The following is a 72,089-nucleotide window of genomic DNA, read 5'->3' on the forward strand; positions in this document are numbered from 1 at the left end:
TCCCCAAACTAAAACATAACGTTTCATGTACACATAGATGCCTCTAAGTTCGCTATTGGAGCTGTGCTATGCCAGCCTAGTGAACATAACTTAGACTACCTGGTGAGTTTTGCCAGCAGGCAGTTCACAGAGACCGAGATGAACTATTCCACGACGGAAAGAGAGGGGTTGGCCATGGTATTTGCGGTAAAGAAATTTAGGCATTACATGTTGGCCACTCCCTTCGTCTTCTTTGTTGACCATCAAGCCTTGCTATATCTTGTGAACAAGGCTTGCGCTACGGGACGCATAGCTAGATGGTTACTTCTTCTACTGGAGTTTGACTTCTCTATGGTTGTACGCAAGGGAAAGCAGCATTACATGGCTGACCATATGTCCTGCATACCCACAGGGGAAGCCGCTGGACAAGGCATACTGGATGATTTACCGGATGCTCATCTCTTTAACCTATCGAGCGAGAGAGAACTGTTCAAAGCTGATTTGATGCCGTATTGGGCCGAAGACATAGTGCGAGTACTAGAGAACGGACTACCTGAGCGACCCATTGAGAAGGCCAAGCTGAGAAGACTTATCCTGAAAATTCAGCCATACCAACTGATAGCCGGCCAATTCTACAAGTTGGGACAAGACGGTTTATTGTGCAGATGCGTATGTGAGTACGAGATGCACGACGCATTGAAAGAAGCACATGGCGGAATCGCTGGAGGACACTTTAGCGGGGACACAACAGCCCGAAAGGTGCTACAATCCCAAGTATGGTGGCCCACCCTTTTCCGCGATGCAGCTAAATTCATGAAGGACTGTGATGAGTGCCAAAGGACCAAAGTACCGGTGCGGAAAGACAAGATGGAGTTGACCCCTGTCATAGCCCGACAACCCTTTGAAAAATGGGGCATCGATTTTATTGGACCTATCAATCCTGTGGCACAATATTCCCAAGCTCGCTACATCATAGTAGCAACCGATTATCTAACGAAGTGGGCAGAGGCACGAGCCACGAGGAAGAATGATGCTAAGACCACTGCAAAGTTCTTGTGGGAGTAGGTCATTTCACGGTTTGGCTAGCCAATCGAACTTGTAAGCGACCAAGGCACGCACTTCGTTAATGAGGTGATTGCCCACCTGCTCTCTACCTTCCTAATAATTCATCGGAAATCCTCTCCCTATTACCCTGAGGCTAATGGCCAAGCCGAATCCACAAATAAAATCTTAGTCAACGTGCTTACAAAGGTCGTATCTACTTCAAGAAGTGACTGGGACAACAAGCTAATGGCGGCCTTGTGGGCCTATTGCACAGCTTATAAAACGGCTGTAGGACAGACACCTTTTAGGCTGACGTACGGAACTGAAGCCATTTTGCCCTTAGAATTCTTCATTCCTAGCTTAAGGCTAGCAGTTCAGGAGCGTTGGGAGGGAAGAGAGGCTTGGACCAATCGCTTAGTGGAGCTAGAGCACCTAACAGAGACCCGACTCCTCGCCACTCACTCTCTGATTTGTGAGAAGGCTCGACGAAAGATGTGGTTTGACAAGCATGTCAAACAGCGAGACTTCGAACAAGGGGACCTTGTTCTGCTATACTCTGTAAAAGGATATAAATAGAAGATGAAGTTTTGGGGGCTAGGGCCTTTCAGAGTACGCATGATTGGTAGAACAGGGAATGTTGAGTTGGAGACACTTGAAGGTGAATGAATAGGCTTTTTTAATAGCAGCCACATAAAGAAGTACTATCCTCCTTCCCATCCATTACATGAGCCACCCATGCTGGAACCCCCAATGAACGTTTGCATGGCTACTGTAAACTGACCTTACAGATCAGGACGAAGAAGCAGTGGCACCGGCGTATCTACGAATCACAGTCGCAGCAGGAGCGATGTATTCTTTCAATGCCTTGATTGATGAAGGGGCCGACTACAACATCTTGATGCATGACCATTGGACACGCATTGGTCAACCGAAACTACAGCCCACTAATGCCAAACTCACCCCGTTTGGGGGTACCGCTTATTCACTCCTAGGGAAGTGCAAGGTAGTCGTTTCCATCGAGTCTGAAAGTTTACTAGCTTTCTTCCATGTGTTGCCTGACACTAAAGGAGCCGGTAATGTGTCACTATTGGGTCGCACTTTCAAGAAGCAAACGAACTATAATATGAATTACAACCTAAACCGCATTCATCTTGCTATCGGCAATGTGCGTATAGTGACGACTTTCAGTAAGGGCTGTCATGATTCCTCCACCATTACGAAGCCACCGGTAGAAACCCCTACGACCACACTCCAGCCCAAGTCTAAGCAGAAGAAAACTACGGCCTCGTGCCAGGCTCTCGACCCCAGGCCCAAACCCACCAAGAGTGCTCACAAGGCCAAGGAGTCCAAGCTTATATGGGTGTCAAAACTGCAAAAACCACATCCGGGTAGACCACCCAAACGTGATCCTAAACGCCAAAATCATCAGCCGTCACGGCCTAAGAGGCAGTCTAGATGCTATCGACGTAGATGCACAACCACGCCACGATGGATCTCCAAAGATCTCTTGCGAGCACAAAGATACTACGAGGGCAACCCTTGGATTTGGGTGCCTAAAAATGGCCAGCTAAAAAGCTCATCTACAAGCAATCTCACCCCAGAGAGGGAGGCTTGCACACGTGGTGCCAAGAACATGGTCAGCAAACCATCGCCAGTCGTGGCTAGTAAGCCCTAGCTCATCTATCGACCAAGGCAAACGCCACAAGCCTTAAACTTACCTAATCCAGAGAACTTAAAGACCCCTATGACTGCTCACTCAGAACCCAGCACAACTTCCATGCCCCTAGAGCTTCCTACAGCACCTCAAAGTGCTTCGGAGTGCAAAGCCCAACTTGTGATACCGATGATGGAGTCACCACTATCCAGTCCAGTTGCACCATCCCCACCAGCAGATCTTAAACCTTCCTACATGATACGACCTTTCCTCTCCTTGACTAAGGACCTTGCCACGACTTCTGGGGATGACTTAATAACCTGCATCAAGATGTGGACGAAACTTTCACTACATTCGCTAGAAGTTATGAGAGGCTAGACCTAGGCCTTCTTGACAAAACACTTGCTTCGGATGTTGGTGCATTACCATGCACTTGGGAAGAATACGAACTTATGACCACTAAATTCCCCAAAATTGCTGTTGAACTGATAGCAAACGACGAAATCTCAAAGGAGCAAGCTGCCCTCAGAAGGCTAATCACTTCATATCATAAGCCTCCTCGTTCTGTTCCTGAACACGAGTTGCAAGAGCTCATGCAGATGGCAAGCTCGCCTTCCACATTCTTGCAGCGGTGGCTTGCTCTGAGAATCCAATGGGAGAACAAAGGTTGCCGGATAATGACCAATGCTAAGCAACGCAGGGCAGTTAAAACCATCGAATATGACCCTACTTATGTGGCACCCATCTCATTTAGGGTTTTGGCCATCACCCGGCATTTGGACGACCATGTGCTCGCTCACCCCTACATTGACCAATTCCTCACGGAAGAGGAATTACATGTTGCCAGCTGCCTTAATACTGGAGATCTCTTTCACGATGTCTTGACCTACATCTCCCAAGTCTCCATCCAACCATCTGCTCTTGATTGTCATGCTCAACTGGAATACAATCCAAAATTCTACACGTGGCTTCTTCACACGTAAACTCCTACCCCAACAGGCCCAAAGCCCTTCACCTTTTAACCCCCAATCCTAGGAAGGATTCTTTTCTAAGCCGGAAGAGGAGGGGGTATGTGGGTATGTGGGTATGTGGTGAAGGTGAAAAGAATCATATAAGAAATGAATAAAAAGGGGGTACAATAAAGTAAAGGTAGTGAAAAGCATAAGCATAAAATTCAGTCAAGAGTTTTTATTCTTGCATAAACAGCAAAGTGATATGTGGAAAATGCTAACGGAAGTTAAAAATTATGGCAAGAGCAGAAAATGTCACAGCAAGACCGTGCCCATTGACTCCCATTCACAGACGAGGAGAGGGAGCAGTATCGCATCCATTTAGAGAACCGCGCCTTCGGCCAGCTCAAGTTCCGAACCATCCACAACATCGAAGTCATGGTGGCGAAGGAGGAGGCAGCCAGGAGGGTAGTGGAACAGTGCAATCTTACAAAGTATATTGAAACTAGCCCTGGAAAGTGTACCCACATGAGGAGAATCTCCGGCTTCTAAGGTAACGAAAATGAAGAAAGCCTCCTCCAAGGCCTCTTTCATCGGATATGGAGGAGTCTTGACTGCACTCATTCAGGAGGTAGTAAAGGCATCACAGGAGCTGGAGGAGGGAGAAGGAGAAACGCCGAAGAGGTCGCCTTATCCCTCCTCCGAAGAGGTCCACTGCAGAAAGAAAAGCCGTAGGCCCAAGACCCGCCATAAGAAGATCCCACTGCAGAAAGAAAAGCCGTCTCTAAAGAGAGACGCAAAAAGCTGGTGGAGGAGGCCAGACAGAAACTGAGAGCCAAGCCAGCCGTGCTACCGTCCGCGCCTCTCCCTCCATGCCCAGATGATCTTCCTGCATGATTCCAAGCAGAACTGGTGGTGTGGGAGGTACAGGAACTAGGAAAGGATCCATTCTCCTTCAGTTTCCTCCTAGCCAACAGTCTGCGGAGGGTCCTGCCACTCAAAGTGATGGATGAAGTGATCGCGGTCGATGGCCGGTTGGGGAAGAAATGGCTGGAAGAGTGGGAAAAGACCCCAACCTCTTGGGGCACCGAAGCGGCCAATTACTACTGGCAAGATAAAATTTTTTAAATCCCCCACACTATACAAAACTACAAGAGCCAACCCCTGTGGAGGAGGCGAGTATACAACATAAGCATGCTCACCTGGATGGCTTTTTGTAATACCCTGCTGTTCGAGCGGAACGACCCTACTTACATGGCGTACCCTCGAAGGGTAGGGGTAGATTTTGATGCCACCCTCCACGGGCGGTATGACTTTCCCGTTATTTATAACTCCACTGTAGCATCCTTTGAGAACACCCTTCTTTTTACTATAGAAAGCCTAGACGAGTCTATGATGTGCTTCCTTGCGGACTTTTCCTCATGTCCTGAACCTGCTTTTATAACCACTTGTAATTATCTTAGGTTACTTAGGCTACTTCTTAAGCAGGACCCAACTCCACAAGAGCGCGACCTGCCTCCCCTATTCTTTGACCCTAACGCTATAGATAATTGTGCCATGGCTCATCTCATGATGAGGGCTAGTCTCCTTCCCTCTTTTTGCCTAGCCCTCCTAGAGGACATGCACGACAGCCAGTTCACTAGATGCAACCACCCCTTTCTCTCCACCACCTCCCTTCATGTACGCATGAATCTAAAAGATTACATGCAAAGTCGCCAATTTTTGAGCAAGTCTCTCCGACCCCCTTCTCCTCCTCATTCCGATCAAGACAATTAGGCCTATGTATCATTCTATTTTTTTTTAAGGAAAAAAGAAATGAAAAGAAAAGAAAAGAAAAGAAAAGCAAGAAAGAAAGCACCACAGTCACTGAATCTAGGGTTCTCCCTAGCCCCCTCCCCCACTTCACGCTTAGGGCACATCAAGGGAAGGACTTTCAAACCTGTCACCCTAAGACTTGCACCGCACCTCCAACGAAGCATGAACTGGGTCCTCAAGTGTGGGACGTTACCAAGGGCTTACCCAAGGTTAGACCCATCTCCCAGTTCCACTGCCACGAGCACCACACACTACACGGCGAGCAGACACACCCCTTAGGGAGTGCACAACTTTTCTTGCAGGTTATGTTCGACTCTCAAGAAATGGCTACCCGCGGAACAAGATCACCCACGGCACCTTTTAATGGCCCAAACTTCTTTTCATGCGCCGGCATCCAACCATCTGCATGCTGATGGCCACCATGATCGAACCAAGTCAAGGTAGAACTGCCATTGGCATAGATCTTGGAACCTCATCATCTGAAGATCCATGCCCAATGCCTCAAGATCTACGGATCGCTTATTGACTCCACCAGCCTGAATACCTTCTACTCAAAGACAAGGATCTTCAATCAAGGCCACGGGTTTTCAAGGCAACCAGCGTTCGGGAGGTTTCTCCAGAATAAATCCCCCCAATACCATCCTCCTAAGGGATTGCTTATTGCTTCAAGTGTTTCGGATACTGAAAAGACAACCAGCTACACAAGGGGCGCCCCAACAGTGTGAAAGATGCCGAGTATCTTCATGGAGCCTAAAGCACACCGGAATCTTTCCTGGTCGTCGTCCCCAACCTCCATCACCTATCATTCCCCCAACCACCCACCTACCTGTTCCACCCAGCAGCCGACCTAACAAACCACTACGTCCCACCGCAGTGCCATGGGACTGGCACTTGGTTAGGAGGGGGGTAATGTTACCATGGTTCCGCAGCACAGAGGAGCGGAAAATGGAAAAAATGGAAATAGCAAAAAAGGTGTAGGATAAAAACAGAAAAAGGAGCCTTGATCGGGAGCCAGTGCCTGAAAAATTCAAATGTTTGGGCACGACCCTCAGGAAGCTTCAGTGTCGGCCCGAGGCAACAAAAGAATTAAAATGCGGAAACGCCCCCCGAATCTTTGTAAAAGAGTGCCAGGCTCGCTCCTGTGCAAAGTGTACGCATTAGTTGGGAATAGGATAAATTAGAATGGTGGGAAATGGGAAAAATGGCCTAGGCTACGGCCGGCCATGTAAAAAAGGGGAAAAGGGGATGACCGCCCAAAAGGGATTTAGGGTTTTGTATATAAAGTTGAAAAGTGAATGAGAAGCTCATTCTTTGGTGTGTGGCAAAAAGAATCTTCTTCTTCCTCTCTTCTTCTCTCCTTCTTGCTTGTGTGTGCTCTTGAGAGAGGGAGTGTGAGAGTGTGAGGGAGTGAGTGTGTGTGAGAGTGAGGGATCAAGAGGGTGAAGCTCTTCACCATCTCCTCTTCTCTTCTTCTCTTCTCTTCTCTTCTCTTCACTTGCGCACGTGGCTATGGAGGATGGAGCTAGGAGATGGAGGAGGCTTGAGGATGCTTGAGCTAGCATCACGAATCGTGGAGCTACCGGAGTGCAAGAGAGAGGAGGATACTCGATCGAGCATCAAGGTAAGCTCACTACACTCGTAGGATCGATGGCGCATCAGCTAGGTGAGAGATAGCCATTAGAGCTCGCTTGGAACGCTTGAAACAATAAGCAGTCCGTGGGTCTTGGCGGTTGAGCGAAAGCTCCCACAAATACTCTCCACAAGAAAAGATTGAGTCGAGTCAACAATGTTGTAGTCCACACATTCTTAATGCATTGCCTACCAAACATACAATGAGTCAACAAGGTAGTGTATTTTCTAGTCGTCTACTACTTTGAGTGCCCAACATAGATTGCTAATCATGAAATCATCTCGAGACTTGAGTCTGAGCAATGTCTTTCCTCTCGAGGTGGCCCAAAAGGTGTTGAGATAGCAAGCTCAACACATGCAGACATTGATGATGGACGACCTAGTTAGATGGGTCCACGTGTCTACCACACCGACTTATCACTTATTATATTTAGTTTCTTACACCTACCTACAGCTGGCATAGTTATAGCACATGTCATTTAGTATAGTCAGTTATGCACTGTTTGACTTAATAGACCACTTTTCTTTATGTTGCATCTTATCTATACTTTGTGTGTATTATATTATGTATGAAAGAAGAAGAAAAAACTAACAAGAAAACATTTTGGTCTCCATCTCTCTTTTTGTGTTTCTGAGTGAGCTTCCTCGTAGGTATGGTGTGTTTGGTGCAATAGCTCAAGCAAGTCCCCCTACCATGGGATTTGTGATATAGTATGAGGGCGGCACTAATGAGAGGCTGGTTTCAAAGGCTAAAGTGAAGAAAAAGAAGTAAATATTTGAGCGAGCAAGCAACATGTACAAAGCTCTCTCATTCATCCACTCATTCTCTTAGATAGTGCCTGTGGAAGCACTAACAGGATGGCATAGTGAAAATCTCATATTACTGTGAGATTTGGTGTGTAAGGAGAGTTCTATATATTTTGCACATACTGCCTTTAGGAATTATTTGCTCCTTTTTTGGCCATCTGAGATTGGTTCAGGCCCTATTTTAGACCCACAAAGTTACACACAACAATCTTAGGATATACTGCAACTTTGATTGTGCCGATTAAAAGTGGGTGCACAAATTATAGATTTTGAATATGTAATTTTAAGGTACTTTCTTGGAAGCAAACACGAGTTTTATATGCTAACATGTTGCAAATTACATGTCATGTTGAGTAGTTAGTGAAAAAGGTTACTTGGTATCTTATTATGCACTTATTGTGAAAGATTGCAAAAGGCTTGCTTACTACTTTATATTAATTCTATGATAATGGTAGAGAATAGTGGAAACCCCATCATTGAGAAACTTGACAATAACAATTATCACTCATGAAAGTTTTGTGTAACGAACTTCCTTATTAAAAAAAGGACTCTATGAGTTCATTTCAAGTGCAGAAAATGAACTAGAGCAAAGTAATCCTACACGATTGCAAAAGAATTAAAGGTGTGGAAAGAATGGAATGCAAATGATAAAAAGGTGATGTATTGGCTATTCTCAATCATTGATAATATGATGGGATGTATAAAAAATATAGAAACTTCACATATAGCTTGAACAATTTTCGAGAACATGTTTTCAGTAAATACAAAGTTATGAAAGATTCAACTCAAGCAAGAGGGATACTTTGAAGAAAGAAAAGATGTCTATAAATGAGTATGTTTTGAAAGAGAGAAACATTACACATGCCTTATAGCTAGTGATGCAATGCCTAATGATGATGATTTGGTTTCCTCTACTTTGGATGGCCTTAATAATGAGAATGCTTAGAGCTTGTTTGTTACTTCTATGTATGTAGAGAAGCCATTTCCAGATTTTGATGAGCTGGTCTCTCTCATGATCACTCATTGAAGAGATTAACATGCAAGGTGAATCATTTGAAAGAAGTGCTAAATAGGTCTAAGCATTTTACTCAAGTTCAAGAAGAGGATGTGGTAGATCCTCTTCAAGAGGCTGTGGCATGGGACACGTACTAATGATAACTAGCAAAACATGTTAAATTAGCAATTTCGCGATATGCAAGTATCAAGAGACCGTGGCAGATTCAGAGGTAGAGGGATCTCTAGAGGAACATGTGGATGGCAGAATAGATATTCTACCAATTCTGATATTGTTTGTCATTATTATAGCAAAATAAGTCATATTACAGTCCAGTATTACACTAAGAAGGATGATATCCCGAATGGTAAATTGTAACAAGAAAACTATGCATCATCTTCATGATAAAATGAAGAAAAAAATGAGTGTCTATTTGTTATGCATCATATGTTGAATATTGTTACAAGAAAGGGGATATATGATTATGTATGGTATGTTAATTCAAGTGCATGTAATCATATGACCAGCCATACTGAATGGTTTGAAGAGATGTAATATTTACAAAATCTAGGTTATGTGGAGACGAGTGATGATTCATGCCACCCAATTTCACACATTGAAAAAGTTCCATTGTACTTGCATAATGGTCATACAAAGAGTCTGTTAGATATATATATATATGACATTCATCACAAAGAATTAAGTGTCTGTTGGCTAGATGGTAGAGCAAGAAGGAGTGCAAGTTTCATTTAATACAAAAGGTTATTTTGTAGAAGATTTTAATGATAAGTGTAGGTTGGTTGTAAAAGAAAGTAAAGTTGGTTGCATGTTTACTTTAGATGTTATATGCTGACATTGAAATATGGCACAAATGTATTTGACATGCAATTATGCAAAAGTTAAAATTAATGCAGTCCAAAGTGTTTATTACAAGGCTGTTTGCTTTTAGAGGTGTAAAGCATGTTAGTTTGGTAAGCAAGTAAGACAACCTTTTTCACATGATAGAGATTTGATCAAGAATATGGATGATGTGCTTGATATTCCTTCAGTCAGGATACCAAGTATACAAAGAACACATGGTAATGTAAAGGTTCCACTAAGTGATTCAATGGTACATAAGTCTACCACAATTAGATACCCTTTTTAAAGATTTAAAATTGAAGGTTATGTAGCTCAGCATTATGCTTATATGATAAAGGTGGTTGAGGATGTTACACCCACTTGTTTTGAGGATGTTGATGGTCATGCTCATTGGAATGTAGCAATGGATGAGGAGATGGCTACATTAGAGTCTAATAAAACTTAGAATCTAGTACCATTAACTAAGGGCAAGAAAGCTGTAGGCTGTAAGTGAGTCTACAAAATTAATCATTATGCAAATGGTTCTATTAACAAGTATAAGGCTAGACTGGTTGAAAAAGGCTATGCTCAAACATATGACATGGTTTATGAAGAGATATTTGGTCCAGTTGCTAGGATGGCAACTGTTAGATATGCGATTGCTTTGGTAGTGGGCAAAGATTGGATTTTGCAACAAATGAGTATAAAGAATGCCTTCTTACATAGTGAATTGCAAGAAGAGATGTATATGGTGTAACTAGTAGGTTATGAGGATTTAGAGGATCTTACATATATGTGCAAGTTAAAGAAGATGCTCTATGGACTAAACCAAGCACTTAGAGCATGGTTTGACAAGATCGAAGAGTATCTTGTCAACATTGGCTTTTATGTTTTTGATATTGATCACTCACTTTATGTGAGAAAGAGAGATGTCAGTTTAGTTATCACAGTCATCTATTTGGATGATTTTATTATTACAGGTAATAGTGATAGTGGAATTGATAAAGTCAAGGATCTTTTGAAAAAGAAGTTTGAGATGAAGGATTTGGGTGAGCTAAGATACTTCCTTGGTATTGAAGTGATTGGATGTGATGATGGTATATGGCTATCCCAAAGACTATATGGCTTAGATATATTGCCCAAGTATGGTATAACGATGTGTAAGCCTCTTTCAGTGCTGTTGGAGCAAAATGTAAACTTGAGTGCTGATGTTGGGGATGAGATAAAAGACTCTACTATGTTCAAGAGGATAGTAGGGAGTTTGATTTGCATGATTAACAAGCCCAAACTTGAGTTATGTTATTGGCCTTGTCAGTCAGTTTAAGCAAATACCTAGAAAGCCTCATTTGGATGTAGTTAAATGCATATTGAGGTATGTGAAGTTCACTTTGCGTTATGGACTTTCTTATGAGACACATAAGGGACTACACATGTTTGGATACACATATATAGATTGGGTTGATAGCATATTTGATAGAAGATCTATCAGTGGATTCATGTCTTCCCTTAGTAGTGCAACAGTTACATGGAGTAGCAAGAAGCAACATATAGTTACTTTATCAAGTACAGAGATTGAATATAGGGATGCTGTTATGGCAACAAGTGAGGTGGTATGGCTACAAAAGTTATTGTTGAATTTGGATGTACAAGGAGATGGTCCACTCGTCATTCACTTGACAACATGAGCAGCACACAGTTAGCTAGAAACCCAATGTTTCATGCTAGGACAAAACACATTGAGGTACATTACTATTATGTGAGAGAGAAGGTGCTTATAAGAGAGATTGACTTGGTATATGTCAATACACACGATCAAATAGCTATCATTTCCACAAACACATTAGATGCAAAGAAGCTTCCAAAATTTCAAACCTTACTTGGAGTCGCAAAGATATAGTTAAGCTTGAAGTGTAGTGTTAAGACAACAAGCTCAACATGTATGGGCATTGATGATGGACCGCCTGGCTAGATGGGTCCATATGTCTACACTTAACATACCAATGGTCATTATGATCCTCGCATCCAGTTACTTATTACTTATTATATTTGGTTTGTTACACCTACCTACAGCTGGTATAATTATAGTGCCAATCTATCTAAATATAGTTATTTATGCACTGTTTGACTTAGTAAGCCAATTTCCTTTATGTTGTATATGATCTATACTTTGTGTATGTTACATATGAAAGAAGAAGAAGAAACCAGCAAGAAACTGTTTTGATCTCCATCTCTCTTCTTGTGTTCCTAAGTGAGCTTCCTCTTGTGTGTATGGTGTATGTTTGGCATAGCAACTCAAGCAAGTCCCCCCACCATGTGATTCGTGACATAAGAAAAGTAGGTTGTTAGTTTAGTTAAAGCACGAAGTGGGCTAGGGGGCCTTGAGACATGCTAAAATAGTATGCACCCACTCGGTCTCCTCTTTATTAAGATTAAACCTTTGTGAAATCAAGACTAGGCTATCAATCTTGAGCCCTTGAGGGTCCCTCAAACATCGCACAACTATCTAATCCCCTTCTTCCAACATGCCAAAGAACAAATAAGATCTACCTCATAGGGGTTGAAAGCATCAATAAAGGGAAAATCATGATTCCAAATGGTCAGTTGAAGGAAAGCATCACCCCTATTGTACGATTTGCCTTTCCATCTCACCTCATTGAGCAACATATGCCATTCTCATGTTTATAGTAGAAGAGCTACTCAACATTTTAGCAACTAGCCCATTTGCAACTTTTGAGTTAGCAATTTTTACACATCCTCCTTTGATGAAAAGCTTGTTAATAATGGATAGGGGCTTAAGCTTAATGCCACTCACAGTGGAGCTATCTCTATCCAATGTCTCAGGTTGATGCCTTAAGGCTACTCTTCAAAGAGACGGACCAAGAGCCTAAAATTCCGTTGTAGTGCATTATCCTCCATTTTCTCCACTCCTAAGCCACGAGCTTCTCTAGAATCTGTAAATTGGTCCCATGAGATTGCATGCCACTAGCGATGACCGCCATAGCTCCACACAAACTAATAAATCAATTTGTCAATTTCACCCAAAGAAAGGGTACACTATAACAACATATATAGCATATGAGGACATCACTATCTTTGCAATTGTGAGTCATCCTGCTAAGCTAACTACAATGTTGGACCATTTGGCCATGTTGCCCTAAACTTTCCTCCCAAGTAACCAACTAAAACATTGTTTTATGGTCACTGCATTGCTTAGTGAACAGCCCAAGTAATGGAATGCTTGCCCAGTATCCATAAGCTTGAAACCATGGTCACCAAGCTAAGGAGGGCGATCATCCAACCTACCAAGACAATCTCAATCTTTGTCAAACTAACAATTAAACTTGAAACATAGGAGAACTCATTGTAAAGCATGAGAAGATTATCAATTGAAGATTTGTTAGCCACTAGTAGGTTGGAGTTATCATCCAGCCAAGAGTTGTGATACAAAGGGTTGACCATGAGGGAATCTCATTGAGTTTATGGACTTCTCCCGAGCAAGCTTATCAATATTCCTCATCAAAGGATCAGTTACAATTGCAAACAAAAGGGGAGATATGGGACAACCTTGATGAATAGAACGTTTGAGCTCAAAGGTTTCAAAGAGCATGCCATTGACATAGACCTTTGTTAGGACATTCTTGAAGAGAGCTCTAACCATATTGCAAAATCCCGCAACTTAACCGTAATCGATCAGATGAAATTCCATCGGATTCAATCATAAGCCTCATCTAAATCTGTGTTTATGAGAAGGGCATTCTGAACCATTCCCGTGAAATAACCAATGATAGACCTGAGATTTAGCATTACATCATGGATCTTCTTGCCAAAGACGAGATATTGGGCGTAGTAAGGGAATGCTAGTGAGATAGTTGGGTCCTCACTTGGGACTTAGGAATAAGTTTGATCAAACTTATTCCTAAGTTTGATCTTCCTAGATGACTCCAACTTTCTTTCCAAACTTTGTTATTTGAAAATCAGTTCCCAAAAACCACACCATGACATGACATGATGCTTCGAGATAAAAGTGACTACTCTCGTACATGCTTGCTAGTGCTTCACTGGACGTGCCTCTCTCCTTGCACTCATTCTCCAAGCATTACTGAGTTTGGAAACAAAGCTGGAGTCGTCTAGGAAGGTCAAATTAAATTTGAAGGGAGGTGGATTGCTATTTGAATGTGGCATACAAGCTACCTTCATAGTCATCATGATTGGGAGGTGGTTAGAAGTAAAGATACTAGATAGGACACGAAATCAGTCCCCCCGACGCTATCCACCATCCATCACATGTAGCATATATTTGGTCAAGTTTGGCTACTTGCCATGTAGCATCCAAATGATGATCATGCCAAATATAGTATGTTTCTCCATCCACCATTTCATTAAGGCCACATCTTTGAGCTTATGCCGATGAGACAAAAACTCCCGAGCCTCTTTTTCATCCTATATCATGCATGGAGACCCATGCGATTTATCATCTTCCATAACTGTCATGTTCCAGTCACCTAGCAAAGCAAGGTATTAGGGCTCAAAATCCTGTCATGTATTAGCCTCCATAAGGCTGCTCTCTCAGTTGAGACACTGGGTGCATGTAATGAAAATATATCAACCCTTTCACCTTCCAATGCCAAGGACACTACTGTTGCATGACCATTACTACCTTCCCACAGTTTTGCTGGTTTATAGGATGATTTCACAAGGAGGAGGGTACCTGCTCTCCCCCTTTGTATTGCATCAAAAGAAGTTGAGTACCCATCCAGAGAAGAGGTACCACACTCACTAGGACCCAATGTTACCTCTTGAACTGCAAGAAGATTAGGATGAAACTTGCGAACAAAGGCAGCGAGTGCAATCTTCTTGTTATCTCTGCATAGTCCCCATATATTTTAGGATGCTAGAGTAATCTTTCTTGATAGCGTACTCACTATTCCCCTTACCTTCATCCATTTTTCTTATTGCAGTCACATGCACATAACATGCAAACACAACATGCATCCAGTAATGGGAAAAAGTGTCCATCAGCAGCCATCTCGATATCATTAGCATAAAAAAAGCTCCAAAACACTAGGGATCTCTTGGAGCCTATCCCACAACACGCATGCCTTCTTCTTTGCATGCATGAGACAATGGGAGCTCTTGGACACATATAAGACCTTCTTGAGGGCTTCTACAATTGAGGCAACTTCCCCCTCCAACCAATCCGAGAGAGAAAGAAGGGTAACCCACATCAGTGTCTCATGTTGTACAATCTTCTAAATACCTTTCCCCATAAGCATATACTGGTTGTAGGGTCTCTCTTGCTTCATAGGTAGCCATGAACCACTGCATAAACGTAGCTTCACCTGGCATACATTTGCTCCAGTCATGGAGTACATGGCATACATTGGCTTACACCTTAGCAATGAAAGGCTATTGTAGATTGGAGCACCCTCTTCCCTCCATGGGTGAGCATCAAAAGTAGCAAATGTTTAGCTCGCAAAGCTTTCGCAACTTTGACCATGTCAAATTGCTCCTGTTGAACCATCACAGCATCCTCCAGGTCCATGGCTTCTCCAGTCTTCCTAGTTTTTGCTGGGAAGTCCCCTGTTCTGTTGCATGTGCTCCTACATTCCCTCGAGCCACGATGGTTAGACGGGGTGCTCAACAGGGTTGGTGGTGGTAGGCTCGGCGATCATAAGGCATGACGATGACAAACTCCGCAATTAGAACATTAATCTGTTGAAGTCATACTTGCTAGTGTGGTTCTTGCCTGCTCTCTCTAATAAATGGATGGAACAAACCCCCCCCCCCCCCTTGATTAATATTTGCAGGGGAGGTACCATCCCTTTAGCATTCAAGGGTGTGTGTTTTGTATCTCAACAATAAAATATATAATCATCATCCTTTCAAGCTAAAGACTTTTATATCAAAAATAAAAAGCATTCAAGGGTGTGCGCGCGCGTGTGTTTTATCTCAAAAATAAAAAGCATAATCATCATCCCTTCAAGTTAAAGATGAAAGGCGGAACAAAACTCGTTTTCCACTCCTTACTTTATTTTTCCATTTTCTCTCGAGGGGCTAGCCTTATGATAGTATTTTTCTACCTAGCCTAAGGTCATTTACGTGTAAAGTGAATCGAGCATAACAAATTAAGTATTTTTTTCTTTTAAAAACTCAATACAAGTATTTTTTATATGCTAAAAATGGGTCAATATAGTTGAAGAAATTGGAAAAGCTACATGCCACTTCTCATCTTGTCACTATTTTGCATAAGCAAATATTACTTTTAAAGATCTTTCATAATTTTATCACACCTTTGCATGTAAAAAAGAAACACATCATGTTGAAAACCTAAGGGAGGGTTGTTATTGATTCTTCATTCTACATGCAATATTTCTTCATGGAAAGAATAAGGTAATAGAAAGCCTTATATCAACCTTATCACCTAAATCTTCTTCATCAAGCAACTTTTAAAGATCTTTCATAAATCTAGTACACTTTTGCATGTAAAAAAGGACCAAAGCATGCTGAAAACCTAAGGGAGGTTTGCTACATATTTCTTCATTCTAGATGCAATGTTTCTTCATGGAAAGAATCAAGTAATAGAAAGCCTTATAGGAACCTTATCACGTGAATCTTCTTCATCAAGCATCAATAGTAGAAAGCACCAAAAAGTAATAGAAAGCCTTATAGGAACCTTTTCACGTGAATCTTCTTCATCAATTATCAATAGCAGAAAGCGCCAAAAAGTCAAACCTTCCTAGCTTTTACCATCACATTCAAGATTACAGAAGGGATACAAATGTTCATGAAAAAAAGAAAACCATTCTCAGGGGAAAGGATTTTAGAAACCTTTCCTCAACATTGTGTCCCATTTTGAAGATTGTTTTTAGAGTAGTGCAAAGTGCATGCCAATGGGAAGAGAAAGGACTGAGAAAAGAGTTGCTTAGGATGTTTTTTTGCAAAAAGATGACCCACTTTAAATTGGTTCATAAATGTAGTGCTTCTAAGGTGCATTTCATTTAAGGCCTTAATAGAGAAATGAAGAGGATGAATTCAAGTTTCCTATTAAGGTCTCATTTAAGGACTTAAGAGAGAAATGAAGAGGATGAATTCTTCAGCAAGTTTCCTCTAAAGGTTTCATTTCATTTTACAAGCAGAGATAGGGCCCCTAGCAGTGCATGCGGACTTCAGTAGGTTTTGTGGTGGACTCAAAAGATAGTCTTCCAATATGGAGTTTTGAGCAATATCAGCAAAAAACCATCCTTTATTTTTCAATGCCAAAGTTTAGAAATCTGACATAATTTTCCACTTCTCTTGATGACAATCAGTGATAATATTTCATTTTGATTATAAACTAGCTAAAAATTAGAAGCAAATTAGTCAAATTCCTAGTTTTTTTCCATAAGTTGGGAAAAACATTTTTTGTGAGCACAAATTCTAAGAGTTTAATACAAATAGTACAAATAGTCTAATTTTTTGTGAGCACAAATAGTACATTTAACAAAGAATGCATACAATACTTTCCCAAATAGGGAGAGCTATATCTTTTGTGAAGAGCTTAGGAACTTACAGGAGAAGGAGAGCAATAAGATATAAACACAATTTGCAAGTCAATGGTGGCAGCCATGTGCAATACTTGAAAATTGAAGTGAGCAGGTCAATTATGCTTTAACATCAAGGGTTTTAAAAAACACAAAAAACCTAACTCAAGTGAGATAAAGTTAACGTAGATACTGTGTCTTTGTGGCTGGTGGGGATTAGATGCAATCAAGCTTCATATGTGTGCTAAGAGTACAACTTAAAATAAAAGATAACGCAACAAAGTACAACAAATTTGTAAGGGAGTGATAGAAAACAATATGGAGAATTGACCAAAAAATATTGATTATTGCAAATGATTACAATAGATAGCTCATGCTTCCTAGGTATGTGTTTCTATTAGGAACCTTTTATAGCGTATAGGAAACAAAGAGAGAGAGAGAAAAGGCCTATGTATGTAGAAAGTGTGGCTTAAGCTTATACAATGAGCCACAAACCATTATGGTAAAGAGATCCTTGCATGCATGCTTTTCAAGGATGCAACCAAAATTGACCATTGAATGTATGTTTGGTAGGTCCATGAATCACACATGACATTTAAGGTAATAGCCCTTCGAGCATATTTTCAATGGTTTTGAAAAAACATTTGCCCAATGCATGGGTGATATTTTGCTATTCCTTCCATTGCATTGTGTAAATCCAACCTAAGTCTGGGTTTAGACGGAGGTGGTAGCACTACAAACCATGACCAACCTTCCGCCTCCTTTGTGTGAACACTGAAGTTGGAGGCACATTGAATTACAAGAAGGTAAATAGAGATTTTTTCTTAGTGCCAAGGCTCTTCGGGGGGGGGGGTGTTGGTAGAAAGAGGGTGGGTCCGACAAAAAGAGAAGGAAAGTCTCAGCCATTTGGGGAATTCCACGCCAAAAGCATGCCCCTTTGATATATCTCTTCGAGGGTGGGTGTCGGTAGAAAGAGGGTGGGTCCGACAAAAAGAGAAGGAAAGTCTCAACCATTTGGGGAATTCCACATTAAAAGCATGCCCCTTTGATATATCTTTGTCGCCGCTCGTTTGAACGCAGCCTAAGACATGGTGCAAGCTGAGGGTCTTTATTTATTGTACCTTTGCAATGTTAAATAAAGCAATAAAAATCTAGAGTTTTTCTAGCCAAAAGCAGTACAAGATGCACATTTGAAGTTATCAACAATCTCCTACTTATTTCTTTAGGTATTTTGACAATTTATCATTAAGGAGTGATAGAAAAGCAAGTACCTATCAGAAAATAAAAAGCCCTTACTTCTTCATTTAACTATTTTAATACTTTGTTTAATGATATACATAGTATAGTGGACAAGGGCATCCCAACAAGCCACCTCTCTTCTCCCATATTGTTACAGGCCACTTGTTTGCACCTGGCCATGAGGATAGGTTGATATATAATACGTGCATATTTGGGAAAACAAATCCCAAGCTTTGTCCTTAAGGCAAGATGTAAATATTCTACTTTTGAGTTTAATATAATTTGTGGTTGCATTTAAATAAAAGTACAGATGTGACATGCTTTTCATGATGTAATGCATGAAGCGAAGTGTCTATGTCGTGCGCATGCACAATATATTAACCAATGTATGCTAAGGGGAGAGGTATGCTTAAGATACTAACCAATGTATGCTAAGTGGAGAGGTGGACAAGTTAGGGAATTGTTCTTATGAATATTAACACCTTTGAAATTAAAAGAAGATAAGTCTAGGGCTATATTCAAGCCACCTTGTATTCTTAGGAGAAGCAAGGGCCTCTCTTCCTCTTAATCAATGGTTGCTGGGGCCTTGTAAGTTGCCAAGAGGAAGCTTTTGGAGTTTATGAGATTTTTGTGATTCTTGTGGTGGTGATCCTTGGACTAGTTTTTCATGGAGCTTTGTTCGTTTGTAAGAAAGCTTTGCAGCAAGTGCACTAGGTGGACTGTAATGATGATGAATCAGCCCACAGTCATCTAAAAAGCTTGTTCATCTTCCAGCTCCTCTTTCTTCCTTTGTAAGAAGGGGCAGAGCAGGTTTTGGGCTTTTCAAATGAGAGCCTCTAAGAAGCTTACAGCTCTCAACAGATAGGTCATGGCTTCCCGTGTGAACAGCAAGAGCAGGAAAAGCAGCAGCAACAGGAGCGGCAGCGGCAGAGGCAGAGGTAGGGCAGGAGGCTGGGCAATACGAGTTTCCTGTCTATATCTTGTACGACCTGTAGGCCAGCAACATCAATTACCCGAGAAGAAAACATCACAGTAGCAGCATTGACATGCTCAAAATGAACTCTGAGCATGCCCATCAACTCATCAGGAGAAAAGAGACCCTTTTCTTTTCATGGTTTTGACCATAAGCTTTAAGAGGGGAAATACCTTTCTCTGTTTTGATGGTGTGACTGAGGAGAAGCTGAGGTTGTTCTACGGTGCATAGATCCACATCTTGCAGGAGGTATTGTTCCTGGGTCATGCCCTTAATAGAATTGTTATCATCAGTCAAATCTTTTGCAAGAAGCCTGAGCCGATGCACTTGGGAGATTTGTTGTACAATTTATGGCCTCCTGTCAGACGTTTCATGAAAGCTGCCTAATTGACCTCTTAGATACTTCATGATAGCCTGCTTCAATGTATGCATGCCCTTGCTTCTCATTCTTAACATTGACTCATGAAAGCCTGCTTAATTGACCTCTCGGATACTTCATGACAGCTTGCTTCAATGTCTGCATGTTCCTGCTTCTTCTTGTTAACTCTGATTTTGGCCATAGCCTCTCAAGTCAACTCTCAGGTTAACTCAACATCCTGCCCCTTGAACTATACCCTTCTGGAACAGCTCGAATATATAGGCAACAAGGTCCGGAGCTCCAGTAACTCAACCTTTCGCTGCACGAGCTTCGTGCAGGGACTGCACTTCGTACTGGTTGACTATGTTGCACGAACAGGCTTCTTTTTAGTGCCCGCTGTCTCTGCAGAGGCTTGCTGGGATGCTTTTGACCAGCAGCTGAGCTCCTTGGGTGCTCCTGGTATTGATGTCAGATCTCAATGCAATCTGACCACTTCCTCCATAGCTCAAGGCTCAGACACCTGCAGGAATATCACTTCAGTGCAGAATTTGACCCGGGTGGTTCCCCAGGATGTTTTGTCCAGCATCTCGCAACAGTGTGCTGGTGCTTCAGTGGAGGAACTCAGCATTTGCTCTGCCTGCAACATTATTGTTGTGCAGTCTACAGCTTCCTACCTGTCAGGAAGCTCTGATGGAAGCATTAACAAGTGCCAAGACATTTTATCTCTTTATGCTGCCTCCACAGCCCCTAATGCATCACGCGGTAATGTTGCCGCTTGCCTGTTCAACATTGCAGATTTAAGTAACAGTACAGAGCCCAGCCATACCAAATACATTTATGGTGGAGTTGGAGCTGCAGTTACTCTTCTTCTTGTACTTGGCATGGCCTTGTTCATCTACATCTGGTATCATAGGCGCAGATCCGCAAAGAACAGAAGGGATGCACAGTCGAGCAAGGAGAAGATGGCAAAGGCCAATTCTAATCTTATATGGTTTACCATTGATGAGATCAAGGCAGCCACTAATAATTTTTCCCGGGTCAACTTTGTGGGCAGTGGGGGTTATGGCAACGTGTACAAGGGCACACTGCCTGATGGAACAGAGGTTGCAGTGAAGAGGTTCAAGAATTTATCTGCTGCAGGGGATGATGAATTTTTTCATGAGGTGGAGGTAATCAGCACTGTGAAGCATCGGAATCTTGTGGCTTTGAAGGGCTGCTGTGTGGACAAGAGCGATCTTGCAGGGCATCAGCGCATCATTGTATATGAGTACATGCCTAATGGAAGCTTGTATGATCATCTGTTTGTCAAGAAGACCAAGCTTGATTGGCCCAGGAGGCAGACTATTGCCCTAGGGATAGTGAGAGGTCTGTCGTACCTACATCAGGAGGTGCAGCCTGCCATCATTCATAGAGACATCAAGGCCAGCAACATCCTTTTGGATGCCAATTGGAATGCCCGGGTTGCAGACTTTGGCCTAGCAAAATTCACACCTGAAGGTGCAACTCATGTCACAACCAGGGTTGCTGGTACTCAAGGCTATGTTGCCCCAGAATATGTGTTGTACGGGCAACTCACTGAGAAGAGTGATGTATACAGCTTTGGTGTTGTTCTGCTGGAGCTGTTGACAGGAAGAAAGATCCTGATAGCTCCATCTGAGTCAGGTGGCCCTATGCTCATAACCGACTGGGCGTGGTCATTGGTAAAGCAAGGTCGAGTAATGGATGTCTTTGATCCTGCAATGGATAACTTGGGTCCCCCTGATGTGCTAGAAAGGTTTGCTCTTCTGGCCTTGTTATGTGCACACCCACAGGTACCTTGTAGGCCTACATTAGATCAAGTTCGTAAAATTATGGAAGAGGACCAGCCATTGCCCATGATTCCTGACCGTCCCATCCCATATACGCTCGAGCTCAATGACATAGAGCAGGTTGTGTGTGGTTCTGGATTGTCCAGTGGCTCGGGTTTTCAATCCTTCAGTTCTCATGGAAGTTCTGTCAGAATCACCAAAACCTGCACATGACATCTTCCCTTTTTTGCTAACACATTACCATGACATAGTAAAAGGAAGTGGCACAAGACTTGTAAGTGTACAATAGATGGTTTATTTTTTATTATACTTGAGAGCTATTCTGGTATCAGCAGTTTCAGGCACTTTTTCGTTGTCTTGTTCAATTTTTTTTCAGTATTTCTATTTCTTTTATTGTTCTGTTTGGTTGATGACTGAGATATTGAAGACCTTCAAGACACTCTCAGTATTTCTATTTCTTTAATTGTTCTGTTTGGTTGATGGCTGAGATATCGAAGACCTGCACGACACTTCCAGGGTCACAAAAACATAGCACACACATCGCAAGATGCACTACCATCTGAGGTATCCCATGGAGAAGGGAATAAGCTCCTCCAGTAGAGAAATTGCAATTGGAATGAGATCACGAGTAGGGAAGCCTTGTGTGATGTCTGTTTGGCATTGGAACTGAGGTGGATTCCATCCTTATGTGCATGAGAAGAAGATGGGAGTCTTCTCATGGTGCGAGCAAATCTGTTGCTTAAAAAAACGAGACTGCCAATTAACTTGATCAAGCTGATCACCTCAATATGGAAGTTGTAGTGACAGGGCTTCTTAGGACACAATACCACAGACACCTCTCTTCGTCTTGTAATTATATGTGTAGCATAAGAAGATGCTTGGAAGTAAGTGGAATGTTGAGCCATGTCTATGACAGATGGTTTCCTCCAAGAACGGGAAGGAAGCAGCACATGTGCCTATTGCTGATGGGATTTTATACAAAGAATTTTACCTAATTGAAAGTAGATACCCATAAAAAAAAATCTGCTGCAGAAGCTCACATGGTTAGGACTTACATAAACCCAGATGTGGCATTGCTGGCTGCATCAGAAGGCTCACATTGTTTCTCATGAAAGATTCCATTGAACCCACAATAGCAGAATCCTTTCTTTTTCCTGTCTCCATCCATAGTTCTCATGTTTTCATCTCCCTTGTTGCCGAACTGGAGTCCTACAGAAAGGGTGGCCCCTGTTCCAGCTCACCTTTTGGTTCTCAAATCAAAAAGAAGCTCTTAATGCCTTGGGGGTCCACGCAGGAGATTGCTCCTACGGAGGTCCTTGGACCACTGGAAATCAAATGACATCAGCAACTCTCAAGGTGCTGAAAGGTAAATGTAGCTGGTTTGATCACTTCTAATGTCCTGTTTTTATGATCTAGTGGCAGCAGCATCTCAACATTTCATGTCTCTTTCATATCCTGCAGGATGGTAGTCGTATGCATCTGGATTGTTTCTGATTCATCGTAGTAGCATCTTCACGCTGCACGCTTGCCTTGTATGTTCCATGTTTGCAGTCATACATCTTGTCTCTGCCAACTTACCATGAAAAATTTGCTGTTTCAGTTGCTTTTGATCTGTCCTGTTCTTTACTCAGCAGAAGCATCTTCACATGTCATATGTGCAACATATGCAACGTACAATTGCAGTCATATGTCTTGTCTCTGCTGCATTGCCGCTCGAATTCTCATGTATTAGTTGGTTCTGGTGTTTCTTTTCTATTGTACGTACGGGACTACGAGGAAGATGCTTGCATCTGCGATAAAATCAACATGCTTTTAGAGTGTGATCCAGCAGGGAATGTTAAAACTCCAGCCTAAGAGCAGTGACCTCAACCATGAGCCTCAAGAGTTCAAAATTTCTGATGGGGATGACCTGAAGATTAAGTTGCCTATCCAGTTTAAGTCTGGTTGACGTGACATACCAGACACAATTATGACGATGCATGCTTTGCTTGTAGATGTAATGCTGCTTCCTTTTCTTTCTAAGGGGTTTAAATCAGCAGGTTTCTTTTATTATCACCTTGCTCAAGTGTAAGGGCATAAAGATGCTGAGTTCTTTGTGTTGGCTCTACTGGGGGCAACCAAATGCCTGCTATAAACCTTTCTACTATGATCTTATTTATCTGATGTTTGTCCTCCTCTCTCCCTTTCATTCTCTTATCCTCCCCCATGTGTTGATATACTTAAGCCTTTGTACTTGATAAACAAGCCATGTGTTGTCTTTTGCTACTCCAAGTAATTACCACACTAATCAATAGAGAAATATTATTTTCCTTTATCTAATCTCAAACACTTGACTTTTAAGCTTGATTATATTTCAATAGTAGCCTTGCAAGTTTTAAAGTAATAAAATATTTCACTCTTTTTTGCATGAAATATACTCATAACTTTTTAGAACAATCATAAATAAATATAACCAAATACTTTTTGCTATCACTAAGAGATATACTTTGCATAGGCTCCCAAATATCTATATACACAACACCAGGTATATTCTTGCTTATATATTTATCATGTAACAAAGGTTGTTTTGCTTGCTTTCCAAATTGATATGCTTTACAAATCTTATGTAATTTTGCAACTTTAAATGCTAGTAATCATGTAACTAACCCTTTGCATTGCATCAATTTCAATCTTTGTACATTTGCATACCCAATATATTTATGCAGCATTTTGATGTCTCCAACTATACCTTTACATTTTGCATATGTAGCAATACTCATGGTAGAAATTCCAATATCTAAGGTAAACATACATTCAATTGTATTTCCTTTTATAACTTATTTGCATTTATCGTTGAAGTTATTCATAAAACATGCATTTACATTAAATTCAACTTAATCAACCTTGCTCTACCATTGACCAATAATAGATACCAATTTTTTTTTGTGATGGATGATACACGTAATACATATAATAAATACTTTTTTTAATTATCGTGCAACGATAAGAGAACTTTTCCAATGTGTGAGATTATGTGGTATGTATGAATCATTATCCATCTCTACATATCCTAGAATGTGTAAATCTTGCATCTCTTCAAGTCATTTAGCATGGTTATTCATATAATTATATGTACTTGAATCAACATATCATATATCATTATATATTTTTTCTTATAATAGCATTTATAAGATGTTACATGATAAATAAATACTCATTTTAATCATCATTCTATCTTTTGAATATGTCTCGATAGTTATTGTCAACATGTCTCATACTAAGGCCTCTTGAAGGGGATTTGCTATGCTCCCTTCTTGAACTTAAGTAAAATGCTCAGACATATTTATCACATCTTTTTAACAATTCTTCATGCATCTTGATCTCTTTGTGTTCGTGATGAGGAGACCAACTCATCAAAATTTAGAAATGGATTTCATGCATACATAAAAGTAACAAAATACTTACAAGACTTTTTTATTATTAAGATTATCAAAAGTAAAAGAAACCAATTTATCATCATTAGACATTTTATCGGCAGTTGCCAAAGCATCGGTAATGCTCATTATCTTCAAAATGCACTCATTTGTAAACGTTTTTTCTTTTTTTTTTTCAACTTGTTCAACTCTTGCTTGGAGCTAAATCATTCATGCCTTTGTATTTAGTAAAAATGACTATGGAGGATCAATATATTACTTTTTTATCCTTTGCATTCCATTTCTTCAGCAACAATTCTTAAGGTTAACCTATCTGAGAATCTCTAGATCTATGCCTATTTTCAACTCCTTGATGCATGTCATCATTTACCACGCCCTTCCTCATCTCTAGGTGCCTAGGTATCCATCGTAAGCCCTTTTTTATTTGAAGCTCATTGTTTAATGTGATGCCATGGCATTTTGAGGTGCTATTTCATGTATTCATGTAGATCTTACTTCCACATCTTTAATTCTTTTGCAAGTTAAAGGATGACTTAACTCTAGTTCCTTTTTTTAAAACTTGAAATAAACTTGTAAAGGCCCTTTCCAATAAGAAAGTTTTCCACACTGAACTGATGGGTAGTTTTTCTTATCTAGCTTCTCAATAAAAGGATGCCAATTGTTCTCAATTGTTATGATAAAAGTGAGTACAAAAAAGTAAGCATGTCTTTTACAATCTTTCACAAAAAGTATACAACAATAAACCATATAGCCATTTTCATTGGCTCAATACATACAATTTACAACCTATTTGTAGATAAACCTTATGTTTACTCCTTGAAAAACATCTCAAAATTCATGCATTTGAAATATGTAACATGTGTACCTAAGAATAACTGTTGACATAATCAAAATTATAATATATCTTAAAAGTGTTGTCCATAATCTTGTGGAGCCAAAATGGAATCTGAAATGCCCTCAAATGGCAAAAAACACATCAATAGAGATCTAAAGGACATATCTACAGAACATATATTGTTTTGTTTACATACCAAATCTCATAGCATTTTGAGAATTTTACTCTACCTTGATTCCGATAGCTTCATAAGTACTATCCAAGGGAAAGAGTGAGAGAATGGGAGAGTTTCTTACTCATTGCTTGCTTCTCAAAGCCTTGCTCCTTCTCCTTCACTTCAACCTTTAAATCTAGCCTCTATTAGAGATACAACTCTGATACTATGTCACGAATCGTATGATTGGGAGATTTGCTTGAGTTGCTACACCAAACATACACAATGCATGCAATGAGAAGCCTTGCTCCTTCTCCTTCACTTCAACATTTAAAACTAGTCTCTATTCGAGATACAACTCTAATACTATGTCACGAATCATGTGGTGGGGTGATTTGCTTGAGTTGCTGCACCAAACATACACAATGCATGCAAGGAGAAGCTTACTCAAGAACACAAGAAGAGAGACAGAGATAAAAAAGTTTTCTTATTGGTTTTTCTTTCTTCTTTTTTATAAAATATAATATTCATAAAGTATAAATTATATATAACATAAAAGAAAGTGACTTAGGAAGTCAAACAATGTATAACTGACTATACTAATCAATTGGTACTATAGCCATGCTAGTTATTGTAGATAGGTATAACTAACCAAATAAAATAGGTAATAAGTCAGTAGCCATGTTAGGATCATAATAATGATCACTCTCAAGCTAAGTATAGATGTGTGGAACCTACTGAGGGTAAAGGCATATATGCTTACGCCACCCATGTATTCACTACATTAACAATATCTGTAGCCTTATGCACTGTAGGTGGTGGGCGTCCATCACTATCACTTCATTCTTTATTCTTTCAATGGCAAATGAATAAGGGAAGGCCGGTCACACTTTGTGACTGTTGGAGTTTCCACATGTGGTGTCTCTCTCTCGCTCTCTTGATCTATTCACCATAGCTTGCACCTTTTTTGCTTTTTCTTGCTCATGATCCCACTCGAGCTTCTCCCTTCAACAAGTATCATATAATTGGTTTGAGGAGCTTCATTAATGATTTCTTTAGTCTAAATTCAACATCTACAACTCAAGGTTTAATGGAAACCATGATTTCTTCCAATCAAGGTGAGCATTGATCTCCTGCTTCTTTCCAACTTCTCAAGGCTTGTACCATGGCTTCTTTGGGGTGCATTGAGCATTGTTATCACCACCATAGTACTTAGCATAAGCAATAGGACCTTAGAATCTATTTATGCTATTTTCACCATCATTTCAAGTAGTTTGGATAGCATAGTTCACTCCTTTCGGTAGCCTACTACTCATTTTGGTTGCTCTTGACACACTTGGATGATCATTGAGAAACTTTCTCGACACTTTTGATCTTCATTGGATGTGGCATTGACCAACCATTGTTGGGTGTAGTAGACAAATCTACTATAATATGATGCAAGGAAGTTATGATAATGTAGTAAGGTGCTATTTAGCTTCATTTGAGCTCAAATATCTCAAGGTTTGTAGTGTTTTACTATTGTACAATGTTTGGGAAGCAAGCTATTTGATAGGGAAGTTTATGGCCTCTTATGATACACTTGATTTAGGTATCCCACATCAATGTATTGATACTTCATAGTCATGTATGCACTTGGATATGATTATGAAATTCTTTGGGCTTTGGATCTGAGCTTGGTTAGCTTTGGCTATATGATTTAATGGATCATTTCTTATTATGAGTATTGAGACCTATTGAGGGTTTATGCTATTGAATGTATTGACTAATGTCTCTTGGATTCTAAATGTTATGTACATGATGTATTGAGCTCATATTGCTCAATTGGCATTTGGTTTTGTTCTACTAGGAGTCACTTGAGCTACTTGGATATATTACATTCAAGTTGAGTTTTGGGCTTTATCGAAATGAGCTTCTTTCATTGAGATAGTGGGACTCATTGAGTTCTGTACATGCTCAATGCATGGAGAGAAACCAACATCAACCACTATATGCTTCTTTTTCTACTTTACTACTTATGTTTTCTTTTTAATTGGTATAATTTGACATTCCGATTTTAATGTTAAATGACCCATAATTTTGTAGCACATATTATACATTCATTGATCATGTTTTTTAGAGAAGTATGGGCCTTTGGAAATGTGGAGCACCCAACGTATAGAGAAGACCCATTACTAGTATCATGATGCATGTCTTAAGAACAATTTCTATGGAGGTGGTCATGTCAATACTACTTACCTTGTAGGAATATTCACTTGCTATGGAGGTAGTTGTGTCAAGACTAGCTATCTATGGAGGTGGTTGTGTCAAAACTAGCTACCTTATAGAAATGTTGAATTGGTTTTACATATACACCTTCGACCGCTCTATCACATTGGAGAATGCAAAGGCTATTGCATTGGCAAAACTGTCAAATAGGTTATTCAAGCACATAACAAAGAAAGGTGGCGAAACACATCTACAGTGAATACACATATAGCATGGTATATGAGAAGATGAAGGAAATGTTCAAAATGGGCATGCGTGTGAAACCATGTGCAAATCCCCCTAAACACTTTTCAATAAGTTTCATGTAAATAGAGCTTCTTCTTTAGTTCATTCTTTGTTTCACAGTTCCATTGCTCTTTATTCTCGCTTCTCCTCTTCTAATCAACCTCATATCTTGCACCAAGCAAATGCACAACAATATCCACTACTAGAAAAATGCCAAGGCCAAGTATTCATCAATGTAATGATGGCTAGGAAAGGAGCCTAGTAGACTAGCTTCACCATCACAACTTCCTCATCTAGCAGTCCTCCCTCCCCTCATCGATCCAAAGGTCTAGAGACCCACCCTCAATCAACCTTGGAGTCTTTGAAAAGAGCTCATAAACACAAAGATACTTTTGAAGATGAAGAAGCAAGATAGGAAGAGGAGGGTGACAATAACAACAATTAGGAATATATGAACGAGGGCAATACTTCTACTAATGAGAAAATTAGAAATAATGATAGTGAGGTCAAAAATGGTTGTGGGGATGAAGATAGGGAGGAAGGGGACAACAATATTGATAGCCCCATTAGTGGGATAAATAAGCCTGGGGCAAGTATCAATTGTAATTGAAAGACATTTGAGGTGATAAGGGCACTATGCAATGCCCAAGATATAAACCAAACATATTAGAGCACTTTCTTCTCCCACTCCCTTATCGTTTCTCCACAATTAAACTTGATCGAGCATCCCCAACCTTAGCCCCAACAAGTGCAGAACTGATAAGCACAATGAGGTCTAATCAGACGAGTTTGAGAGAAAAATCTAAAGCATAGAAAAGATTATTACTTGAAAGCCCTTAAGGAAATATGCAAGTACCAAAAGAGCACAGAGTTGTTGTTGATAAGGAAAGTGCCCTTCACACAAAGTGAAGGAAATCCTTTAGCCCTATGGAAATCAATTTTGCATGCAAGTACTAGCACTAGAGGTTATCTAGAAAGCCTAATAAGCTCATATTGTTGGAACTTTTGAGAATGCATATTTATGCATAGTTCATGCCAAGCATGTCACTATTGTATAGAGAGACATGCAACTAGCCAGAAGGCTAAGAGGGGAGAAAATTTAGAAATGCCAAAAGAGTGATTAGAATATTTGTAGTACCCACTACAACACAATGTGCTTTGTATACTTTGACATGTAATGAAAAACCTTTGCTTTTATAATATCAAATGGCTCATATTGCTTACTTATGATGGTGTAATTATTGAATCCTATTTGGTATATTGAAGTGAAGCATTAATCAAAAACACTATGATTAAATAGGATGGGCATTCGCTTATGCAAAGTTGCTTAATGTGTTTCTATCCAATCTTAATCAATGTTTTAGATTTTTAAAATTATGTGCTTGATCTTCTCCTTGGCAACTCAACAAACCAAGTGTGTTGCATCCAAACATCGAAGTACATGCACATTTTCAAAAATGAGTTTTAAAAGATGTTGCTCAAGTGCTTAGATGACCTAGAACTTCTCTAAAATGCAAAAAAAATACCAAATTAAATGCCCCAAGAGGCTTCTAGGCACATTGGCCTACCATGATGTGCATATTGGGAGGTCAATACTATGGTAGGTTGCAGTGCTTGTAGACCTTCTGGGGCATTTGTGGCTTTTTTTTGCCATTTTAGAGTAATTCTAGGCCATCCAAGAACTTGGAATAAATTTATTCACATTATTTTTGTAATATATTTTTCTCATCAGTTTGCTTCACTGACATCGTTACCAAGCTTAACACAACCTTAGTTTGTAAAAAACTTTAATATTATGCTCATCTTAAAAATAAAAAATAAAAAATATTAACAATATAGAGAGATTGTGCAAAAATAATAATTGTATTAATAAGTAGATTACAAGGTGTGTTTTTTCAAGGCTCATGTGATTTTTGGAAAGTAGTACAAATTTTATTTTATCTTTCACTTGATTTTTTCATGGGGCGTTTGGCATTAGTTTTTGGTTTTGGGCAACAAACTAGTCGTAGAATTCCATGGCCCTCTCACTCACCTCTACGGCCCTTTTTGGCGCCAAAACTTGCAACATCCTCCAACATATGTGTGTGTCAAATATGTGCTTTACTAGCTCATTCTTCACATGATTTATCTTATGTGTGGATTTGAGGGGATGGTGGAAGCATATAGTACCTTTGACAAGGCCTTCAAACAAGAGAGTTGCGTCTATGCGTCCAAGGTGAAAGAAACATGAATGATGATAATATCACCAATTGGAATCTGATCATTGTATTGTGCTTTTGAGGCATCCTTCTTGAAAGCTCCCTGTCCCTTCTACTGACTTGCAAATTCATCGACGTCAAGTACAACCTGCATTTTAATAAGTTAGCTCACAATAGCTTTCATAGTAAAACAAAATCTCTAGATGAATGATTGTTACACTTACTTTCTACTCATCATTTATAGTAACCTTCAAGGATTTGTCCAAGGACTAAGACTCATCAATTGGGAGGCTTGCCACTCTTTATCTTGAGGGATACCTATCCTACCATCAAAATAGCTTGCATTGCTTTGAACTCTTAAGGGCTGCTCCTCTAAGTCAATGGTATTCCCAAGAGCCACAATTGCATCCTAGAAGTCTTCAAGCCATGGATTGATGTACTCCATGGGTAGGTCCTTTGATACTAGGGGGAATTCATTGGCAATTACAAGCATTGATAATACCTCATCCTCCCTCACTCCAAATTTTTTTATTCCACATCATGGAGAAAACAAGTTCATTGTTATTGATGAAGATCTTGCTCATGCCATCAATACAATAGTTTACACTGATTGCAGCTGGGTCCTCTTATTCACTTGATATGCTCCCCAAGCTAGTGTCCATGGCCACTATAGCTCTGTTGTGACCATAATAACTAGATCTTTTTCTTCTTCTCTGCAGCTTGGCTTCTTATTTTGCCTTGTGCAATGGTAAAGGCTTTGGGGCAAGGGCATCTTTCAGCAATCCTCCCACCTTCTTCTTTTTCCTTGTCCAATGACAAAAGCTTTAGGTCAAGGGCATCTCTCAACAATCCTCCCACTTGCTCTTCAACATTCACTATAACTAGAGGGGATCCTCACATTCATTGAGCACCAACACAAAAGTCACCATTCAAGAGAGGAATTCAATGCCATATTGATAATATCCATATGCTCTGGCTTCCTAAGTGCTAAGCCTCTTGAAGAATGCATGTGTGCGATTTTCACAAAAATAACTTAATCATTTGTGAAAGGCTTGAGTGTCATTGAATACTTAAGGAGGTCGGAGGGTGACAATCCTCATTGGAATCTTGAAAGAACACAACAAACTCTCAAAGATAGTCATTCATGTATTTGAGAGAGTATTTCAAGCTTGAAGTATGCCATTTTTTTGGTATCATAACAATTGATATTGGGATAAAAGACCTGACCTCCTTGCAAACTTGTGGTTTGGAAAATTTGCATGAAGTTAGAAAAAATGTGATCCATTGAGAGAAGAGAGCCAAGAGGTAAGTGTAATCAACTTGGTTGTCAAGAAAAGGATTTAGCTAGCTGATATGGAAGACATTATGAATCTTCGTGGAGGGAGGAAGTCCTAAATAGTAAGCCAAGTCTTTGTTCCCTTGAGAATCCTATATGGCCCTCCATAAAACCTACATGCAAGCTTGTTGCTTAAGCCATCCTTCAAAGCAGAGTAGCAAGACGTATGCACTTTTATCAATACTAACTCTCCTTCTTGAAACTCCATGGGACACCTCTTCTCATCAGCATGAAACTTCATCTGCTCTAAGGCTTTCTTGAGATTTAACTTGAAGTAGTAAAGAAGGGTATGCATACAATCCAACTCTTCTTTGCCTTGCAGATTAATCTTCTAATTGAATAGGACTATAGGAAGTGGCACTTTATATCCATACAAGGCCTCAAAGAGAGAAACACCAATGTTGGAATAGGTAGAATTATTATAGGCAAACTGAGCCAAATGTAGCCATGAGTCCCACACATGATGCGCATTACGATAGAAATGTCTAAGAGATGTTTCCAAAACCAATTATTAACTCATTTTGTTTGGCTATTAGTCTGAGGATGTTATGTTATAGATGGAGTTAATTTACTTTCCATTGCCACCTACCATAAATTTCTCATGAATTTGGTATGCTTGTCATGAACAATGACCTATGGTAATCCATGCAATTTAAAGATATGCTCCATTAATAGATCTTTGCCCCTCATATAAATAATGTCAAAATCATAGTTCTATAGTGTAGCCACCCATCTATGTTGCTTGGGAGAGGAAATACTTAAGAACCATATGATCACTTTTAACTGTGAATTGACTACCATATAAATAATGGTGCCATTTCTTTATTGGATGAAGAATAGCCAACATCTCTTGGTCATAAATGTTAATTGCCATCTCTTTTACTATAAGATTGTGACTTTCAGATGCAATAAATCTATGCTCCTTTAACAAAACTATGATGTATGCCTCTTGCACTACCACCACATTGAATGGTACACTCCTCTTGAGAATTTTGGGCAAACCAAAATAGGAGTAGAAGTGAGTAAGTCCTTCAATTTATTGAAGCTTTAATCAACAATGACATCCCAAAAGAAAGCTTCCTTCTTAAGTCTATCAATCAAATGAGATAAGTAGTTGTATAATGCTTAATAAATCTACAATAAAATGATGACAAATCAAGAAATCCATGAAGGGAAGTAGTATTTATAGAAATTGGTCAATCTCTAACACACTGCACCTTTTTAGGGTTAATCTTGATTCCTTCTCATTGACAATGTGTCCTTAGTATTCTACCTCTATCTGCATGAAAGAACATTTGATCTTCTTAGAAAACAACATGTGGTACCTCAATATTTCAAATCCCTTCTTCATATGTAGTAGACGATTCTCCAATGATTTGTTGTAAATAAGAATATCATCAAAGAATACAAATATGAATTTCAAGAGGAATGTCTATAGTATCTTATTCATATGGCTCTAGAAAGTAGCTTGAACATTAGTCAACACAAATGGCATAAGCAAAAAATGGTAGAGCACTTAGTTAGTCCAAAATGCTATTTTAATTTCATCACTCACTCACTCTCTCTCTCATACAAACCTAGTGATAGCCTGATCTCAAGTCTATCTTCATAAAATACTTTTCATCCTTAAGCTTATCCATTAGATCATCTACTCTAGGGATGGGATACCTATTCTTTACTGTGATCTTGTAGAGTCTATCATCAATAGATATTTTAAAAGAACCATCTTTCTTCTTGATCAACAAGACTAGTGATGTGTAGGGTAGAGAATTAGGCTCAATGAATCCCATCTCCAATAATTCTTTGATTTGCTTGGCAACTTCCTCATGCCTACATTTAGACAACCTAGGGTGGATTATTCATTGGTTTTGAGTGAGGCTCCAAATCTATAGGGGTGATCAATTGCTCTCTTAGGAGGCAAAGCTATAGGAATCTAAAATAAGTCTTTATACTCAAGAAGAGCTTTGTTGATTCATTGGGCTAATCTAATACCTCTTTATTTAGGCGCAATGCAAATATTTTAGAGTTCTTTCTAAGCTTCTTTTAAAGTTGGCTGGCTGTGATAAGCTAAAAATATAAATGATTATGGATTCATTGCAAATCAATGAGATATCCCTAAGACAAAATCCATATAAAGCAGTGAAAAATCCATACTAACAACCCAATACCACATCTATGGGTCACATTTTCAATGTAATAAAGTTCACTTGTGCATCATTTTTTAAAATCAAATGTAAGGGAACATTGAGACATATTTTGGTGCTAATCTCCTCATTCACCACCATTAGCTACATTGCTAACCTCGAAATGAACAAGGTACAAAACAACACAAGGCATAAAAAAGACTTAAGAAGGAGCATAAAAAGAGAGCCCACTAGAAAAATAAGACCAAGAAGCACAAAATAAATTTTAAAAATCAAGAACAAGGCACACAAAAAATAAAGCACATTTTATCCCTTTGTAAAAGAGTGCCAAGCTCCCTCCTGTACAAGTTGTAAATAAAAAAGCGCATGTAAAGGAGCCATGAGAATAGGAAAGAATAAGAGAAGAGTGGAAAAGAGGACCAAGGCCGGTGGCCAGTCATGAAAATGGGTTGGGTCACCAAGGGAAGAAGGGCATGTATAAAAGTCAAAAAGTGAATGAATAAGCTCATTCTTGGTGTGTGTGCAAACTAGCTCTCTTCTTGTTCTTGCTTTTTCTTCCTTCTTGTGCATGAAAGAGGGAGAGAGGGAGTGTGAGAGAGGGAGAGTATGAGAGGATGAGAGTGAGGGACCATGGAGAAACTCTTCTTCTCCTCTCCTATTCTTATTCTCCTTCTTCTCTTCTCTTTTCTACAGATGGCTATGGAGGTTGGAGGTTGGAGCTTGTGTTGAGAAATAGACAAATGATTTATGCTCTAGGAAGAGATGTCTTGAATCCCATATGCATAGTGACAAGGATGGAAGAAGATGAATAACAAGGCACTATGCATCATTGCTTGGGACTAAGTGATGATGTGCTACATCATGTCTCTTGCATCATCAGAGATGCTAGAACTAATTGGGAGGAACTTGGCAGGATCTTTGGTACCTAAGCAAAGAATTCAAAGGTAAAATTACTCATGCAGTTTTATAAATTGGATATAAAAGATAGTGCATCCCTGACCATACACATTAACAAGTTCAAGAGCCTAAATACCTAGCTTGCAACTCTTAAGAAGAATATTGATGAAGATGAAGTAATAACCGTACTACTTGCAAGTGTAAATAAGGATCCATATGAGAATCTTGTGTCCACCCTAAGTAATGTTCCAAGTCTCTCACTTAAAGATATTAAGAACTCACTATTTGATGGAGAAAGTAAAGTTAAAAGCAAGGATGCAAAGGAACACACCACCAAAATTAGTCTCTTGTACACCAAGGGCACTTTTATGGAACAAAAGGCCATGGTGGTTGAGGACTCAACACACAACAACAAGGATTGAATTATATGTCATTACTATGGCAAGACTAGCCATACAACTAGTGAATGTTTCCACAAGAAAAGAGCACAGTAGATGCAGAATGATCACCACCAAAACCAGTTCATGAATGAATAAGAAGAAGAAGATGCTTTTGCTACCATCAACAACTCTGATAGATTGTTCTAAATTAATTTTCATTGTATATTTCATATGTTTTTCCAATAGTGGATCTCTATTTTTTCCCTTAGTGGATTTTCTTTGTAAAAACCCTTGCCAAAGATGTAAAGTTTCAAGCTTTAACTTGACTAAGCTACCTATGAGCTAGTCTCCTAGGCCATGTCACCATGTAGGGGGGGCAAAAGCCAGTAAGTATAGGGACTCATCATTTGAGGGGGAGCGTTGAGAAATAGACAAATGATGTATTTCTCTAGGAAGAGATGTTCTGAATCCCATATGCACAATGAGGAGAGTGAAACAACCCAACTTCTATAAAGCATTGTACTTGACTATCACTTTCATAATGATGAATACAATATCATGATGCTTTCCTCTTTTAGTTAGTGTCATTGTCAGTCCAATACACAGGATTGTCTTTATGAGTCCAAGTTTCCAACTTGGAACCTAATTCACTTGAGTAACAGTTGTCTACTCACATTGTCCATATAAACATGAATTTAGTCTTCATCTTCCAACCTCCATAGCTCTTGCCATGCTCAAGATCCAATATTTTATCAGCTTGGAGCTTGCTTGAGTGGCTCCTTGAATCGTAGAACCATTGAAGGATTCGAGGAAGAGGACTACAATGATCAGATTCAAAGATAAGCTCACTACATCCTTGTGCGAGAGCATGTATAACTATGTGAGAGGTAGCCATTTTGCCACTTTCTTGAAACACTTAACTTAATAAGTGATCTATAGGGTATGGTGGTTACTAGTGATAGCAGCAACATTTTGGTTCCGTTGTTAGGACCAATGGATTCAAGCTTGAGTGTTTGCATGCTCCAAATCAAGCGATAAAGTAGCAGTTTGTCTCCGAAATGACCCTTGGTTTAGGTAGAAAGTGAGGGAGTCAGAAGGTGTTCAATCTCCTCTACTAGATAATTTAGATGTTAGAAGATGTAGGAATATTAGAAGAAAAAAATATCTTAGTCCTAAGGCTTTCCTACTAAACATTAGTCCAAATCAAAATCTAGGCAATCAAAGATCCCAAGAATAACATGTTACTTGAGATTCATCGAGAAGATATATGGGATGTTTAATAACACATTTCACCTCAATTCTTTGCTTACATATGTCCTTTTTGTTAGGTTAAATTATCGTGTCCAATGTCGAGAGGCATAGACCATATCTCTAGATTCACATGTGATACTACTATTTCGAGGCATTTGACTTTGACAAGCATCGGGTGATAACACTCATCCTCATCTTTCATATCCAACCGAGTACTTGTTACTGCTATATTCCTTCAATGAACACCCAAGATAGTAGGAATTCTTGATTGATTGATTGATGTTGTTCTATCACCATTATTTAAGATCATCATCAAAGAGGTTCTCTTGAGACAAAAAACTGGCTTATTGAGTGGGGTACCTTGACTTGAGTTAGTATGTTACAAATACCAAATAGACAAGACTAGATTTAATATCTGATTTTCTCAATGTGGCAAATGTCTAATGATGCACGAGTTGCTCAAGAGTTTCCTATTGTTCATTTATTGTAAGGTTTTTGGTCTGCCTACACCAATAGTGAGCCATGGATGAGCATATGTTCTTTCTTGACCTAGTTCTTGACAATAGTTGAGCTCTCATGCCACAAGTCCTTTCCTTGTTTCATTGCTTGTGCTTCTTTTCTGCCAAATAGCTGTTGGATATAAGCTTGATTAGAGAGTGGTTCATGGATGAAAGAAGGGGCACTAACTTCCATGATAGTCACTACATATGTGGGTTGCTCTAAGCAGACAAATGTGGAGGGGCTAAAGTGAGCCTCTGTGCTACAAGGGGGGGGGGAGAGAGAGAGAGAGAGAGAGAGAGAGAGAGAGAGAGAGAGAGAGAGAGAGAGAGAGAGAGAGAGAGAGAGAGAGAGAGAGATGGCTATGGTTTGCAACAACTCTATTGATCGAGTGTGTGTAAAACAAGTTGAGCACTACAACTTCCCTCAACCTCTATCCACATCATTGAGGTCCCAACCTTCTATTATGAAACGTTTCAAAAGAAGTCAACTTTCCAACCATTATGTGATTTAATTCTTTTTTCTCTCTTTTTTTACCTTTACACCTTCTTTAAAAAATAATTGGTTTTATACACACAAACCACAAATCCAATGTGATGTCAAGGACACTCGTTTTTGTACCACCAAGCCTTGCTTTTAGCCTTATACCCATGTCTTAATGCATCATTGGATTCTCTCTTACTCTTCTCCTTCTATTCTTGTTATTTTTTAAGATGACCCTATCCTTCTATTAATACCAGTTACTATTCTTCTTTTGTCTTATTAGTTCTCTCTTTCTATATCCAATTAACATATTTGGGTAGTAGATCCCATGCCAATCCATAAGTAGTGTATGTAAGAAGATGCTAGCTCCATAGCATACAAATCAATGCCTAATAATGCACATTGCTAATTGCTTCTCTAAAAGGATCAAATTAGATGCATTCCTTCTCTCTCTTTTTCCATATTTGGTTAGTGTATTTGGGCCGTAGATCCCACGTCATCCCATAATCAATGTATGTCAAAAAAATACTAGCTCCACATATCATATAGATTGTAGCCCTTTCCAAAAATGCACATTGCTAGTTGCTCCTCTAAAAGCATTAAATTCATTCCTTCTCTCTCTTTTTCCATAGCTCATTATCATTTTTGGGTCAGGGATCCCACATTTCAACCCATAAGTAGTGTACATAAAAAAATACTAGCTCCACATAGCATACAGACCAAGACCATGTCCAAAAATGCACATTGCTATACTGCTTCTTTAATATACAGTCCAAGACCATGTCCAGAAATGCACATTGCTAAAACTGCTTCTATAAAAGAATCACTTTAGATTCATTTCTTATCAAAGAGAAAGCTCCTAAATAATTGGATAGATTCTTTAAGATGAACAATGGGAACTCATGCTTGTCTTTTGAAAATTTGGTATGGAAAATTACATTGTTGGAAACCTAGTCTTCCCTATGTAGGTTCCAAGTGCACCATCCCTACATAAGCCATTGACATTCTTCCCTTTTCATTGAGCTATAAGACATTAAAATGCACATAAGGAACTCACATAATAATTATGTAAATGGCTAAAACAAGGGTTATTTAAATGCTCCCAATAGTTATGTGAGTAAAAAAAACAAAGGGTTAACAAGATCAATGCTTTTGAATTCTCATCATCCACCATCACAATAAGTTTCCAAATGTTAATAGTTCTGTTAGAAATTCAAATAAAGGATGACCCCTTGTCAAATATTCCCATGGCAATGAGCCCACACCTTTCCAACTCTTCTTCTATTGGGGAGGTCATGTTCGTAGTGCATGGCATCATTATACATCAAAGTTAATGTTTGTGCTATTGTAGGGAATTTAGTCTCTTTAACATGAGACTTTGGCAGTGAATGTTTGTCCACTTCATCCTCCTTTACAAAATTATCATCCACATCAAGATTCTATACAACAATAGCTAGGCAGTAGTCCTTGCTCAAGTTGAAAATTGTTTGAATATTAAAGAAGAGGACATAGTCATAATCACCAATGGAAAACACAAGAAGAGTAAAGGTTGGGATATTGCCTTCCTCCTTTGTTAAATTTGTTACATTTTTCTCTTCTTGACTAGCAAAAATTGTTATACGTCTTGTTTATTGTCTTTGAATGTCTGTTTGCGCACTACCTCCCTACTCTCCACTATCGAGTCTATCTCTTTCATTGTATATGTTCATAGTGCATGGCATCGTTATACATCAAAGTCAGTATTTCCACCAGTGCGGGGAAATTACTTTCTTTGACATGAGAATCTTGCAATGAATATTTTTCCACTTCATCCTCTACAAAATTATCATCCACTTCAAGATTCTATGTTGCATTGGTAGCAACAGTAGTCCTCCCTCAAGTTGCAAGAAGAGTAAAGGTTTGGATATCACCTTCCTTCTTTCTTGCATTTTTCTCCTCTTGATTGGCAACAATTTCTGTACATCCTCTTTGCAATCTCTCAATGTCATAATTGCACTACCTCCCTAATCTCCATTATCAAATCTATCTCTTTCACTATGTCTTAAGCCTCATCCTCCTCTGTAATATCTTCTAGTGCTATCTTGATCTCTTCGTTTTCTTCTAATCCTCACCTTTCATAACATGTAAGTAATAGAGAAGGGCATGATAGTATTCTACTAATTACTTTCTTTGATGTGAGAATCTAGCAATGAATGTTTTTCCACTTCATCCTCCTTTACAAAATTGTCATCCACATTAAGATTCTATGCAATGGTAGCAACAATAGTCGTCCCTCAGGTTGAAAACTACTTGGATATCAAAGAAGACGATGTAGTCATAGCCACCAATGGAAAACACAAGAAGAGAAAAAGGTTTATATATCACCTTCCTCCTTTGTTGCATTTTTCACCTCTTGATAGGCAAAAATTTTTGTACATCCTCTTTGCAATCTCTCAATGTCTAATTGCACTGCCTCCCTACTCTCCACTATTGAGTCTATCTCTTTCACTATATCTTAAACCTCATCCTTCTCTATAATAGCTTCTAGTGCTATCTTGGCCTCTTCCTTTTCTTCTAATAATCACCTTTCACAACATGTAAGTAATAGAGAAGGGCATGATAATATTCTACCAATTTACACATAGAATTGTGATGCACATGCTAAGTTTAAGTGTCACTTGAAGGAGTGACATGTGGATAAATTGTATGTTCTCAATCAACTCTATGGTTGGAGGGCCTTCTTCAAAAACTTCTTTTATAATTGTGTAAGTGTAGCCTCGGGAATGAAAAAGGTAATTTTTTATGAATTTATGTTCTATCTTCTTGATTAAAAGCTTTGCATGTGTGAGACATCTTGTAAGATTGATGCTCATTGAGAAAATACGAGAGATTTGAGGGCGTTGCTAATGTATTGGACCTTCTCCAAGAAATCAAATAGTTTCTTCATTACTAGGTGTTTCTTCAAACTTCATGTCATGTTCCTCTTTGATGTCTTAAAAATACATCTCTAGGCTACTAGAAGACTACAAAAAGACCAATTTACTTAAAGAAATATATGTGAAAGTGTTTATTCCAACAACCAAGGGGAGGCTAAGATAAGTAGCCTCCCCTCACTATCCATGTATACAGTCTGCAAATGTCCCCACCTAAAGGTGCAAAGGGACCACATCCTAGCCACAAAAAAAGGTCCTATCATAAATTCGGCACTCCAAATGTTACTAGCAACATGAGGAGATGCTAAGGCAAGAAATCTCCCCTTATGTTGTTCAATTATAAAGTCTACAAATACCCCTACCCAAACTATGTGAAGGGACTACATTCTAGCCATAAAAGGAGGTCCCCTTGCACTATTGGGGCACTCCAAATAATCTTCATATTTGGATTCAAACAATGTGAAGGAAGGCTATCCTACACAAAGGAAGGGTACTCTTTGCACTATTGGATATACACATAATAATGGATATTGATCCCAATAGTGAGAGAGGATTCCATTATCTGGAATAAACAAGCACCCTTGGACTATTTAGACATAAACAATAATCAAACACCCCCATTGATTAGCATGAAGGGACCTCATTCTAGTAACAAAACAAGGGCCCCTTGTGGTATTGGGGAACTTTTGAAAATAACATGAAGGAATGATATATCTGAGCACACATATAACAAAACACATTTGTCCCAATAGTGTAAGGGGATTCCATTATGTGGGACAATGGTCCCCCTCATGCTATTTGGAACATATGCATCCTGCAAATAGACCACATTTTAGTTGCAAAATGAGGTCCCCTCTCATTGTTCAAGCACTCATGAATGGTATTCAATTTGTGTTGAAACAATGCAAAGGGAGGCCATCCTACACAAAGGAACAAAACTTCTTGCACTCTTGTGACACACATATAATAAAACACATTTATCTCAATAGCACGAGGGGATGCCATTATGTGGGATAAATATCTCCATTGTGTCCCCTCACACTATTCAAGCATGTATAGTATACAAACAACCCCCTCCATATAACACAAAGGGACCGCATTCCAAGGACAAAACAAGCTCTCGTCATGTTGTTGGGGCACTCTTGAATGGTCTTTAGATTGTGCCCAAACAATGTGAAGGGTGTCCATCCTACACAAAGGAAGGATACTCCTTGCACTATTGTGCACCCATGTAATAAAACACATTTATGCAAATAGTGGGAGGGGATACTATTTCGCAAGAGGACAATTTTCCCCTTGCACTATTTGGCTATATACACAATACAAACACCCCCATCACAACATTGCAAAGGGACCAAATTCTAAGTGCAAAAAGATGTCCCATCATGCTATTAGGGCACTCCCAACTGGTCTTTAGATTGTGCCCAAAGTGAAGGGAGGATAATCTATACAAAGGGTGTACTTCTCACACTATTGGGGCACCTATGTAATACAATACATTTACCTAAATGGCATGAGAGAATGTAGTTGTGCGGGATAAATTGTAATGTGTATAGCTGGTAGCACTTTGTTTGGTAGTCCATTAAGGGATGCATCTTAGTAGAACAATCCAAAACTCCTATGGATGATCTAAAATTTGTTATCTAGACTCACTTAAGTCTACCTTGTAGGAGAAGCTTTGTCATCTCATTCCCATAAGGATCAACCTAAGGGGTCCTACTTGGCTTCTAAGGTCTCCTAGTAGAATTTCCAACATCATCTAGAGTAGTTACTTATGTAAATGTCCCGAACCAAAGTGGACTAGTGCCACACTCGGTTCAAAAAGAGTGAGAAACAAGGGAGAGCTAGATGCATCAATCCCTCTACACATAGGGAAAAGCGTCACCCTAAGCCCCTAAAATGGTACTAAGTTGGATTCTAGCATGACACTCTAGAATAGTCAAATATTTAATGCATCTATATTCACCCACTCACTTCCCTTGAAGGTGTAGTTTTGGTTTCCTAATTAGTCCCTACTACATTTATGTTGGACACATAAAATAACTTCCTTAATTAGCTCGTTAGAATGCATTCCTTTTCACATAATGTTGACATTGACACAAAAATAAGTAAAGACCATATTTTAGGAAAACATAATTTTTATTTCAAATGTTTGTACAATTGTTGCTTTATTCTATCAATTTCTAGTCCAAAAATTGGACTTTAGCTATAACCAACCACCAATCCACCCTTAACTTGCATCATGGCCTTCAAGAGATAGATCACAGTCTTGTAAGAAGTTATCCTAGTCCTGATGCATCAAAAGAATCATGAGTAGAGCCTCCCTAGCACCTTGATGTATCCTAGCTAACTACATCCCCTATGGAGGGACCTCTTGTGTCGATGCCAATCCTAGCATCATCCGATGCAAATAGTCGGCTCTTGGTGAAAGAGCCCAATGGTTGACTTTGGGGGAAGTCAAGCACATCCCTCAAAATCCTTCTGTGCAGATACAATATCTTTTAAAAAAATACACAACAAAAATCAAATAATATTCTAATGCATCAAATAGTGCTGGCCATTCTGGTATCAAATAATATTCTAATGCATCAAATAGTGCTAGCCATTCTAGTAATTTTCACTCTAACACAGGGTCCCATTTCACTCTTAAGTAGTCATGAACTCAAGATATCCCTCTTGAAAGGGAATCAAACCCTAGATTCATCATAAGTTACTATACTTGGTCCAACTTTCCCCTGGTAAAATTTCAATCTTTTAGGGTTCTTACCCTTCCTAGTGTAGGCTTTCATTCTCATATTAACTCCTAATTCCAAATCCATTTTGGTTAGGATCCATTTACAATTTCATATTTCCTTTAAAGTTATTCTTCTACAATAAGACTTTGGGAAAATTTCTTCCTTTTTCATGATTTGAGTTTTCATGTATCAATAACCAAACCCTTCTTGGATTTCATGAAGAAGGTAACATCTATCTAATAAGTATTCTATCGCTAAGCAAAGAGACTTGTCCAATATAATTCCCAACTTAATCTTAGTATAATGAAGGTAGGATCTAAGTTTCTTGAGCATTCTCAAAAGGGATTTTATTATGGAATAACTTGTGTAAAGGCTTGTATCATGTCCCGTTTGTACCAGCATTCCTTACATGACCTTTTGAGTTTTAATTCCAATGTTCAATATCTCAATATTATAGTAATGAGTATCCCGCTAGATTATCTATAAATTACTTCTTAGTTAGTACTCATAAATCCAACAGTTAAATGGATGCTCTCATTATGGCCTAGGTTCCATCAATGGAGAGAAATGCTCCTTTCGAGAATTTCCCTCCAAGGCAACCTATATTTTCGTTTCACTACTTTAAGGGTTTTCTCATAAGAGCTCATAATCAAGTATCCAACCCTTATTTCAATGTTTTAACTAGTATTTTTCACTTTATCTACTTTATAATAAAGAACACAAATTAAATGCTATGAGGGGAACTTGAACTTGGACCAGTGCAAGTAGAGGGCCTCATTTGCTTGGGTGATCTCATTTTTGGTTCCAACATTTCTTCTTTTAGGAGCCATCTCAAACACACAAATTATTCTATGCATGCTCCTTGCTTAGCTTCTTTCTCGATCCCTTTGTAATGCTTCCAAACTTGTATGATATTTGAAGTGGGACTTTGGTTAAGGTTAAGAAGTGTTGTGCAAGGGGTGTAGCTTTAGCAATTTATTCAGGATAGGGATATAGGTTTGAAATGAGGCTTTTGGATTTGGGAAGGGTGGATTCAAAATGGAATCCAATGTAAAATAGGATAGAGAGCTAGGGTCCAAGTGAATTCGGCGCAATAGTTAAGGGCAAATTCCAACTGCTTCAAGATAGGCAAATTTCCTTGGATTTAATAACGAATAGGGTAGGGGTAGAAAATAGATGATGGGGCTTGATAGGGGGAATTTGAAATAGGGGATTGATGAGCCTTAATAATGAATAAGTGAGAGTGATAGAATTTCAATGGGAATTAATGTAGAGTGGAGTCATGGGAGGGGTATATTTGATGAAGGATCGAGGTAGGGCTTGGATCAAGGCATGCTTCAATAACTCTTTGCCCTTTGATTTTGTGTGTGTGTGTGATATGTCTGTATTACTCTTAAAGTGGCATTGTCCTCCCAAAAGGAATCCATCCATATGCATTGTAGTTTTTTTTCAAGACACATTATATGGCCTTATCAAATGCTTAAGCCCTACCTTTTCCCTCACTCTTGTTTTCTTCTTGTGATGGAAGCTTGTGGTTGATTGCATGGTCTCATGATCTTCTCCAATTTGAGTTTTTTTTGGAGTTCCCCATTGTTCATATCAACATCTTCTCCTCTTTTTAATCATCATGTTTACACTGGTCATATTTTTCACCAGAGCTGAATGGCGGTTCACACAAATGGTAGTTAACGAGATGAAGACGACGATTAGGAACTCTTTAAGCTTATTAAAGTTTTTAATGGTTATTATTTTTATTAGTATTTAACCCTCTCAATCCCCCCTTTACATGGGATTTAATGCACACTCATTTTGGGACTTCTTGTGTCTAAGGGGAGAGACCGTGCGCACAATTGGAGGGTATTGTGTTGTGACCAAAGTGCATAAAATACATGATTTCCATAGCATATATATGGCAGAGAGTTGGAACACCTCATTCCAAAATCTATAAAAAGGAGGGTCATAACTATAACATCTTACAATTTGATTACAGAGATAGTAGAACATGACTAGATTTTGGAAAGGGGTCTTGTAATAAAATGGTTGGTGCCATAAAGATGATGAACAAAATTTGAAGGATAAGGGAAATGCATAGAAGAACTTAGTTGAACTTCTTTCCATGTTGATGATGAATTTATGTCCCTTGATATGGCACATTCTTGTTAATTGGCTACTTACTAATTGTAGACTATGTCCTAGTCAACAGCAAGTCTTCTATACCAAACTAGGTTACTTTTTGGTTATATGGTATGTTTGCTATCTTACCATAGAAGTTGCACCACAAGCTTTGATTCTTCAGGTTTGTATGCATGTAGCCAAGTGGACTAGCATAAACTTAAAATTTTGCAAGATGAATAAATGATCAAAGGCCTTACTCGGAACTAGAGTGGGGGATATTCATGGATACCATTAATTCATGCAAAAAAAAAAGGCTAAGATGCCTCATAAATGGCGCTTTTTTGAAGGTCCCCCTCCCCCCCCCAAATGACATAATAAGCTTTTCATGAAAATAACTCATAATCTTGATCAGTGTGGTTGCATTTGCTCATTGAGAAAATAAGAAAATCCATTATAAGGGGTAAGTGGTAGCAATGAATCATTGTCTATCCCCAATAAATCCCTACTTTCCATCCCATTTTTCTCTTCATCTTAATCTCCATTTCATTTCATGGAAAGTTGAAAGCTTTGATTCAAATCCATGTATATCGTGCTATTTCATTAGCTTAGAATGCTCTTGCCATATTCGAATTCCCATGAGGAAAAGGTGGATGCTGATGAGTGAGATACAAGACAAAAGAGAGGTGACCCTGGCTCATATCTAGGATCTCAAAGGGATGCACAACCCAGCTTGAGGAGCAAATTTGCACACCCCTCAAATCTAGAGCCCATGTAGGGAGCCAAGAAGGACATTTTATATCTCACATAGGTACAACATTGTGGAGGACTAAAGACAAAGTTATCATTGAAGAATCAAGTACATTCTTAGCTCCTACAATGATTCATAGGGCCTTCGTCCATTACAAGTTATACATGCTATTACAAGTATTACAACGAGAAATAAATACAATTGTTGTAGGTTAGTTTGAACTTCCTACAAGTCATATACAGGCTCCTTGGTGCTATAAAGTGTACTTTCAATTCAAGAATTGATTCACAGGGTTTGATAACGTTGAAATTGAGCATATAGAACATCCATAGGTCTATTCAAACATGGATATATCCAAGACGAATTCTATTAGTCAAGTTTTCGTGGCTAGAACTTTTTCTCTACTAAACCAAAGTATAGGATTAGGTTCTTTCTTTGAAGAAGGAAAATTTAGCTTTGCTTTGAATAAGAAGTTTGTCAATTGGAGTTTTCTAGCAAAATTTATAGCAGATTTAGTAATAGCAGGTATTGCAAGACTGCACTAAAATGACAGGGCATAAGGGTAAAAATAAGACACTAAAGAAGCATGCAATTCAAATAAGGTATTCCCTCTCGGAGAATGATACACACTTCTTAAGGCATGAACAATTGTTGAATGCTATGAATCAGACTAGGTCCTCTATTGAGAGACTTATAGAGCAATTTGAAAAATGGATAGAACTACAAGAAAATGAAAAATAACTTCAAATAAATGAGAGAAAATTTCAAATTAAAGAGAAAGAAAATAGGGAAATACCACAACAATATGTGGAAAGAGTGCCGTTTCAGTCATTTCAATGAACGTTAATGTGCATGGCATTCTTGGAAAAACAAGGATTCCTAGCGGCACCTATGAGGTAGGAGAGTTTTTTTCATAGGAATGAGGACCATATTAGCAATATTCATGCGGTAAATTTTTATCCTCCAAGACCATCCATTCCTATAATAAGATCTCAATCCTCTCATAGTAGAAATAACTCAAGCAATTGTGTCCTTATTGATAACGATCAACTCTATAATGGACAACCTACATACAATGAACTCAAACTTAGAGACAAGATAGTGTTACCCAAATACAGTGGTCAATCTTCATCTCTTCTGAAATTGAAGAATGGATAGCTTAATTGGAAGCTTATTTTGACATTGTTCAAAGGATAGATGATCAAAAGATACAATTTGCACTCTACATCTAGAAGGACTTGCATATACTTGGGGGCACTCTACGCAGAAGGATAATCATCTTGTAGATAGTTGGGATGAGTTAAGGAACTCTTGGCACAAGGTGGAAAATAAGAAACCCGAAAACATATCAATGAATTTTCTAGCTCAAGTTGCAAAAAAATTAATCCCCATAGACCTTTTTAATAAGGAATGTAAGGAGAAAGGGTTATGATATAAATGTGGAGAAAAATATCATTTGATCATGCTTAAAAATGTGCCTACAAGAATGCAAAGGCAAAGTATTATAACATGATTGTCCTTGAGCATTTGGAAGAAGAAGTTGAAGATTCAAATGTTATGATTCATACTGAAAATGAAGACTACTATAAGGATTTTGATCAATAGTAGTTTTATGATGCTTGGATGGCTTTCCTTTTGACCCAAGTGGATAAATCCCTTTTGATACGGGTGGCATTAAGCCATATGCTACCATTGCACTTTGTTCTATCTCTATAAATGCATGGACATGCTTTAGGAGCCTGAGTACACTTCAAATCCAAGATACCATTCATGAAAAAAAATATATATTTTAGTAGATAGTGGTAGTGCTCATAGCTTCATAAATAAATTATTCATTGATCGATTGACTTGTCTTTCCATAGGATTACAACATTCCATTGAGGTACATGTATGTCACCACTATCACTAGAGCAAGTGCTGAGACCCTACAGAACCCTTATCAAGTCAAGCATTTCAAGCAAGTGGCAATGACTATCTCTCACATAGCCATGCATGCTCTCACAAAAGGATGTAGTGCGATTAATGTTAAATCCAATCATTGTAGTCCTCTTTTTGGAATCCTTCAATGGCTCTGCGATTCAAGGAGCCACTTAAGCAAGCTCCATTTCCAAGCTCGTCGCACGCTCAAGAAAAGAGAAGAGAAAAAGAAGAAGAAGAAGAAGAAGAAGAAGAAGAGAGGAGAAGAACAGCTTCTCCATGGTCCCTCACTCTCACCCACTCACACTCTCCCACTCTCCCTCTCTCATGCACAAGAAGGAAGCAAGAGCAAGAACAAGAAGAGAGCTAGTTTGCATGCATACCAAGAATGAGCTTATCCATTCACTTTTTGACTTTTATACATGCCCTTCTCCCCTTGGGTACCCAACTCATTTCCATGACTAGAAACCCGGCCTTGGTCATATTTTCTACTCTACTCTTATTCTTTTCTATTCTCATGGCTCCTTTACATGCGCCTTTTTATTTACAACTTCCACAAGAGGGAGCATGGTGCTCTTTTATAAAGGGATAAAATGTACTTTATTTCTTACATGCCTTGTTCTTGATTTTTAAAAAAATTTCCATGCTTCTTAGTCTTCTTTTTCCAATGGGCTATCTTTTTATGCTCCTTCTTAAGTCTTCTTTGCACCTTGTGTTATTTTGCACCTTGTGTCATTTCAAGGGTTAACATGACCCCCTCCTAGGCCGAGTGCTAGTCCCATGGCACTGGATGATATGAGTTGGAGAGTTGAGAGTGGTCTAGGAAATGGTACTTGGGGCTTTTGGGGAATCGGTCATGTAGGATAAGCTTGTGACATATGATTGGAGATTGCTGGTGCTAAGGACATGTTGACTGATCGAAGAGAGCCTCTACAGTTGGCTAGTTGTATGGCTACAAAATGTACATGTAAGGAAAGAGTAGGTGCACTACCTAGGGGGTGTATCTGCCTTACCATGCAGGGCATTGTGCAAGTGGTGGTGGAACTGGGAGTTGGGTCACATCATGAGGTGTTGTTCCACGCTTGAGGACCCAGCTCTTCATGTGTAATGTATCCACTCGTCCACTTGTGGGACACGTCTTAGCAGCCCATCGGGAAGAGAGTCTAGAAAGCGCCACCTGGCACTCACAAGGAATGTCACAGGGTTTGCAATCTAGGTCTTCCTGAGTCTGCCCCGAGTGGAAGTATCCAGCCGTTCCCACTTAGGACCGACCTGAAGTCAAGGTTTCTTTCCTATCAGCAAAGTCTCTAGGAAGTAGCTAACATCGAGCTCCAGATGACCCACTTTGAGTAGGAACAACAGAGTCAAAGCGGATTTATGCTGCACTTGATTCATGGAGAATGGGAAACGAGAGGGATGCGAAGCTCAACCTCTCTGCCCATAAGGCATAGTCCCATTCTGCTCCCCTAAAACAACATAAATTGGAATTCTAACTCGACTGACTCTAGGTCTTCACAATATCGTTATCACGTCTTTTGAGAAAAGGTCCCAGCTAACTGGGACCACCCTTCCCACCGAACCCACCGCGAGAGGTCTTTCCGTGGGTGTTGCTTGGAGCAGGAGGACGCTTGGGTGCCAAGGGAGGCTCTGGCCTTAAATTCCTTGCCTTTGGATCCCGCACAAGAGCCGACGTGACTCAAGATGGGATCTCGAGGCCCGTGTACTAGTCTACGGGCAAAACTTGGAGCAGCAATCCTATTGATTGCTGGGATAGCCTTCGGTATGATACTTGATGTATCCTAGGACTATGATAAATAAAGATAAGATATTTGAAAAAGGAACTTGCTTGACATTGTTTTAGTGTCAGTGCCTAAGTTACGTGAAGGAACTTGTGTTTAAATTGATTAATTAAGGAAGCTGCTTTTGGATGTCAAACATAATGTGGTAGGTAATTAGATAACTAAGCAACCCGAGGACGTGACTTGGATCCATCCTACAGAAGAGTGATCCCGATTAGCTGGGAACTTTTCTCAAAAGACGTGATAATGATACAGTGAAGACCTAGAGTCAGTTGAGTTAGAATCCCGATTTATGATGTTTTAGGGGAGCAGAATGAACTATGACGTGTCCACTCGTCCACTTGTGAAACATGTCTTAGCAGCCCATCGAGAAGAGAGTCTAGAAAGTGCCACCTGGAACTCACAAGGAATGTCATGGGGTTTGCGATCTAGGTCTTCCTGAGTCTGCCCCGAGCGAAAGTATCCGGCCATTCCCACTTAGGACCGACCTAAAGTCAGGGTTTCTATCCTGTCAGCAAAGTCTCTAGGAAGTAGCTAGCATTGAGCTCCAGATGACCCACTTTGAGTAGGAACAACAGAGTTGAAGCGGATTTATGCTACACTTGGTTCATGGAGAATGAGAAACAAGAGGGATGCGAAGACGTGTCCCACAAGTGGATGAGCGGACATGTTACATCGTGGAAGAGGGAAGTATTGTGCATTAATTAGGAAGACAGGTCTGTCATAGTGTTTTGCCCTTGATGTGCCCTAAGTGCGTGAAGTGGGGAGGGGCTAAGGATTTAATGGTCCCTAAAAGTAGTGTCTATGGTGGCACTCATATATCACAAATGAGAAAACTTTGTTTTTTCTTCTCTTTCTCTCTCTCTCTCTCTCCTTCTTTTTCTTTCTTTCTTTTTCTTCTTTTTTATTTCTTTTTTTACTTATTTTTTAAATATTATAAATAAATTACAAGGGATGACACTAAGTTGCATCCTGTTTTCGTACAAGAGAAGAGGTGGGTGGAGGTTTACATTGTCCTTGCTTGAGCTGTTGCGCCAAACACACACTGTATACACAAGAGGAAGCTCACTCAAGAACACAAGAAGAGAGATGGAGGCCAAAACGTTTTCTTACTGGTTTCTTCTTCATCTTCCATACACTATACAATGTAAACAAAGTATAGATAAGATACAACATAAAGGAAAGTGGCCTACTAAGTCAAACAGTGCATAACCAACTACACTAATCGATTGGTGCTATGTCCTTGCCAGCTCTAGGTAGGTGTAACAAACTAAATATAATAAGTGATAAGTCAGTGTCCATGTGAGTATCATAATGACTACTAACGTGCTAAGTGTAGATGTGCGGACCCATCTAGCTAGGTGGTCCATCATCAATGTCCGCACATATTGAGCTTGCCATCTCAACACTCCCCCTCAAGCTCAACTCTATCTTTGCAACTCCAAGTAAGCTTCCGAACTTTCAAAGCTTCTCTGCACCCAATGCCTTTGTGAAAATGTCAGCTATCTGATCCTATGGTGCTGACATATACCAAGTCATTCTCTCCTACAAGTACCTTCTCTCTCACAAAGTGGTAGTGTACCTCAATGTGTTTTGTCCTAGCATGGAACACTAGATTCCTAGCTAGATGTATGCTGCTCATGTTGTCACAATGAATGAAAACTGGACCATCTCCTTGCACATCCAAATCACCTAATAACTTTTGCAATCATACCACCTCACATGCTGCCATAGCAACACCTCTGTACTCAGCCTTTGTACTCGATAAAGCAACTGTAGGTTGCTTTTTGCTGCTCCATGTAACTGTTGCACTACCAAGGGAAAACATGAATCCACTTGTAGATCTTCTGTCTGACATGCTACCAGCCCAATCCACATCTATGTATCCAAAGACCTGTATGTCCTTACCTGCCTCATAGAGTGGTCCCGATTAGCTGGGAACTTTTCTCAAAAGACGTGATAATGATACAGTGAAGACCTAGAGTTAGTTGAGTTAGAATCCCGATTTATGCTATTTTAGGGGAGCAGAATGAACTATAACGTGTCCACTCATCCACTTGTGGGACACGTCTCAGCAGCCCATCGAGAAGAGAGTCTAGAAAGCGCCACCTGGCACTCGCAAGGAATGTCACGGGGTTTGCGATCTAGGTCTTCCTGAGTTTGCCCCAAGCGAAAGTATCCGACCGTTCCCACTTAGTACCGACCTGAAGTCAGGGTATCTATCCTGTCAGCAAAGTCTCTAGGAAGTAGCTAGCGTTGAGCTCCAGATGACCCACTTTGAGTAGAAACAGCAAAGTCGAAGTGGATTTATGCTGCACTTGGTTCATGGAGAATGAGAAATGAGAGGGATGCGAAGACGTGTCCCACAAGTGGACGAGCGGACACGTTATATCATGAAAGAGGGAAGTATTGTGCATTAATTAGGGAGACAGGTCTGTCATAGTGTCTTGCCCTTGATGTGCCCTAAGTGCGTGAAGTGGGGAGGGGCTAAGGATTTAATGGTCCCTAAAAGTAGTGTCTATGGTGGCACTCATATATCACAAATGAGAAAATTTTGTTTTTTCTTCTCTTTCTCTCTCTCTCTTCTTCTTTTTCTTTCTTTCTTTTTGTTCTTTTTTATTTCTTTTTTACTTATTTTTTAAATATTATAAATAAATTACAAGGGATGACACTAAGTTGCATCCTATTTTCATGCAGGGAAAGAGGTGGGTGGAGGTTTACGTTGTCAAGAATCGTGTGGTGGGGGACTTTGCTTGAGTTGCTGCACCAAACACATACTGTACATGCGAGAGGAAGCTTACTCAAGAACATAAGAAGAGAGATGGATGCCAAAACGTTTTCTTGCTGATTTTTCTTCTTCTTTCACACACTATACAATGTACAAAAAGTATAGATAAGATACAACATAAAGGAAAGTGGTCTCTAAGTCAAACAGTGCATAATCGACTACACTAATTGATTGGCACTATATATTTGCCAACGGTAGGTAGGTGTAACAAAATAAATATAATAAGTGATGAGTCAGTGGCCATGTGAGTATCATAATAACCACCAACGTGCTAAGTGTAGTCGTGCGAACTCATCTAGCCAGGCAGTCCATCATCAATATCCGCACGTGGTGAGCTTGTCATCTCAACACTCCCCCTCAAGCTCAATTCTATCTCTGCAACTCCAAGTAAGCTTCAGAACTTTCGAAGCTTCTGTGCAACCAATGGCTTTGTGAAAATGTCAGCTATCTGATCCTGTGTGCTGACATTATACCAAGTCAATCTCTCTTGCAAGTACCTTCTCTCTCACAAAGTGGTAGTGCACCTCAATGAGTTTTGCCCTAGCATGGAACATTGGATTCCTAGCTAGCTATATGTTTCTCATGTTGTCACAATGAATGACAACTGGACCATCTCCATGCACGGTCCAAACCACCTAATGACTGTTGCAGCCATACCACCTCACATGCTGCCATAGCATCACCTCTATACTCAGCCTCTGTACTTGATAAAGCAACTGTAGGTTGCTTTTTGCTGCTCCATGTAACTTCTGCACTACCTAGGGAAAATATGAATCCACTTGTAGATCTTTTGTTTGACATGCTACCAGCCCAATCTGCATCTGTGTATCCAAAGACCTATACGTCCTTACCTGCCTCCTAAAAAATTCCATAATTTAAAGTGGACTTCACATATCTCAATATACGTCTAACTACATCCAAATGAGGCTTTCTAGGCATCTGCAATAAACTGACTAACAAGGCCAACAACATAGCTCAAGTCTGGCCTTGTGATAGTCATGTAAATCAAACTCCCTACTATCGTCCTGAACATAGTAGGGTCTTCTATCTCATCCCCAACGTTAGCACTCAACCTCACATTTTGCTCCAATGGTACTAAAAGAGGCTGACATGCTGTCATACCATACTTGGATAACATATCCAAGCCATACTACCTTTGGGATTGCCATATACCATCATCACATCCGATCACCTCAATACCAAGAAAGTATCTCAGCTCACCCAAATCTTTCATCTCAAACTTCTTCTTCAAGAAGTCCTTAACTTCAGCAATCCCATTGTCACTGTCACCTGTAATAATCAAGTCATCCACATAGATGACTATGATGACCAAACCTGCATCTCTCTTTCTCACATAAAGTGAGTGATCAGCATCAAAAATACAAAATCCAATATTGACAAGATACTCTCCAATCTTGTCAGACCATGCTCTAGGTGCTTGCTTCAACCCATAGAGCGCCTTCTTTAACCTGCACACATATATGGGATGCTCTAAATTCTCATAACCTGCCAGCTGTTCCATATACACTTCTTCTTGCAATTCACCATACAAGAAGACATTCTTAACATCCATTTGATGCAAACTCTAACCTTTGGCTGCTGCCAAGGCAATCACACACCTAATAGTTGCCATCCTAGCAACTGGACTGAATGTCTCTTCATAATCTATGCCATATGTTTGAGCATAGCCTTTTGCAATTAGCCTAGCCTTATACCTGCTAACTGAACCATCTGCATTATGCTTGACTTTGTAAACCCACTTACAGCCAATAGATTTCTTACCCTTAGGTAAGGGTACCAAATCCCAAGTCTTATTGGCTTCTAATGCAACCATCTCCTCGTCCATTACTACATCCCAATGAGCATGACCAACATCATCCTCAAAACAAGTGGGCTCAACATCCTCAACTAGTTTCACCATATAAGCATAGTGGTGAGCTGCATAACCTTCAAAACCAAATCTTTTAACAGGGTATCTGACCCTACTAGATCTGCATACCACACTGGATCACTCAATGGAGCCTTTACATTACTATGAGCTCTCTGTATACCTGGCATCCTGACTGAAGGAATGCCAAGCTCATCATCCAAACTCTCCGAACCACTAGAATCTCCATCAAATCCCAAATGACTAGTAGATGCATCATTACCATCCAGCACTTTCTTCTTTCCTTTGTCCTTCCCTACAATACTTATAGATCCACCTGAAGGTGTGGGGCTACTCCTTAGTCTCCCAGACCAAGGGCTCACTGTAGATATATTACCAGATGATGTTTTTGGTCCACTAAGACTCCGTGATTCTTGTTTATCTTTCTGCACATAGCTGTCTTGATCATTATCATCATCCAAAACATCACCAGCAGGTGTATACCAACTTCCCATCTCATCAAAGATAACATCCCTACTCACTTTGAACTCACCTGTGACAGGGTTATAATAGTAATACCCTTTCTGCTCTAAAGAGTATCCAATAAAAACACATTTTTCTGCCTTTGGATCAAGCTTCTTTTGTAGCCCATCTGGCACATGAATGTATGCAACACATCCAAATACCTTCAAGGGCAATACATCAGGCTTCTTGCCAGTAAAGCATTCTTCAGGAGTCATCCCATGAACTGCAACTGTGGGAGTTCTGTGCACGTGCAGCTTTTGCAATATGCCTGTTTTTTCTTTCTACAATACCATTTTGTTGTGGGATATACCTGCTAGTAAATTGCCTCTTTATCCCATGAGTCCGCAAGAAGCCACTGAACTCATTAGAGATGTACTCTCCCCCTCCATTTGATCTCAAGCACGTTACTTTTAAGCCTGTTTCCGTTTCAACAGCCACCTTAAAAGATTTGAAGTGCTCAAACACATCACTTTTTTCCTTCATGAAGTATACCCATAACTTCCTTGAATTGCACATTGAGGACTGTAGCTCTGTCAGTTGTTGTCTATTCTACTGGTCTGTGAATGATAGCAAAAGCTCCTTGGTACCTTCTTCCTTTGGCTTGGGCATGGATTGGGACGACATGACTGTGCACACAAATCCTTTTTAAACAATAAAGTACTTGAAGACATTGTGGGGACTGTAGCATTTTTGCCATTAATCTACCTGTATGAACCCTGGCGCTTCAAGCATGACCGACATCATGCAAAAACGAACATGCTCGTAGAAGACACAGCCTTGGCATCCAATTGTCAGAGAGGAGTATGATGGTTTTCCAAAAAATGGTTACAATTTGCTCTGATACCAAATGATAAAACTGCAAGTAGAGGAAGACAAAGATGGAACAAGCACAGTTTTTGAAGCTCAAGTCAACTTCACCTCCATTATTCTCCAATCCTATCTTCAATAGTCCACACACTAAAATGGTATCCTCAAAAGATAGATACCCCCAAACTTAAGGACACTTTACATACAACAATATGATAAGGCTTAGACTATGCCTTAGACTTTGGCTTATTTCTCAACACAAAGGGCCAAGTTTGGAGTTCTCATTGCTCCCAAATACTTAGTTCATGGGGCCAGTTGATGGGATCGCAATCCTTGTGTCATGGAACGAGCTTTCCAGGAAACTATTGGGGTTGCACTCTAGCTCTCTACTATGCTTTCTCCACCAATTCATGTCTTCTAACCTTGTGCATTGAATCGGACCTACAACCCTTGCTCTACCATTTGGCCAACGAATACTAGATTCTTTGTAATTGATGGCACATGTAATACATTTGTCAGACTCTTTGTCTGGCCATCATACAAGGACAAGGGAACCTTTCCAATGTGTGAAATTGGGTGGCATGAATCATCACCCGTCTGCACATAACCTGGGTTTTGTAAGTCCTGCATCTCTCCAAACCATTCAACATGATTGGTCATATGATTAGATGCACCTGAATCAACATACCATACATCATCATGTGTCCCCTTTCCTGTAACTGCATTCATCATATGCTGCATAACAAACAGACGCTCATTTTTGTCTTCATTCTGTCATAAAGACAATGCATAGTTTCCTTGCTGCAATTTACCACTGTGAATATCATCCTTCTTTGCATAGCAATGGGCTGCAATATGTTCTGTTTTGCCATAATAATGGCAAATAATAGTAGAATTTCCAGAACCTCTATTTTTCCATCCACCTCTTTCTCTAGAGCTCCCCCTGCCTCTAAAGTTTCCTCTGCCTCCAGAAACCTACATTTCACCAAACTGTTGATTGAACATGTTTTGCTAGTTATCGCCACCACATCCCATACCACGGCCTCTTGAAGAGAGGATCTACCACGTCCCCTTCCTGAACTCAAGTAAAATGCTTGGACCTGTTCACCATTTCTTTCAGATGAATCACCCTGTATATTGATCTCTTCAGTAATCATGAGAGAGATCAGTTCATCAAAATCTAGAAATGGCTTCCGTACATATACTGACCTAACAAATGGTTTCCATGCCTTCTCATTGTTAAGGCCACTCAGAGTGGATGAAACCAAATCATCATCATCTGGCATTGCATCAATCGCTGCTAAAGCATCTGCAATGCTCCTCACCTTCAACACATACTCATTGACAGGCATTTTCCCTTTCTTCAAGGCATTCAACTCTTGCTTAAGTTGAATCTTTTGTGCCTTTGTATTTACTGAAAACATACTCTCAAAAATTGTCCAAGCTACATGTGAAGTTTCTGCATTCCTGATATGTCCTAGCATAGTATTATCAATGACTGTAGATAGCCAGTACATCACCTTTTTGTCTTTTGCATTCCACTCTTTCCATGCTTTTAACTCATCTGTTGTTGGAGGGATACCTAGCTTTGGCTCCTTTTCTTCACCTGAAACAAACTCATAGAGGCCCTTTCCAATGAGAAAGTTCATCACACGGAACTTCCATGAAGGGTAGTTGTTCTTGTCGAGCTTCTCAATAATGGGATTTCCACTGTTCTCTACCATTATCGCAAACAAGGATACAACATATCAAGCTAGTCTTCTGCAATCTTTCACAACACGTGCACAACACTACACCAAGCAACATTTTTCACTGATTGCTCAATAGTACTGTAGTCTGCAACCTATTTGTAGATAAACCTTATGTTTGCTTCCTACAAACACCTCAAAAATTACAGATTTGCAATCTGTAACCTGTGCACCCACTTTCAATCAATACAACCGAAATCACAGTGTACCTTGAAACTGTTGTCCGCAACCTTGCGGCTCTAAAACGGGGCCTAAAATGGCATCAGATGCCCAAAATAACTATGGAAATGCCCTAAAGGGCTTATCTACAAAATATAGAGTGCTCTGCTCGCACACTAAATCTCACAGCAATTTGAGATTTTTGCTCAACCCTACTTCCGGTGCCTCCACAATTAGCACTATCTAAGAGAGAGAGTGGAATAATGGGATAGCTTCTTACCCATTGCTTGCTTGCTCGAACCTTGCTTTTTCTTCTTCACTTCAGCCTTCGAAATCAACCTCTCTCAGTGGCACGGCTCTGATACCATGTAAAGAATCTCATGGTGGGGAGACTTGCTTGAGTTACTGCCCCAAACACACTGTATACACAAGAGGAAGCTCACTCAAGAACACAAGAAGAGAGATGGAGGCCAAAACGTTTTCTTGTTGGTTTCTTCTTCATCTTCCACACACTATACAATGTACACAAAGTATAGATAAGATACAACATAAAGGAAAGTGGCCTACTAAGTCAAACAGTGCATAATCGACTGGCGCTATGTCTTTGCCAGTTGTAGGTAGGTGTAACAAACTAAATATAATAAGTGATAAGTCAGTGGCCATGTGAGTATCATAATGACCACCAATGTGCTAAGTGTAGATGTGCAGACCCATCTAGCCAGGCAGTCGATCATCAATGTCCGCACATGTTGAGCTTGCCATCTCAACATACGTGACCTACTTAGAAAGGACCTAATTAGCATATAGCTTTTTAAGTTAACCCTCACGTTCAGAGGCATAGTGGAAAAAAGCGGATGTTACACCTCATGTACCAGTCATTGCTTATATCCTCTAAGAGGTTTATACAAAAATCTGGCAAAAAGGTAGCTCTCATCATGAGCCTAGTCATAGCACAACTATCTATACCCACATTTACATAAAAAAAGAGGGGTGGTAGTTGCTCTTCCTCTACTGTTGGCTTTTGCTTAAAAAGTATCCTAAGGAGATGTAGATATTTATAAGTGGTGATAAATGATGGATCTAGATATGAAGAAAATTCTTTGAGGGAGTGCATAGCAATAGATGGTCAAATATCTTTTTTCGTGAAGATCATGCACTCCTCAGGGGTTGCAGCAGCATTAACATCGTAAATTCGAGGAAAATTGTACCTTCCATGCACCTCCGGATCAAAATCCACTCCGTATCTCCTTGGGTAGGGCATGTAGGTCAAACTATCCCTTCCATGCATCCATACTAGTATCCCATATGTTCCTTATCCATTGTGGCTAAGATTCATAGCCCTTGACTATTCTAGGCTCACCCATCACTTTATCTTCCTAGTACCTAGTGGGTTCCCTCTCCTATAGCATCAGTTTCCTTGCCTTCTCCTCTAGCTACCTTTTTCCCAGTCACATTGAAATCTTGATCACCTCTTCCACCACCCTTGGTGATAGCACTCGATCAAGTGATCACACGAGGGTAGGAGAAGGTGAACGTGAAAGGATTGCAGCGGCTTTCATATTGCTCCCATAGGGACAATTCTCGTGCCCAATTGATTGGTAAGCATTCTTCATGTTGAGGGATAGGGGCTTCTAGCAGTATTGGCTTAGGCTTGACACTAAGCTTCCTCTATGATAGCTCCATCAACTCTCTCCTTCACATTGAGGGATAGGGGCTTCTAGCTTAGGCTTGACACTAAGCTTCCTCTATGATAGCTCCATCAACTTTCTTCTTCTACACCTCATTTCCACAGTCCTCTCTAGGGCAGCGAGATCTTCACCATGCACTTTTGCTTATGATTTAGGTTGTGGAGGTGGGCTTGGCACAATAGACTACTCTTCCTCATCATTTTGCTACTCAAAATTAGGCCCTTCTTCTAGATTTGGCTCTACAGGCTCTTGAGTGGGGGGCTAAGCTTGTTGCTCTAGTTTCCCAAAATCCAGCAAGTCGAGCTCTTGCATTGATAACCATGCCTTGACCAGATGTTCCATTTGCTCTTCTAAGCTTAGGCTATTGCTAGCTTTGAGTGTCTTTTCATAGAGGCCATATCTCAATGCTCTCCTCGTGAGTTCTAATTTCCTTTTGAGCCCTTCAATTGTCTCTTCTCCTTTAGCCTCAGTGACATGCAGCACTATGTTCAAGAAGGCCTCTTGTTGTGCCAACATCCCTATCTCTAGTACCTCTGCTTTTCCTTCATCCATTATGTGCTCACTTTCTAATAACGCTAGGTGCTTTGCTAGATCTTCAATTCCAATCTCATTCCTTTCTGCCCATCCTTCAACTCTCTCTTCATTTGTCCAAGGCTCTAATTCTTCTCTTGTGAGAGAGTGGTTACCATTTGCTCTTGCTCCTTCCATATTGCAAGCATCCTTTATTTGTCTTGGCCTTGGCATTCCACCTATTCCCTTTGGATGCCCTACTCACAGAGTGCTACTTGGAGTTGATTATGTAGCTCCACTATCTTCTTCATGGCCTCTTCATCATTTGCATCTTTGTAGCATGCATCTCTTGTCTCAACTCCTCTCTCTGCCTCTTCAACCCCTTGTTTTCTAACTCCAAATTTTGTTTTCCTTGGAGTTTTAGGCATATAGTTTCTCTAAAGCCATGTGGCTTTCACTTTTTTCTTCGTACACGTCCTTCGGATTTTTTTTCACCTTGCCTTGCCTTCAAGGTCTCTTTCAACGTTGTCAGTTCCCTGGTGTATATTGTCATTTGCCTTATTTTTTCTAATTGAAAGGCTGCAAAAGCCTCCTTTTTTCCTTCTAGCTTAGTGAGCACAACTTTTCTTTCCTCATGCATTCTCTCACACTGGCTTTGGATCTATTTCATTAGCTCATCATACTCTTCTGTGTTGTGCACTATTGATTGTACCAAAGTGGCGGAGACCTCAAGTCGTGGCACCTTTAGACCTTGGTAAGATTCCACATTGGCTAGTGCTGGTGGTCTCTTGGCTCCTACCATTGGGGCCCTTTCTGATGTCATTGGTGCTAGCTCACGCACTTTTCCTAGTAGATATTGCACCCATGCTATCACATTACTTTCATTGACCACCACTTCTGTGGCTCCTTGTGTTGGGGTGATTGTGATAGCCATGATTGGTGGTATTGCATACATGGGGGACCTTTCCCTTACTTTCTACCACTAGTCTTCATTCAACCTCCTCTGCACAACAACACTTGTACTAGGCACATCTTCATGTGTCAGGCTCATCATGTCTAGCTCCTGGGACGGAAAGGGTTGTTCCACTGATCTTTTGATGGCAATGGCCACCTACTCCTCTTCCTCTAGTCTTAATATTTCTTCCTCCTCTTGTCTCTTTTTACATTCCTCTTCGAGCTTCCTTGACTCTTCTTCAACCCTATTTAATTCTCTACTTTGTTCTCCATTGGTGGACCTGATTTTCCTTGTGAGAATCTTCATCATAATTCTTTGCATGTCCCCTTTCCTGGATGGTGCTGCTAAGCCTTGTGTCCCCTGCTCGCTCATTATTCTCTCACTTGAGGTTCCTTGGTGTTGAGTATAGCATTCAGCTTTCCTTTTCTTAGCTGCTTGCTCTGCTTCTTCCCCGTTAGCTTCTTCTTCCTCAAGGTTTCTTGTAGAGTACAGGAGGGCTTACTGGAATGGGTGACTGGTGCTCATGGATTGGCAATTGTTCTGGTGTTTCCTCCTCTTCCTCTTCTTTTTCCATCTCTCCCACGATTGCTTTCATTAGGGGTGTTAGCACTCCTCTGAAACCCATGTTTGATGCCTTGGATGTGGGTTTTTCCCTTTCTAACTCAACCCTCACTAGGGATTCTTTGCCTATGGCTCTTAGGACCGATGCTACTACTTTAGCTGACACATGGATTGTTGTTTGAACATAGGAGTTTAGTTTTAATTCATCCCGTGCCTTGGCTACAATGCTCTCGAGCAATGGTATCCCTATTCTGTTCATAAGTGCATTGTACCTTTGGCTTGAAAAGAGAGCATGCACCATCTTGGCTTGCAACTTAACAATAGGCTGCTCGAGGATGTTTGCTATGTTGTTTCCATAATTCATATACATGTGTTGCTTATTCATCCCCATCAAGCTGTATACATCTATCTTTGGTCTCTTTTTTGGCTTGTCCACCAACCCTAGAGCCTTCTCAACCAACTCTCGGTTAAGCACCACTTCCACACTCCTGGTTACATCTCCTTGTTTGATCGTCATTGTACCATTGTTCTTCTTGGCATCAAAGGATCTCAAGATTTCTATGCACCTGTTGTAATCTTTTTGTTGGACGACCTTCTCTAGGTACTTGGTTGGATTGCAGTGTGCTTAACAATCTGCCTCATCACAATTGCTACGAGTTCTTCAAGGTTGTGTATACTTTGGTATTGCAACTAGTTGAACACCTACATCTCTGTGGTTAGGTGACATTTGTTCCGTTCTTCCTCGAAAAACGGTAGCCGTGCCATTTGGATTCCTATCATAACCCAACAGCTTATAATGAGTTCTCTTTGAAGTATGAATTTTTGCTTTAAAAAATGAAGTAGTCAGAAAAAAGGAAATGTTATCAAATAGTGAAATGTAAAAGCCAAGGAATGAAAACAAAATTCATATTAAAAAATCCATACATTCTATATAAGAACTTTGTGAAGAATTTTTCACTAATTGAAAATTCAATTCATCCTTCTTTTTGGAGTTCAATCATATTTCAATTCATACTCACTTTTTACTTTCTCTCCTCTTGGAATGATGAGAATCCTTCCTAAGATTGGAGAATGAAGTGATGAGAGTGTTTGAGACACTCTTCATGGGCTCTAGTGTTTGAAGAGCCAATCATAGAAGTTTGGGTTATACTCAAATGTAGCCTGGTGCTCCATGTCTTGTGGGCGAATGCCCACATGTGTGATATAGGTCAAGACATCAGTCAAGAGATCACCCGAGTTCATTCTGCTAGTAACATGAAGTTCTTCTTCTATCAAGATCCTATCTAAGTATGGATTCAACATGACATTGTCTTCTAATGATTTGTTTTGTGTCATGGGGCCAATTTTCTAAACAAAGGTGGGGCCATGTAGGTGGGCTTGTATTTCTAGGTCTTGATTGCACATTTTTGCTCTGCTTTGATCATGATTTGACAACCCTCTTGTTCCCATTGGATGTGAAGGGAGTACCATTTCCATAAGAAATTAGATTCAAATATAGCTGGCTTTTTAAGCTCATCAAGTTCATTCGGTACTCTCTTTTCTTGAAGAATGTGATTAACTGTTGGTTTAAGCATTTTTCTTGGGAAATTTAAGCCTCGCAATCAACTATTTTACAATCGTAGGAATTTTTGTGAACATGAAATTCTTCCCAAGAACAAGACAAAGAGTGTACATCATTTGCTATTTGTTCGTTAAGCATGCCTAGGTCCAAGCATTCATAGCAAATAGTATGAAAGTTGAGTGCAATCATTTGATACATATCACTAAGTCATCTCCCATGTACATGGCCATATTAGATGCCAATTCAAGAATTGATCAGCATTAATAAGATGGCTTAAGGCCTATGAATGGTTGGGGTTTGACTCAATTGGATTGCTTAGCTATAGTTGCCTTCGCTAAGAGTTGGTCATTGAAGTGTTTGTTATTTGTCACTTATGATGGAGCTTGTGGTTTAGGGGTCGTGTGGGTCGTTGTTTGTGTGGTGGGTGGTGCATTGGAGGTACTAGGGCAAGGCCTATTGGTAAAGTGGGTTTGACTTTTGGGTGATAGACCCATTGAGTATTCATGGGTTTTTGATCACTTTATTTTTTACCTCCTGCTGGTTCATGGTTACATTTATACTGGTTGGAAGGTGGTGGAGGGTGGGCAAGTGTACCATTCGTGGATTTAGGCAACCACACTAAGGTGTTGCCATCATAGAAGCGCAATAGGGCTTTTGGCACCCATCGCTGTATTGTTCTTTACCTAGTTATGTAACACTAGCTTTTTCTTTTAGGTCTAGTGTATGGGATATGAGAGCCATGAAATCTTGCACATGTACCCTTGGTAGACTATGATTTATGTTTTGGAATCCACTTGGTTATCTAAATTAAAGTTTTGTGATGCCAGGAGGCATATTCCATGGTGGATTCCGTGAGGTTTTGCAGTAGATTTCGTAAAATTTTATTACCGGGGCTCATACACAAGGTGGATTCTTTGTGCGAAAAGTCGATGGGCATGCCTATCCTTTTCGGGTGTTTTGTTAATTTAATGTGTAAGTGGGTGATTCCATAGCGGGTGATTCTGCAAAATACATATTTAAATTAATAAATATTTATGAGTTTAGAGTGCGCACTCGTAATAAACTAAGGTCAGGATTGAGTTCTAACCAAATCATTTTTGTAGCTTAAGACTGTTAGGTATTCACTTTTTTCGGTTTAATTGTATTATTTTTCTAACAATTGTGAATGCTTCAATTGATGTGTAGAGCAAACAGCGATGGCATTGGGAAGCATTAGAGGATAGCGTGTATTCAAATTATTATCAATTTTTTATGGGCACATATCTTAGGCATGGCATCCATATTTTGTCGCGCTTATTTACTAAAGCGCTTGATATTTATTACTTTTGTATGCGCATGGGCGCACGATTTAAATATTTGTATTGGACATTGTATTTGGGTACCTCCTGACTTCTTGGGTGCCCAATAGCTTTAATTCTTTAGTAGCACAAAAGCAAACACAAAAGCTAAAACGTGCTAATTGTAAATTGGGCTATTATTTGAGCTTGAAGATGAATAATATATAAAATACATGCTTTGTGGAGTACTCACACAAGGCATGGGGGGAGATTGCACCCAATTAGTCTCTTGTTCATGTCATGCAAGCTTTCTTCATTGTTTTTTGTGCAAAAAGTAGAGTTCTTTTGTTCTTGGGGACCTTCTGACGCTCACTACGCGTGCATACGACGTCTGATCTGTGCACCAGTGGTATCAGACCGAAGCTGAGATCGAGAGCTTCCAATCACTTATTATCTCGCGCGAAGGCGGAGCTCTTGGAACGATCGAGCTCTACAGTCAGTCTCGTGGCAAACAGTCGATACCAGCATGTTCTTGGCAGTCAAGAACCCCCTATTGTACACTTAGATCGCGAGGGACCGGCCTTTGCAGGCGGAGGACCACGCGGCAAGATCCTTCATGAAGTCGTTGGTTCTTTCTTTTTAGATAAGAAAATATTTACCATAGCTTTTCAAGCTTAAAGGATAAGCAATAAGGCTTCCAAAAAGAAGCTTATTAAAAGTTTCATAATCTGTTTTTACCTGTCAACAGCAGCAGCACGAACTGGCCGTCGCCGAATCTGGTGACGACATACTCAAGTCCTCAAAATGCAAGCTTAGTCATTAAAGCTTAAAATTACAAGTCTTCTAAGTTATCCAAATCACTAAGGTCATCAAAGTCATCTTCAACAACTACCATAGAGGCAGTTCATACTCAGCAGCACACGACTCAATCCAGTACCCTTTGGAAGTCCCTGTTCACACATGTGAACTGACAGAAGTAGATTACAGCAATCAATCATCAACATGCAGACTATACACAAAATTACTTTCTCGGAAGACGATTGTGACATCGAATTTCACAATCGTAAAGGAGAAATACTACAAAAGCCAAACTAAAAATATATATATACAAGCCTTGTAAACCCGCCTTTGAGCTATGCTCATCCTGCTAACAAGATTTCGAGTGTGTGAGGTCTTTTCGAATTTTGCAGGATGACTGATCAAACCATGGAAGATTTTATGGCTGAAGGCGATCTACCTGAACCAACAATGGAGCAAAAGTTGGATTTGATTATGATGCAACTTCAATTGGCCAATCTGCAACGATCTACCACCGACTAAGATGGATCGCAACCTGAAGATCTTATACGACGTACCATCGATGCAACACTTGAAGCCCAATCTATTCGGAAAGAAACAAAGATAAGTAAAAGAAACTTCAAATTTCGTACTTTCAATGGATCACGCGATGGAAAGACTGTCCTTGCTTTTATCAGTTAATTTGATTATTATTTCCATGAAGAAACATATGCTGAGAAAGACAAAATTAAATGTGTCACTAACCATTTAGTTGACCGAGCATCCTTATGGTGGACTGTGGTCCGCAAAAGCGTTGATTGTCCCACTACTTGGGAGACTTTCCAAAAGAAATTTTTGCAGAATTTCCTTCCTCCCCAATTCCACGAAAAAGCAATCAAACAATGGGATCTTCTACAACAAAGGGATCGCGAACCTATTTCCCAATATACTGAATGTTTCTGGAATGCTCTATTGCAACTATGAATGCTCGAAGATGTACCTGAAGCAACTCATAAATGCAAGTTTATGTCTGGCCCACTTGGACATTTTTATGCGGAGGTCAATATGTTCAAGCCAACAACCCTTGAAGATGCAATTTCCTTGGCCCATGACACTGAAGACAAAATTCATGGACGAGACAAGCGACCACAACAATTCCCAACTAATGGTAACTTTGGTTTCAAACAATTCAATTCAAATTTTCGAAGATTCAATCAAAGTCGTTTTCTTCCGTCTTCATTCCGTAAATCTTGGACACGACCACCTGCCTTGCCATCAAACACAAATCCGAACCCTAAGCCATCTCTTCAGTCAAATCCCAACATTCCTAAACTTCCTGCCATTACCAATAATGTATCCAAAGCAAAACCCATAGTTTGTTATAAATGTCATCAACCTAGGCATCTAGCAGCCAATTGTCAATCCAAAAAGCCATCTGTTCATATCAATTATCTAGGAGCAATAGAAGATGAAGAACATGAAGAGATGCCGGACTTTACACAAGAAGATGACGACATTGGTACTACTTCTGGTACTTTGCCAGGTATGCCAACTCCCCATTCCTTATTAACAATGAAATGTTTTGTGCATGGTAAAGAAAAGACTATTCTACATGATGATGGGAGCACACGTTACTTTATTTCTGTAAAATTAGTCAAAGAATTGAATTTACATACTGTTTCTACACATTATCGCATCAAGGCTGCATTCCTAGGTACGAGATATAATGGAACACAAGAGGTGCATAATTTAGAAATTAAAATTGGTGATTATATTGAACGAAGAAATTTCTTAGTTGTACCTTTGCAGTCTAGTGACATTATCTTAGGAATGCCCTGGCGTCATCAATACAATCCTGATATAGATTATTCTACGCATTCAATTAAAATTTATTTTCACAAAAAACAAATCACACTGCATGGTATGCATGCTTCCAATAATTTTCCATTGCTTACTCATACTCAGGCTAAACATACATTACGTAAAAGTAGCAAATCCTATTTAATATGGGTGAATGAAATTCAAGCTAAAGAAAAACAGATGCATCCTAGGCATGCACAATTTCTTTCCCAATTCCAAGATTGTTTTGCTATTGATTTACCACTTGGATTACCACCTTCACGTCCTAAAGATCATAAGATAGATTTAATTCCTGGAACACAACCACCATGTAAAGCACCATATAGACATAACCAAATTGAACAGAAAGAAATTCAAAACCAAATAGAAGAATTTCTTAACAGAGGATTAATTAGACCTAGTAGTTCTCCATTTGGTGCACATGTCTTATTAGTGAAAAAGAAAAATAATACCTATCGCATGTGCATTGATTATCGTGTCCTAAATAAAATTACTATTAAGAATAGATACCCAATTCCTAGGGTAGATGATCTTATGGATAAGCTACAAGGATCTGCCATATTTAGTAAGATAGATCTTAAATCTGGATATCATCAAGTAAGATTGGATAAATCTGATATATTCAAAATTGCAATTAGAACACAATTTGGACACTATGAATTTCTGGTTATGCCTTTCAATTTAACTAATGCACCAGTCACATTCAGTCGTATGATGAATTGCATATTTCTGAAACATCAGCATTGTGTCATTGTTTTCTTTGATGACATATTAGTTTTCAGCAAAAATGAGAATGAGCATTATGAACATTTATCTTTAGTCTTTAAGTTATTAAGAGACAATCAATTATATGCTAATCCAGAAAAGAGTGAATTCTTCCAAACAGAAATTGAATATCTAGGACATATTATTTCATTAGAAGGTATTAAAGTCGACCCTAAAAAGATAGAAGCAATTTTAAATTGGCCAATACCCAAAAATGTGCATGAATTACGTTCTTTTCTCGGTCTTGCTAGCTTTTACAGAAAATTTGTAAGGAATTTCTCATTACTTGCATTACCTTTGACAAAACTCTTAAAGAAGGGTATCGTGTATAATTGGTCTGACAATCAACAAAAGTCCTTTGATTTGCTGAAACATGCTTTAACTCATGCTCTTGTATTACAATTACCTGACTTCAATAGACCATTCTTCTTAGTAGTTACTAACGCTAGTGGATCTGGAATAGGAGCAGTCCTTATGCAAGATTCTCATCCCATAGCTTACTCTAGCTGCTGCAAACTCAAACCATCTGAACTTAAATATTCTACCTATGACAAGGAATTGCTAGCCGTAGTACAAGCCTTACGTCAATGGAAACATTATTTAATGGGATCTGAATTCATGATCAAAACTGACTAACAAAGCATTAGACATCTCCTTAGTCAACCACAAATATCTGACCGACACATTAAATGGGCCGCTTTTATTCAAAGTTTTCATCCCCTTATACAATATCAACCTGGAAAAGAGAATGTTGTTGCTGATGCTTTAAGTAGAAGACCGACAATTCAAAATATTTCTGTGATATCATTTGATTTCCTTATTCCTATGAAAGATACTTATCATCAAGATCTTACTTTCCAAGCTGATTGGAATAAACTAGTTGCAAATAATTGGATTCTTATTGATTCATTGTCTTACACTAATGGATTTATGTTTTATGAAAAAAGATTATGTGTGACTATTCCATTTCGATCATTTTTTTTGCATGAAATTCATTGTCCCCCATATCAAGGTCATAGAGGAATTATATCTACTTTGCATACATTGATTGAAGATTTTTATTGGCCACACATGGACACTGATGTATCTAACTTTGTATCTGAATGCCTAATTTTTCAACGAGTAAAAAGACACCATGGTAAACAATATGGTTTACTAATGCCATTATCCATTCCATCACGACCATGGGAACATATTTCAATGGATTTTATCACTGGTCTACCTAACACTAAAGCTAATCATGATATGATTTGAATTGTTGTAGACAGGTTTAGCAAACAAGCGTATTTTATTCCATGCAAGAAAACCTTAACTGCATCTCAAGCTGCTCAATTGTTTTTGAAAACTGTTTTCACTAACCATGGTTTACCAAAAGTCATTATTTCTGATCGTGATTCTAGATTCTGCAATAATTTTTGGATTACTTTGTTTGCTAAATTAGGAACAAAGATTGATTTTTTATTTGCATTTCATCCTAAAACAAATGGTCAAACAAAAGCTACTAACAATACTATTTTAGATCTTTTGCATGCTTACACAATTTCAAAACCACATACATGGGATACATATCTACATTTACTTCAGTTTGCATATAATAACACACCACATACAGCTACAAAGAAAGCACCATTTGAAATTATTTATGGATATCGATTGCTTACACCTATTACATCATTATCAAACAAAATTCAAACTGATGATGATACTGCTAACATGCATGCTACTATTTTTTATGAAGTTAAAGATATGATTGCCAAAGCCCAGCAATCATACACAAAACAAGCAAACAACAAAAGACAGGTTATGAATTTTAAAGTTGATGATTATGTTTGGTTACGAATTGAAAAACAAAGATTACAAAGTGTAGATAAACACCCCGTTGTCAAATTAGCACCTAGATTTTATGGCCCATTCAAGATCATACACAAAATCACTGACAATGCATTTAAACTAGAATTACCACAACATTGGAAAATCCACAACACCTTTCATATCAGTTTATTATGACCTTTTAGAGGACAATTACATGTACACCCTGTCAATGAAAACCCTCCTTTGCTAGATGATGAAACTAAAATCCTTGAGCCTGAAACTATTATAGATACTGACTTTATGACCACTAGAACTGGCCGTAGATATTCTAGATATTTGGTCAAGTTTAAAAATCATCGTGTTGAAGAGGCCCAATGGATGCACGCTAGAGACCTAAGTGCTTTCCCTACACTGTTAGCTCCACATTGAGCTAATAGCAATTGAGGACAATCGCTATCCCACCCCGGGGGTATGATGCCAGGAGGCATATTCCACGGTGGATTCCATGAGGTTTTATTACCGGGGCTCATACACAAGGTGGATTCTTTGTGTGAAAAGTCGATGGGGACGCCTATCCTTTTCGGGCGTTTTGTTAATTTAATGTGTAAGTGGGTGATTCCATAGCAGGTGATTCCGCAAAATACATATTTAAATTAATAAACGTTTATGAGTTTAGAGTGCGCACTCGTAATAAATTAAGATTAGGATTGAGTTCTAACCAATTTATTTTTGTAGCTGAAGACTGCTAGGTATTCACTTTTGTTGGTTTAATTGTGTTATTTTTCTAACAATTGTGAATGCTTCAGTTGATGTGTAGAGCAAGCAGCGGTGGCATTGGGAAGCATTGGAGGATAGCGTGTATTCAAATTATTATCACTTTTTTATGGGTGCGTATCTTAGGCATGGCGTCCATATTTTGTCGCGCTTATTTACTAAAGCGCTTGATATTTATTACTTTTGTATGCGCATGGGCGCACGATTTAAATATTTGTATTGGACATTGTATTTGGGTACCGCCTAACTTCTTGGGCGCCCAATAGCTTTAATTCTTTAGTAGCACAAAAGCAAACACAAAAGCTAAAGCGTGCTAATTGTAAATTGGGCTATTATTTGAGCTTGAAGATGAATAATATATAAAATACATGCTTTGTGGAGCGCTCACACAAGGCATGGGGAGAGATTGCACCCAATTAGTCTCTTGTTCATGTCATGCAAGCTTTCTTCATTGTTTTTTGTGCAAAAATTAGAGTTCTTTTGTTCTTGGGGACCTTCTAACGCTCACTACGCGCGCATACGGCGTCCGATCTGTGCAACACTTTGGTTGGGGCTTCTAAGTGTTGTGGGTCTATCCCACTAAATGTTTGTATGGGTTCACTACCCCACTCCTTAGGATGATACTAGGTTTAACTACCGGTGGCATTGTGGGCTTTGGTGAAGCCACAGTACCCTTGCTGAAAGCTGTGATGATCGTAACATTACCTATGGCAAGGTAGACGCATTAAGAGTCATAGTCAAGATTGTAGTGAGTCTGTTTCTCGATGAAAAAGTACGACCCAAAAGTGATTCCTTGCCAACACCTTTTTTGTTAGGTAATACATAAAAGATGATCAAGAGGCTCTCAGTCTTAATAGAAACCATTACTTTACACTTCCCTAGTAGTGGATAGGACTACCCCCCAAATAGGCTGAGCAGTTGCACTCGAGACCAACCAATGAGGGTCCAATAATCATATGTGAGGATGTTATTGTCAACTCCCTCATCGATTAATGCATCAAAGGTATGTACCTATTGGACGTTTACCATTATGCACAAGTAGGTTGGTGTGCTACTGTTTCTTCATCCTCATCCTCTATGCTTGTGATAGTGGCCACTCTAACATTCATGGGTGGTGTTATCATTAGAGGCTTGTATAGTGGTTGTGATGGAGGGTAGTAGTTATTGATGTGATTGCCATTGAAAAAGCATGTACCCTCTCCTTCTAGGGTTTCAAGCTCTCTCATCAAGTATTCAATAATTCCATGGAGTTCAATTTTATTAGTTGGTACAGGGTAGATGATGGGCATTAGTCAGCTAATGGAACTCCTGGCCATCATCAAAAGAGGTACTGATGATGTAGCATCATTATTGGGTAACTCAAAAGCTATGACTCCATTGGGTTTACTAGCTACTACTATAGCTTTTTGCCTATAGTCATCCTCATCGTCTAAGAATGGCAAGTCGATGGTTGCCAATATATGCATCCAACCACACTCATTCTCAGGGCAAGGAATATACTTAGTTAAAAGTCCACATTCCCACTTTTCTTGTGAGTCGCCCTTTAGTATTGCAGAGATAGCATCAAGGTCAACTGGTGAGGTTTCCAAGTGTCCATCTCTACTCAAACAACTTCCATTCTATTGCCCAATAATATCAAGCCATTACCTCAATCCTCTATCACTCGGGTATTTCTCATCCATGGCCTACCTAACAAAATATCGTAGTCTATGAAAAGGAATGCTTGCTTGGAAATTG

The 72,089-nt window shown here is 39.5% G+C and overlaps 1 protein-coding gene across 1 annotated transcript; it reads left to right on the forward strand.

Annotated features, from left to right (window-relative positions):
- Window positions 1-18,979: 18,979 nt before the first annotated feature.
- LOC148008373 (putative LRR receptor-like serine/threonine-protein kinase RKF3) lies at window positions 18,980-21,968 on the forward strand. The gene has a single exon (XM_087674268.1). The coding sequence runs from the start codon at window positions 19,958-19,960 to the stop codon at window positions 21,821-21,823; it is 1,866 nt and encodes a 621-aa protein (XP_087530394.1). The 5' UTR covers window positions 18,980-19,957; the 3' UTR covers window positions 21,824-21,968.
- The last annotated feature ends 50,121 nt before the right edge of the window (window positions 21,969-72,089 follow it).

The sequence above is a fragment of the Lygodium microphyllum genome, unplaced genomic scaffold (genome assembly GCF_053477565.2).
Source record: "Lygodium microphyllum isolate KBCC unplaced genomic scaffold, Lygodium_microphyllum_v1.1.10 scaffold_155, whole genome shotgun sequence".
Classification (NCBI taxonomy): Eukaryota; Viridiplantae; Streptophyta; class Polypodiopsida; order Schizaeales; family Lygodiaceae; genus Lygodium; species Lygodium microphyllum.

Coding starts and splice junctions, on each gene's coding strand:
- LOC148008373 (XM_087674268.1), top strand. CDS start 19,958: ATGTCTGCATGTTCCTGCTTCTTCTTGTTAACTCTGATTTTGGCCATA.